The sequence below is a fragment of the Lampetra planeri genome, chromosome 47 (assembly GCF_965212315.1).
Source record: "Lampetra planeri chromosome 47, kcLamPlan1.2.h2, whole genome shotgun sequence".
Lineage (NCBI taxonomy): Eukaryota > Metazoa > Chordata > Hyperoartia > Petromyzontiformes > Petromyzontidae > Lampetra > Lampetra planeri.
Genome location: NC_136153.1, coordinates 2177734 through 2248057, shown reverse-complemented (window position 1 = coordinate 2248057; position 70324 = coordinate 2177734). Strand labels below are relative to the sequence as shown.

Below are 70324 nucleotides of genomic sequence, written 5' to 3'. Positions count from 1 at the left end.
TTAAACGCCTTGTCGGGGGCAAAATTTTTCTCTACCCTTGAGCTCTCATCGGGTTTTTGGCAACTTCCCCTCGATGATGCGTCGAAGCTGAAAACGGCGTTTAGCACGCCGCAAGGCTTGTTTGAATTTAACCGCCTTCCCATGGGCTTGAATGCCGCGCCTGCGACGTTCCAGTGCTTGATGGAGTTGGTACTGGCAGGACTACAGTGGGAGACGTGCCTCATATATTTGGACGACATTATTGTTTTCAGTCGCACCTTCGAAGAACACCTTCAACGGCTGGAGGCTGTTTTTCAAAGAATGCGGTCTGCCGATCTCAAATTTAAACCAAAAAAGTGTAATTTGTTGCAGCGTTGCGTCCGTTACCTTGGGTACATTGTCAGCTCTAGCGGTGTCTCCACTGACCCTCACAAGACTTCATGTGTCCGTGAGTGGCCGACGCCCACTTCTGTAGGGGACGTGCGACGGTTCATAGGCTTTGCATCCTATTATCGCCGGTTCGTTAAGAATTTCGCAACGTTGGCAAAGCCTCTGCATGTCCTGACGGGAAAGAATCATAGATTCAAATGGGGTCCGGAGGAGGAACTAGCTTTCCAATCTCTCCGAGATCGATTGGCCACCGCGCCGACACTCGATTACCCGGATTTTTCGCAACCGTTCATCCTGGACACGGATGCTAGCGACACCGACATCGGTGCTATTTTGTCTCAACGGAAGGACGGTGTTGAACGAGTTGTGGCGTATGGCAGCAGGGTTTTGTTTCCCACCGAAACTCGCTATTGTGTCACTCGTCGGGAGTTACTGGCGATCGTCCATTTTGTTCGCCAGTACCGGCCGTACCTGTATGGTAGTAAATTCCTCATGCGCACTGACCATGCGGCCATGCAATACTCATTGAAATTGGAACAGCCGTCTGGACAATTGGCTGGATGGTTGGAATTGATGCAGGAAATTTCTTTTGACATAACATACCGTAAGTGTACCCGCCATGGCAATGCAAATGCTCTCTCCAGATTGCCCCTGAACCCCCCTTGTGCCTGTTTGACGGGTACACATTGCTGCGCAGCGCTACCCCCCCCCCCCCCCCCGCCCTGTCCTGTTATGGGCACGGTGCCGAAAGATGACGGGCGGCGTACGCCTGTTGGGGCTGATAGCACGCTGCACTTGCCGCACTCGGTGTGGCTGCATGAGAAAACGACTGATGCCTCGTTGGCTCCACTGCGAAATCAGGTCAAAAGGCCGGGATCTCACTTGTTGGGCGGGAAATCGCAGCTATTTACCGACCGGGAAGGGTTGCTCATGTGCACAGACAGCTTGTCGGACCGTTCACGCCTTCTTGTGCCAACATCCCTTCGTCATGATCTTATTCGCGCGCTGCACGCCGACAAGTTGATGCAACTCGGCGTACAGAAGACCTTGCTCACAATGCAGCGGGATTTTTTTTGGCCAGGTATGACGGCGGATATCATCAGGACTATCCGGGCATGCCAGGATTGTGCGAAGCGGAAACCGCCACGTCAAAATTACGTTCTGCCCTTGAAATCGATAGAGGTATCTCGTATTAATGAGCTGGTTGCTCTAGATATCCTCGGTCCGTTTCCCCCATTGGCTATGGGTAATAAGTACCTCTTGGTCGGGGTGGAATATTTTTCTCGTTGGCCTATGGCCTGGCCCGTACCCGACCAATCGGCTTCGTCCATCACCAATGCTTTCTTGAATCGATACGTGATGGACAAGGGGGCTCCGGAGAAGTTACTTACGGATCAAGGACGTAACTTCTCTAAATTACTCCGGGATGTATGTGCTGCTTTGGGTATGAAGAAAATCCGCACTTCCCCTTACCACTCACAGATGGATGGAATGGTGGAACGATTTAACCGTACCCTTTCGGCCATGCTTTGTCACACGGTGAGTGAAAAGCATACCGACTGAGACTTGCACATGCCTAGCGTTTTATCTGCTTACCGCATGGTCCCGCACGCGTCCACGGGGTATTTGCCATTTTTTCTCATGTATGGGCGGGAGAACGCACCTCCGATTGATGTGCAACTGGGTATGGCCATGAAGGAATCCTCCCCTTCCTTGCCTGAACATGTCCGTGATTCGCTTTGGCGTGTTACGGAGGCGCGAGAAACCGCCAGGCGTGCAACAGCCCGGACACAGGCCCGGAACGAGAGATACGCGCCTCGGTCGCGATGTGACATGCCTTGGGCGGTGGGCGACGAGGCGTGGCTCCATTGCCCTCAGGTGCCTGTGGGTACATCCCCTAAACTGCACAGGCCTTGTCAAGGGCCCGTTAAACTAATAGAAATCCGCAATCCCCTAAGTGTTCGCATCCAGTATGGGCTGCGTCGTTGGTATGTGCACTCGTCGTGGTTGAAACCTTATTTCGAACCACGCACTGGCCTTTCATCCCCACTTGCTGACCTACCGGGGTCTGATGTATCTGACGTGCCACTTGCCTCGCCGATTGAGCCCCAGCGGGGACTTGTTTGCCTTGAAGGACGTCGGGTCCCCTGATGAGCAGCCTCCTACAGGACCCGTTCCATCCACGGAGGACACTGTGCCTGCTCCTTCTCCGCTGCCCCCTCCTGCTGAGCAGTCGGCGGGACGACCACGCTCCATGGGAGAAGGGGGACCGGCGTCGCGCACGCGTCCGAAGTCACTCCCATTTCGTTAGCGTCATTTTGCGCCCGTTATCCTCTCTGTTATGCCGTGCTTTGATTGGCGCCCTAAGGTTGCGTTCTTCATCTTACATTGCACATTGTTCCGTGCCCTAATGTTTTTACCTTCGACCGCGCGTTATTCAACGCCCTAACAACCTTACTTCGTTGCGCGTCATTGGCACCCTAAATGTTTAGTTGGAGGGTTTGATGCATCGCCCTTCTGTCAGCTGAGACGGCTGACTTTTTACACCAGGGGGGGGGGGGGGGGTGATGTAATGTGAGGTGTACACCTGGATGATAATGATAGGCTCTGCCGGCCTCAGCCCGCAACCAATGGGGATTCGAGCCAAGGGCGTGGCCCTGGAGCCAGACAGTATCTTCGGGAAAGTTCGTTCCAGGGGTGTGGCTGAGGATTGGCTGCGTGGTATCACGTGGGCCAGGGATTAAAAGGGGCGGAGAAAGACAGCACGTGGTCAGTGTGCGGAGGAACGAAGGGGGAAGCCACGCTGGTGCCGTGGTCCGGAGCCAGCCACGTGGCGGGCCACGGCAGTCTCTCTCTCTCTCACGCTGTCAGCCAGCAGCGTGAAGGAGCAAGGGAACCGAGTGAACGAATGTGGTGGAAAGCTGTGAACGAAACCGAATAAAGAACTTTCAAGTCACGTCGTCGTCTGAACGGGGTTTATTACACAACCACTGACCCATTCACTCATCATACACTATTTCACTCATCATACACTCACTCATCATACATTGACTCACTCATCATACGCTGACTCAATCACACATCATACACTCACTCACACAACCACTGACCCATTCACTCATCATACACTAATTCACTCATCATACACTCACTCATCATACACTGACTCACTCATCATACGCTGACTCACTCACACATCATACACTCACTCACACTACCACTGACTCACTCACACATCATACACTCACTCACACAACCACCAACCCATTCACTCATCATACACAAATTGACTCATCATACGCTGACTCACTCATCATACGCTGACTCACTCATCATACGCTGACTCACACAACCACTGACTCACTCACACATTATACACTGGGAGTGTCATGCTGCCAGCTATGGTTGCAAGTTTGGACGTATGTGTTATGTATATCATTTATTGTTAAACTAGGTTGTTCGGGGGCGCCTATGGCACCTATGGCGCCCCCGAACAACCATAGCGTGCGGCGGCCCCCAACAGACTGGTCAAGTAAATCCTTAGGATTGTGCGGTGGGCCTTCATCCAGCAGTGGATTTAAGCACAAAATAAAGTCCAGTACTAATGTAATGGACAGAGCACGGCTGTCCCTCAGGCCAGCAGTGGAGAGAGTGCGTCTGGCTCCCTCACGGCAGCAGTGGAGATAGCACGGCTCTCCCTCATGGCAACAGTGGAAAAAGCACGGCTCTCCCTCAGGGCATGTCTGGCTCCCTCACGTCAGCAGTGGAGACAACGCGGCTCTCCCTCGAGCCAGCAGTGGAGAGCACGGGGGTCCCTCAGGGCAACAGTGGATGGAGCACGGCTCTGCCTCACTGTCACTCACCCGTCTCCCTCAGGGCAGCAGCGGACCGAGCACGGCTCTGCCTCAGGGCAGCAGTGGAGAGAGCACGTCTGGCTCCCTCACGGCATCAGTGGAGATAGTGCGACTCTCCCTCAGGACAGCAGTGGACAGAGCACGGCTCTCCCTCAGGGCAGCAGTGGACAGATCACGGCTTTTCCTCAGGGCAGGGGAGGGCGGGAGGTTTGAGACTGAGTACAGTGCCGGTACGACGAGTAATGGTGGTGTATCAGGCTGGGAGTAAGAAACTGGAAATATGGATATGGCTGTACAATTATAAGGCACGCTAAGGTTTGACTTGGTTGATGACATCCTTCCAATGATTGCTTCACAAGATCCATAAAGAAGGTACCCCACTATGGCACATCGTGTCAACTCACCTACCTACAAGCTAGCCCATTTTCTATCTGATACTCTGCTTCCCTTCACTGGCAAGAACCACTCAGAAGTACTTAACTCAACTTACTTGGTCTCTCTAGTCAAGGACATTGTACTGTCTCCTGATAATGTCCTCGTCAACTTTGATGTGGTCTCTCTGTTCACCAAGGTTCCAGTGCCTGACACCATAATAATTGAAGACTTAGTCCAACATGGACTGAACCCGGATGTCCCTGCGCTGGTTAAGCACTGCCTCACCAACACGTACTTCACCTGGAATGGTACCTTCTACAAACAAAATGAGGGTACCCCAATGGGTTCGCCCTTGTCACCAGTGATAGCCAATGTTTTCATGGAGAAATTTGAAACAGACGCCATCCATACATCCACCCTACGTCCTTCCCTGTGGAAGAGATATGTAGAAGACACTTTCGTCATTTGGCCACATGGCCTCCCAGCATTGAACCAATTTCTAGACCACATCAATTCCATACACCGATCCATCAAATTCAGCATGGAAGTGGAGAAGGATGGCAAGCTACCATTCTTGGATGTTCTGTTTGAGAGGAGGCCCAATGGCTCTTTGGGACATTCTGTTTACAGGAAGGCCACCCACACAGATTCCTACCTGAAGCCTGATTCCCACCACCATCCGGCACAAAAGAATTCCCTCATCAAAACACTATACCATAGGGCCCACTGCATCTCTGACCAACACCACCTGGCCAGTGAATAAAAACATGTACATCGGGCCCTCAATATGAACGGTAACTCGGACCGTGCTATCCGCCAAGCTGTTGCTCCTACCGGGGAGAAACAACGCCTTGAGACTCTGATCAAAATCATTACGTTGCCATACATAGCAGGCGTTACCAAAAATATTTCCAAAATTCTAATCAAACACAAGATCCAGGTCCGATTCAGTACAGTACACAAAATCCCTGATCTGATCCCATCCGTAAAGGATGTCATTCCTGACTTACAGTACTCTGGTGTCTACAAACTGAGTTGCACCTGTGGTGATTGCTATATCGGGGAAACGAAACGACATATTTCTGATCGCATTCGTGAGCACAAGTCAGATTTAAAACACGGTAGGACGAATTCTTCTTCCGTAGCAGATCAGTGTTTCAACACAGCGGGTTCTCATGATATTGTGTTCTCCAATACCAAAGTACTCTGCAAGCCATCTGGATACCACCAAAGATTTGTCCATGAAGTCATCCAGATATACAAACATAGACACAACTTAAACCGAGAGGATGGTTTTAAATTAAGTAATCATTGGAAGGATGTCATCAACCAAGTCAAACCTTAGCTGCCTTATAATTTTACAGCCATATCCATATTTCCAGTTTCTTACTCCCAGCCTGATACACCACCATTAATCGTCGTACCGGCACTGTACTCCGTCTCAAACCTCCCCCTCCCCTGGCATCACAAAAAGAAAAAAGATGGTTATCTATCGGCTTAACTCATGCTAATCCCCTGCCCAACCGCCTGCGACGCCACACGGCCTGCCGCATGCTCCCCCCTCCCCGGACCCCTTGACTCCTCCCCCCCTAACACCCCTCTGAAGAGCGCTCTTCATACGCTACAGTAATTTTGCTGGAGCGGTCATACCTGATGACGGATGCTTGTGTTGCTTCCGAAACGTCGTGATTAAATTTAGTTTTTTCATTTATTTTATATATTTTTTACCTACGTAACTTTACCGAAAAAACCAAAGAGTATGAATCCTTGCAGTCACGAAAACTTCAAATCTAGAATTATATTTTAATTGTTAAATGAGAATCACAGGTCCGATTATTACTGTTGTTACATTGTTTTTATAGCTTTATTTTGGTGATTTAGAACACATATGGGTAATATATCTGATGGTTGTTATTGTTTGACTTGCATCACACTGGGATTTGAGCACACAGCGTTGTAATACGTTTTATTGTAAGATTTGCTGGTTTATTCAGGATGTTTCTGTTGCGCGACGTCACTTCAAGATGATTCTAAAGTAATCTACAACTTTCGATTCCTTTGCGCGATTTAAAGAATCGATTCTTGGCACGTTTGGGTTTAATTTTAAATGAGTTTAATTTTCATTTGTATGTTATGTTTTTAGGTTTTCAGAAGTTTTAAAATCTATTTTTGCCCCGGGCAACGCTGGGTATTTCCCGCTAGTAGCAGTATATATCGACTCTATATCACAAAGTACTCACCTGACAGAGAGGCTTAGTCCCATGCAGAGCCCCCGGCCTCGCCTAGATTGCTCAGCTGTGCGAGGCTGGCAGCTGGGCCGCTACCCCCTCCACCCCCGCGCTACAAAAATCCTGTATTAGCGCTATAATTTTAGTATCTACCGACCCTATAATAGTAAGTGCATACATTGGGGTGGGGGGGAGAGAAGAGGACATGACACTTTGATTAATTTACCTCAGCATTGCGTGTATTTTTTGCATTTTGAACGCGAAGGAGAAATCCCCCCACCCTCCACCGATGACGCGCGTGCGTTGCCAGAAGCAACCCCCTGCAGCTTGGGCGGCAAAATAAATAAATAAAGAGAAATCTCACAAAAACGCGATTTTAACCACTTTAAAGTTTAGGGACGGGAAAACGGAATAGCCCATTTTCACCGCGGAGCTCGGGGCGTGCCGCCCAGAAAATGTTTTCGTCGTCAACCCCACCGTCCGAGAGCCAAATCCCTACAAGACGCGATGTAGAAGCAGATTGAGCTCCTCCTCTTCGGAACCAACGGCTTCTGTGGTGACGGTGGACCACTGAGTTTACGTCACGTCCTACGTCATTGCGTGACATAATAGAGTCGCCACGGGTCACGTGGGAGGCGCGCGTCTGTCACATCACCACGAGCAGCCTGGCCGGGATATGCAGGGCTGGTGGTCTCTAAACACGAACGTGTTCGTCAATCTCTCGGCGGACTTAAATGGAAAATACATACAAATATAAGAGGCGAATTTATCTTGCAGTAGGCCCTCATTTGATGAGTTATTTCTTATTTGTGTGGCATCACCAGGTAATATGTAGCGATATTTCTGGTGAACTCAGCCTTAAATGGGCGCTTAGTGCGGTGTCTAAACATCGCCATTGGGGAGGCAAAGGCGATAATATAATAGGGGTTTCCCCCTTTTTTCTGGCAACAAAACTGAAGCCTTTTTACAAGGATTCATGTCTGCATTAACCACAATACTTGCAGTCAAAATGCAAACAAAAATCATACTATGAACAGGACCCTGCGGGGTGGGCTGGTAGGAATAATACTAATACCGGTACAGGGATATCGACCGCACACACACGCGCACACACGCACACACACACACACATACGCGCACACACGCACATACACGCACACACGCACACCCACCGCACGCACACACACATGCACGCACGCACACGCACACACACACGTAATGAAGTTGTGTTGCTACGCTTCCAGTTCGCCGTGAATAACGATCCGAAGCCCAATAGCGCCCATTCATCACGCCGCTCGAGTGGGCCGGACACGCACACACGCACGCACACACACACGCACACAGTCACACATATACACACACGCACGCACACACGCACACACAGACACGCACACACACGCGCATACACACACACACACACGCAAACACACACGCACACACACACACACGCGCATACGCACACACGCACACACACACACATACACACACGCACGCACACACACGCACGCGCACACACACGCACGCGCACACACACGCACGCACCTCTCACCTGCAAGGCAGCGGTCGCCGCTTCTCCTCCCACATCTCTCGTCGCGGCAGCTGTAGCGATGGTGCAAGTTTGTTTTTATCATCAATTCCTCCTCCACCCCTCCCCGCCACTGTTCACCCACCAGAATAAATGAGTTCGCCCATAGTCAGTCGATCAATAATAGGTGGATTATTACATCGCAGCAGGATAAGGGCGTGGGGGGGGGCGACGGCGTGGGGTTGGCGTTCATCCAGCAGTGGATTTATCACGGCTGCGACCCCGCGTCACCGCGATCCTCGTGTCCTCCCCTAGGTCGACTCAGCCTAAAATGGCACACCGGGATTGGTGGCACAGACGTCTTGGCACACTCACGAAGCCTTCTGCACTAGGCCTCGCGAAGCCTTCTCTGCAGTAGGCCTCGCGATGCCTTCTCTGCAGTAGGCCTCGCGAAGCCTGCGGCACTAGGCTTCGCGAAGCCTGCTGCACTAGGCCTCGCGAAGCCTTCTCTGCAGTAGACCTAGCGAAGCCTTCTGCACTAGGTCTCGCGAAGCCTTCTCTCCAGTAGGCCTCGCGAAGCCTTCCCTGCAGTAGGCCTCGCGAAGCCTTCTCTGCAGTAGGCCTCGCGATGTCTTTTCTGCAGTAGGCCTCGCAAAGCCTGCCGCACTAGGCCTCGCGAAGCCTGCCGCACTAGGCCTCGCGAAGCCTGCCGCACTAGGCCTCGCGAAGCCTGCTGCACTAGGCCTCGCGAAGCCTTCTCTGCAGTAGACCTAGCGAAGTCTTCTGCACTAGGCCTCGCGAAGCCTTCTCTGCAGTAGGCCTCGCGAAGCCTTCCCTGCAGTAGGCCTCGCGAAGCCTTCTCTGCAGTAGGCCTCGCGATGCCTTTTCCGCAGTAGGCCTCGCAAAGCCTGCCGCACTAGGCCTCGCGAAGCCTGCCGCACTAGGCCTCGCGCCGTGCTTTTCGTGCACAAATAAGGCGATTAAATGTATCTCGTCTCTGTGTTAATAAATGTATCTTGTCTTTGTGTTAAAAAACGTGCTGCGTTTCAGTGAATAAATTTTTTAAAAAAACGTGCTGCGTTTCAGTAAAGTAAATTTGAAGCGAAGTTTAAAGTTTCGCCGTGAGGCGCCGGAAGCGACGGCCATCTTGTTTAGTTGACAGATCGCAGGGGGAGCGGGCAGCCATCTTGTCGGACAGGGTCATGCCAAGTGTTTGCAGTAGGGGGCGATGTTGATACACGGACGGACGGACGGACGGACGGACACATTAATCTATTGGTGGTCTGATCCACTTCGTTCCTACCAGTATAATATATGCATTGTCCTTGAAACTGATTGGTCCACACCAGGGACGGCTTTCTTTTGAGCCTGGACCCAATTGGTGCTCGAACAGAGGACACCAAAAGGCGTACAGCTCATAGACAATGCACTATCAAAGTAATGAGGGCTCGGGGCAAGAATCTACATCATTAGACCTCCTTTGCCAGTACCAAAATATAATAATAGGGGTTTTCCCCTTTTTTCTGGCAGCAAAACTGAAACCTTTTTACATTAACCACAATACTTGCAGTCAAAATGCTAAACAAAAATCATACTATGATAATATCTGCATTGTCCTTGAAACTGATTGGTCCACACCAGGGACGGCTTTCTTTTGAGTCTCGACCCAATTGGTGCTCGACCAGAGGACGCCAAAAGGCGTACAGGTCAAATACAATGCACTATCAAAGGAATTATCTGAACCGATCTTGGGCCTCTTCAAGGTCAACTCAGCCTCAACTGAGTACCTGGTGTGGTAAGCATCGCGACTGCGGAGACAAAGGTGGATCGGCGTGGTGCTGGCCACCCAACACCCCCTTGTGGACACTTACGGCCTTAGTAGGTGCTCGCTACGAATAGATGATGCCTTACCATCAGCCTCACAAACACAAAGCACCTGCCTGGGTATTTTATTTCATAAAATGCTCCATACCTGGGTAGTGCGATTATGACTAGCTCCTGTATTGGGAGCCCATGTCTCAATCCGAATCACTCGAGCGGCAGTATCTTTTCATTATCTGCGTAACGCTGTGTGGAAGCATACTGGTCTATCACTTCAAAGCTCTGGGTTTTCTCCACCACAGTTATGTCGTCACTACTCTATGCTTGCGAAATGTGGAGCCCTCGAATGGATCATCTGTGCCGGTTTAAAACATTCATGCTAGTCTGCCTACAATCTATTCTAGGTTTAACCAGACGATTGTGTGAGCTCACAGATCCTTCAAAGATCTGGATGCATTCCCATCATCAGTGAGCCCCTTTGTCAAGTGAGGGCTGAGTTGTCTGGGTCATATATCCTGCATGCACATCTACCGCATGCCTAATCAGCTTCTGTTTGACTAGTTGGGTCTCAACAGGTGTGGCACAGGCTCGAAAAGAGATGGACTGATGTGGCACAAAACCATTTGGAACTGATTGGACTTGTTGATGACTTGTGCCAGCAATGTCAAGATCGGCCCCTGCGGCGGAGGTTTTGATAGAAAGTCGAATAACTTTTTATAAGATCCCTAATCTCAAGATCTGACCAAAAGTCACCCTGGCACACACATGTCATACTTTACAGATTTCAAATCTTTATTCACCAGATTACTATTAAGCATGCATCGATTTCCAAATGCTTTAGACATATTACGGGTTTTTGTGGCAAATAGTGTCACTTCGTGTGAATCAATTTTTTAAAAGAAAGTTAAAATTTCATGAGAGCAGCCTTCAGTCTTTCACATTATGAAGGATTATTGCCATTTTCCACCCCAACTAGTAAACCATCTTACCCAATCAAATATGCAATTATTTTTGGAATACCACAAAAACACTGTTAAAATGTTCATTTTTGTATATATATATCCATGACGTATTTTCTTCATAACATTTTCCCATAGTTTTTTTACGCACACTATGATAACGGTTTTCATATCAGGCCATTTACACAGAGGTGTCTCAGGCAACTTTACATGTAACAAGCGAATTGCATCACAAACTTTTTTTTCAGCCTCCTTGTGCAAAACCAGTATTGTTTTTATGGAGTTATTAAACTAAAACTCACAAACTCATGGGCTGTGTTGACCAGGGAAGGTGAAGGTAAATCACCGACAACCTTGCCACGGACACACTCTTAGACAACCTCAATGAAGGACAATCTCCCTGTGGAACGCATCATCTCGTCTGGATGCGCCGATCATTGCAATGGTCCCCTAGAAGATATATAGATCGCCTCTGAGTACCCCTACTGCTCAACAGCCATTACAATTAATTTACAAGAGACGCGAGTTGATGGCACAGGTCAAAATATAACAAATAAATGCATCGTACATAGTTTAGACAGCACTTAATTTTGCTGTCACGTATAATCAGGTTGGGCCAAATAGTTTAGACAGTCCATGAATTGTCCATTGTGTCAATGTTGAAAGAATTAAGCAACATTGAAAAATAGAAAGTTTTTTATTCATCTCCTGCCAATGCCAACAATCACCTTTCCACCTTAGTCAAGTGGTTTTCACATCATATGCATTTTTTTCTCTGCCAGGCTCCATTACAGGTGTTGCAAAACCAAAATACCATGTTAAAACTATCAGAGTTGTCTGATGTGACCCAAAACCTTTGTTCATCTATTGACTTGCAAACCTTGTTACATTCTGGTGCAGTTAAAATACAGTATTCAGCGATATAAATGAACATTTTAACAACAATTTACAATGAGTATTTTTTTACATATTGATTGCTTGCATTAATTATTTTGATTTACAGTTCCCATCATTAATATCCATGATCTATAGTATTGTCGGTGCAGGACGGTATAAGAGACTACTGCATGTTCTGGTGAATCCAGTCCAAGAATTTGGTGACCCTGCTGTAAACACCTGGCTGGTAAGCCCGTGCACAGCCATAGCCCCAGCTGGTGATTCCAGAGAGGTACCAGCGGCCGTTTGAGTCCTGGCAAACCAAGGGACCCCCAGAGTCTCCCTGCAACAGACACACACACACAACACCAATGTTAGAAGTTGACTGACAAACAAGGAGGCTTAATGGAGCGATGATTACAGTGATCCAGTATAAGCAATGGCATGTCATGATACCAAAGAGGGGATGTCAAAAGGCCCGATAATTAGGTTTAAATGTTTAGTGCAAAGAGCAGTACAGCTGAGGAGATCTTGAAATGTTCAATGGGACTGGGATCCTGAATGAGGACATTGTTGTTGAAGCTCCAGTTGATGTTGGTCCACCCACACTCCTTCCAGTAAATTGGCACCAAAATGTGTATGTGAATTGACTGGAGAAGTTTGCTTTCCAAGTTCCCCTGGTGGAACATAATTGGGCCCATAGTCGTCATGTGCTCCAGATGGTTTTTAGGCAATAGAGTTGCGTCTTGTTGGTTGTTATCGCAGCTCACCTGGCAGGTGTCCACCCCTCCTTCGAGGTACCCTGCACACAGCATCCTGTTGGTGATTAGAGATGGGCTGTAGGCTTGCGGCCCTGGAGTGATGCATGTCTTGAAGATCTCTACTGAAGCCTCCTGAAGCCGGTCGGGTGTGTAGCCTGTTAAGTACAAGAAATCGTGTTGGAAACCGTGTACCCTTTCTGCTTGTTAAAGTACTATATTTCATCAAGACTTAGACCGTGGTACATTTAAATGATAACAACATAGCACCTGTATATCAGCTTAATGCCTATTTCAGATATTCCTCGAGCACCAGAGAGCTCTGCTACCCTACTGCCATCATTCCAATGGATTTTTACAAAAAACTAGTTTCCTAACAAAGATTTGGGCCTCCATTAAATCAAATGAATTATTCAGTAGAAGAGATGTGTATATTATATTTGTTTTTCATTATACAAACATTCCCCCAAAATAAAATAATGTTCAACTATCGATTATGTTGAACTTGTGCCGTCGGAAAATAACATTGCACCGATTCATAAATTAATATCACGATACATGCCTTGAATCGTGGTCATAACAATGGATTTTTTTAAAATAGTTGTATCTGCTGTACATTAGAAGTGCTACATTGAACACAACGTAAACAACTCAAGGGTTGTAATCCTGAGTTTAAACAGAAGGGCACTGCTTTCTATGAGAAGATCGATTTTATTAGAATATGAATCGGGTAGTGTGGAGGCTCAAAACATGACAATACTGTGGTTTCTTTGTTCTTACACCATAGACACTGAGATATGGATACTAAATAATCTCTCAAACTATGCTCTATTTCGTGGTCAAAAAATCTTCTGAAACCACGTGTTTTCCCAGGTTTGGAATATTTCACCTATGGACTTACCACCTTCAAAAAGGGTTCCCCAACCAGAAATGAAGCATGATTTCCCTGGGTAGGGAAACTTCTGAAAGCGAGGTGGGAGGCAAACTGGTTGTATGTAATCGGTGAAGGAAACACGTTCTGACAGCTCCATGAGAGCAATGTCATAGTCATGGCTGCTTCCGTTGTAGCGTTCGTGGATGAAGATTCTGTTGACGCTTCTGGCCACGACAGTTGAAGCGCTGAGATCGTTCTGAGAGTGCAGGCCCAGGTATACCGTCCAGGTGTTTGGGTTGTTACTAGGGGGGTAAATACACAGACACCACAGTCAGCATCAAATACCACAGGGCATTATAGATTTTTTTTTCCAAGGTAAGCCTCATTAAGTCTCAGGACTTTTTCAGGAGGGTCCTGCCAAGTTGTTTCGGTAAGGGTGATGACTGCTGCTTTGGATAATCTCAACTGAGTAATTGGTGTGGGTCAGTTTTACAAGTAAGCAAATTTGGACTGCGGCGCCGGCACGCATCACGATTGCAAGTGCACTACGAAAAATCAACCTGAATGTGAAAAAAATCTGAGATGCTTAATGCCTCTTCCACTTATATTCATGCCTCTTTCTGCAATAAAGTTATACAAAAATATCTTCTAATGGTGTTGTGATTCATTGTGCGATTGGGAGGAGCGGTGGTTCATTGGTTAGCACACTGCACTTATGAACCTGTTGACCCACGTTTTAATTCCCCAAGTTTGATTCCGAATCACAGATAACGTTATTCGTGACCAGTGTGGTGAGGTATGGTCGAACAATACCCCAAGACCAACACGGCATGTGAAGGCCTTCATCCCAAAAGCGATCTGACAAAGGGCTGCAAGTTGTGATTATCAAACTTTTCTGCTGTGTGTGTAGCATTTAACACAATGCATCCTTTTAAAGTATAACAAATAAAAATAGGTTTTAACTTTTCTGGCAATAAAACAGGTGTTAAGATGTTTAAAGACCTTTAACAAGGAATCAAGTTTGTATTAATCACACGTACTTGTGGTGTACATGCAAACATACTTGCTCTGATAATAATATATGCATTGTCTTTGAAATCGATTGGCCTACACCAAAGACAGCCTTCCTTAGGGCCTAGCCTTACCAATGTCAGACCAGAGAACATCAAAAGGCGAACAGCACCAGGACAATGCACATATCAGACCATTTATAGCTCGGAGTAAAGTGTTAACAAGACATGTGAAGCAACATCAACGCTCACCTATTGAAGCAATGAGCAGCACTCACAACCCAGCGGTCATTGAGGAGGGAGCCCCCACAGGTTAGTCTGTTGAAGTTGTGCAGGCTCGCTTGCCAGGGCCATTCTCCGAGCCTTGCTTCGTAGCCTCCCACGATCCGGTTGTTCACTCTGCGTTCTGCTACAGGGATCCAGCCACATTCTGAAAAACAACAAAACACAATTACTATTACAATACAGGTTTTTTTGGGTTAGATCGCGTAAATATACGTGTCGTTAAACCCGACACAGCCAACTAGTAAAGGTTGTCAGGTAAACAGAACATGCCAATTCGTCACTAGCTCAGCACACCGGTGTGTTGGAGAGCCAAGCCACAACATTTACAATCTGAGTACAATTTTTTCCCAGTAATTACAACTAGCTTCATTAGACAGCAGCCAGATTTGAGGATAAGTCCACCTGTTTCGTTCCTTATATAGAGGTGTAGATGTGATGACAACACTTGTGCGTTCTACTTGTCCAAGGTGGGGGGGGGGGGGGATTAATGAATCAACGTACATTATGCGTGCGCATTATGCGAGCCCATTGATCTTGTACTTCCTGTCCATTGCTTGTACCAGAGACAGCCTTCTTTAGGGTCTCGTCTCACCAGTGTCAGACCAGAGAATGTCATCATCATTGTTTGTCATCTTCATAGATTCATCTATCATTTTAATATTTATCAACCATGGTTTATTCATTGCTAGATGAAGATGTCTCTAATGCACAACGATTTTGCTTACAGTTTTACACTAGGCACTATATTTTGCAAAACAATAGTAGATCATGAAATGACATTTCGAACTTACAATTACTGTCGTAAATTTATAATGTACCCATTTTTGTATTACTCACGGAATTTCTACAAGAAGCGAATGAACCAAAGGATGGTCAGTATATACTGTAAACCGATAAATTAAGCATTAATCAATACCTCTGCTGGCTGGTAGTGGGTCAACTTTGTAGAACTCCAAACTGAAGCCATATTCTGAAACAGGAAATGAGAAAACATTTCACGTGAATATTGCGTACAATACAAAACGTAACACAGCTATAACTGAGTCCGATGTCTTAGAAAGAAGCAACAATATCGCATACAGTGCAAAAACCTAAAACAGTTATAACCGAGATGAACACGTAGGCTTTCGCGACCAATATCATCCATAAGAGCTTTTTTGGGTTAGATCGTGTAAATATATTAAAATATATAAATGTGTCGTTAAAACCTGCCACCACCCGACACAGCCAACTAGTAAGGGTTGTCACGTAAACAGAACATGCCAATTCGTCAATAGTACAGCACACTGGTATGTTGGAGAGCCAAGCCACAACATTTATAATCTGAGTACGACGTTTCGCCAGTAATTACAACTAGCTTCATCAGGCGACAGACATATTTGTGGAGAAATCCACCTGTTTCGTTTCTTATATAGAGGCATGGATGTGGTGACCATACTTCTGCGCTCTTGAGCAAAGTGGGGGGGGGGGGAGATTAATGAGTCAACGTACATTATGCATGTGCATTATGCCATTATGCGAGCACTTTAATCTTGTCCTTCCTGTTCATTGTGTGTATTCAAATAGCTGTACCAACGATAATCCCTATTGAAGTATGGTGCCCTTCATAGCAACAATATCGCGTACAGGATAATAAGACACCGTCAGGGTAAAATATTGCAACAAAAAAGAGAGGGGGAAATGGAAAAAAAAGAGGTAAAATGAGCCACACCGCTATGGCAGTGACAATAATCTTGGGGCACTCCACCATGACAATTGAAACATTGAGGGGTGTGAATGGGTGGTGCAACACAGTTAATGGGCTGGCCACATGTGGTGGTGTATATATATCATGGTGGTGTATATATATCATCTCTCCCACAACGTATGGGTGGTGACACCGCATCACAATGGATGGGAGGCAGCTGACAGTGCAAAATGAGATCAGGCAGTTTAGGGTTAGGATAAGCTCGTGTGAGAAGAAGTTCAAACACATTTTAATGGGAATACAATTTTATTTTCCATTTCATAAAGGTAATACCCAAGAATTATTGCTCCAGTATGGGTCAAAAGAGATGGTCTGGAGTCTGTGTTTGCCCTCTAAACAAAGTGAGCATCTGCCATCAACACGCTGCAAACGTTCCTGCAAACTCTCCTTAGACCCGGCGCCTCCCATCAGCATCGGCCGGCTGTGAAACATTTTCAGAATGCGTACCTACGCACGTACACACACGCGTACAAAACAAGGATACCTTGCATGAAGTTGTCCGAGACTTGAAACATGAGCGTCACGTTGTTGGAGAGGGAGCGCACGCCCGGCGGCAGAGATTGGCCGCAGAATCTGCCCAGTGAATGTCCCCGCTGCTGGGCACCGCCGTCGTACACGGTCAGGGAGCTGTTGCCACACAGCTCGCTCCCCGGTAGCCTTTTTTGGGGTGAGAGGTAAGAGACAAACCGTGTAAACAGCGGTTTGTTTTGGTCAGGAACGGTTAATAATAAATAAATGAAATGGCGAGTGCCGTAACTTTGGGCCTGTAGAAAAGTTAAGACGTAACGTGGAAGTGCTCCCCATCCGTATGTGTGGGGAACGGTAGTGTAACGGGTTAGCGTGCTGAACCGGTCCTGGGCCTCCCATAGGTTGACTCAGCCTTAAATTAGTACCTCGTGTGATTTGTAAGCATCGCCACTGGGGAGACAAAGGCGGCCGGGTGTGGGGTTGGCCACCCACCCCCTCGTGTGCTGTGCTGGCCTTCATAGGTGATCGCTAACAGCACTTGCCCCGACAGTCTGTTAAGGCTATATGGGGGGATGTTTGTAATTTGTCTTTGGGGTGATTTCGAGGGGTGGGTGTAAAGTGACGTGGTAGTTCCTTGCTCTAACGAGCGGTGGGAGGGCAATGTTCAACGCTGTGGGTGGAATTTAGGCCGTGGTTGAAATTCACTTTTGTCTACTGCGAGCGCCTATCTATGGCAAACAATGTAAATTATGATCGAACGTGAACATAATTTTGACGGTGGTTGTGATGGAAAATTATGACATAATAATAACAATAATGCAAATTAATTGGATTATGATGATAAATAGGTAATGATGATGATTAAAGGGTGCTTATGCTGCATATGATGATGATAATGATGACCATATTGCTGTTCCTAATGCTAATTTCGGTTCCGCTGCTGATGAAGACGATGAGGAAGATGAAGAAATGCAGAACGGGAAGTGTTCCTGAGAAAGCCACACTTACTTCTAGGACTCGTTTTGAAGCTTGTTTCACATGCGGGAAGAAACTATTTAAAAAAAATATTTTTTGTTTTGCCACATAAGGCCCACTGAGCTCTGCAGCTCTTTTTCAGAAGCAACTTGGCCACAAATGATAGCCCAATGAAGTGGCTTATGTGGAAATTTATAGTAGCCAAATCATCTTAAACGCATGTTTCTCAATGTGCAGGGAAAAACTGGGGGATATGGAGAAAAATCCACGCGACCACAGGGAGAACGTGCAAACTCCAAATATACAGCAGGCATCAGGGTTGAGATCGAACCCATGTGCTTATGTATACCAGGTGAGGTAGTTCACATTTCGCCACTGTGGCACTCCAGTACCAACAGGCAACACTTTGAACTAATTACACTCAAATGTCCACGCAGATTCAAGAACCCATTTCTATACCGTCTTCTCCTGGCAGTCTTAGCACACTCACCTGTGCTGTCGCCAGGAATCATAAATACATCGCAGGGTTTAGAGTGTGATGCACAAAGCACTGTGCCATCACTCCCCACATTAAACTAAACTATTTTTTATTTGACCAAGTAAGGCCCATTGAGCTATATCGTTATTTTTCAGAAACGCCCTGGCCAAACATGAAAGCTCAAAGAAGTGGCTTATCATGGGGACATTTATAGCAGCCAAATACTGTGGCGTCACGGTGGCGAGATGTTAACTTCCTTGAACTCACTCGCCTGGTATTCATGGAAGTCGTGGGTTCAATCCCAACCCTCACACCTATATATTTCGAGTTTGCATGTTCTCGCCGTGGTCGTGTGGATTTTTTTCCGGGTGCTCCAGTTTTTCCCTCCACATTTTAGAATCAACGTGTTCAGAGTATTTGGCTGCTCTCAATTTCCAATTGATAAGCCACTTCGTTGAGTTATAATTTGAGGCCCAGTCGCTTCTGAAAAATAGCTATACAGCTCCGTGGGTGTTAACACCACGGAGCTCGATTGGTGTGTCCACCGAGGGAACGAGCGTGCTGCTGATAACGCACGCACCTCCATTCTGCTTCAAACTCCCCTGGATGTTAATGGAATGCACAGTGTTTTTTGCTGTTGTTCGTAGGATAGGGCTTGACCCAGTCTGAATGGTGGGAATCGAGCCAAAATAAAACTGTCAGGGTGAATCGGGCAGAATAAATGTTGTGCAACTTGTAGAGTTTCACAATTTGTCGAACGTGTGGTATGTAACTCTACAGGAATCAGGCATTTAAAAATAAATATTATTAATGTAAATATATCAGTGTAAAATTGTGTGTTACTCACTTGAAGTAGTTAAATTGCAGCTTGACAAAATAGCCATTAGGAACTGTAATGTCCACAGTGCAGAGCATATTTGTTGCGTAGCCCAGGTCATAAAAGCTGTTTATTCTGCCAGAGTCGCCTTGCAAACTCAATGAACACCGATCAATGCCTGTCAAAAGGATTACAGTTCATAGAGATGACATTGAGACATCAGTCATTGAATGCAGACATCGATCTACAATACATATTTGTTAAATGCTCAGTATATACTGAATTTGACTGCCTATATAACGTACGGTATGATGTATGGTACGCACATGAATACAGTAGATATTTTCTTTATATTATTTCCCCCCTGATATCCTCATTGTGCGATTAGCGTTGCCTTATGGAGATGAATCCATTTTAAAGTCTTCAATATTCAATAGCAGTCTGCAGAAGCAGCTGTCAGAGAACTACGTTTGCGACACACATCAATTTTCAAATTTCGAAACTAGAGGGTGAAGCATTTCCCTACCTGCCCAAATAATACAAAATTATCAAAGCCAAACCGGAGTGCAACGTAAAATTGAATGTGATGGCTTTGGTGTTTGATCATCGGCGACTGGGCTGAGACCACCAACTCACTACACCTGGGAACCCGGCTGCATCATGGCCGGCTGCCTGGATTCCCACTGAGGATCTCATTAGTGTCAGCTCAGGGCTCTGTCTTCTGAGCCATGTGGTGTCCACTTTTCATAACCAGGCGTTTATTTTTTTTTATATACCCGGGCGGTACACAATGGCAGTTATTTTACCAAGTAAATTTTTTTTGCGATATGCATTCATAATGATTCTACGGTCTGTTCTAGAATGCTATAGTAGTTGCGTACCAAAGAAAACGTGGGTAGCATCTAGACTCATCCAGCAGCATCCCACCTTGTGTGATGCTACGCCAATTCCTACTCACGCGACGTAGTTCTGTTCACTCAATCACGTTATATCCAATTTGCGTTATGAAAACACGCGGCGTTATAAGAGAACTGACTACTGTACATCTCTCCCATCTCTTTCATAGCGCCCTTCTGAATAGATGTTAATTATTTCTGTTACACGTCTTCTAAAACGTATATATATTCTCTCATCTTACTCCACCTGTCTTATTTCATATTGATCGGGAGCTGTCACTCAAGGTGCTTAAAATAGTAAAAAGAAAACAGTGACAAAATAGAATAATTCAGATTGCAGGGGCGTGCAAGGGTTGAGTATTGAGTGAGCATTATAGAGGGTGCTTCAGGATCACGAAAGGGTAGTAGGTATGACATTTCTCTCTCTTATCTAACTATTTTGCTAATCTTAATACTTTGCTCAAGCTGGTCTCTCTTCTATCATCTTAAATATCGAAGAAAATATGTATTTAATTTCACTACATCTCATTATTTTGTTGACTTCTACTCCTTTATCTCTACTGGCTATCTGTCTTCACTTATCTCACTGCATTTCTCGCACTATTCTCCCAATTCCCAAAACGTATCGATTCACTTACACGTCTCAAATCAATGTCCTCGGTGAACAGTTGTGTAGGTGTAAAAATGTTAAACAGGTAAACAACACGAGGACGTACGGCCACTGAAACGCTGAAGTTGCACTTACTCTCATAATCTGCACTGAACCCTGTTAATACGACGATGCCGTCAGACGTGAATGTGACATACAAGTTGCTTCCAGATGAAATCAGGGCTTGGGGCATAGTGAAGCCAGTAAATCTACCCAATTGGGGGTAATCTCTTGAAGGTCCATCGTACACCGTCACATAGTCATAATTTTGTTCAATTCTGGGAAAGAAACAGGTGAAGTTAACATTCGTGTTATTACTAACAATTATGCTGTATACTGTTTAAAATGTAGGCTTTCGCGACCAATATTATCCATAATAGGTATTTCGGTTAGATCGCGTAAATATAAATGTGTCATTAATATGTGTCGCAAATCTGGCTGTCACTTGATGATGCTAGTTGTAATTACTGGAGAAACGTCGTACTCGAATTATGCCGTACTAGTAAGAAACTGGCATGTTTCGTTTACGTGACAAACCTTAATAATTGACTGTGTCGGGCGGTGCCAGGTTTAACGACGCCATTATATTTACGCGATCTAACCCAAAAAAACCTCTTATGGATGCTGCCTACAGGAGCCAATTATTAAGGTTTGCTCATATACACTGCTTTTAAAGTGTTAACAGCAGTGGTGGCCAATTTGTGGATCGCTATTCATGGGTGGATCGAAGGACAAAGAACAAATATTAACTTAAGCAGATATAGTGGCATGTAATGTATGTGTATTGAACTGATTTTGCACCGTACGTAGCCAACCAGGCTAATCAGAGTTTGCAATTAGCGTAAAAGATCAAAACAGCTGAAGAGACCGAAAACAAAAAGCTAATATGCAGCCCAGAGTAAGCTCTCTGGCTCTAATTTTCTTTTAGATTTTTTTTATATTCTGGCTTTTTCATTATATTTTCCCTTTACATAGTGTTCTTATTGTCATACGAATGTTTTAGCATTTTCCTCTCTCAATCCAACGCATCAAAAATTATATTTCCGGCCTCTCGCACTTCTCCTCACATCCCAACCATCTCCTTCCCTCCTCTCACTCACACTCCTGCTTCCTCTGCCCTCCACCGAAGTGTCACCTTTGACTCCTTTCTCACTTTCTCTACCCACATCTCCGCTACTATTTAGCAATCTACCGCTTTCTTCTGTTCAACAACAGGACAATCGGTCCTCTCAACCTGCCGCCAAACTCCTGGTTCCTCCTCTGATCTTCAACCATCGGGACTCCTGCAGTTCTCTGCTTCTTGGTCTCCCTGCCTCTGCCCTCACTCCACTCCAACAAATTTAAAATGATTCTGCATGAAGTTATTTTCACTGCCCTTTAATTTTCAGCACTTGGCCTCTCCTACTCCAACTCCACTGGCTTCACGTCCATTCCCTCTCTCTCTCTCTTTTCAAATAACTCACACTAAGTCATTACATGTCTCCATTGCCTTGCTCAACCTCATCTCGCCTTTCTCATCTCCTTCTGCGTCCCCTCTCATCCTCTTCATTCCAAATCTGCTCTCCGTCTCTCTGTTCCTTCTTCTCCCTGTGCCCAATTCCCATCTTCGGTCCTTCTAACCTCCTTGCACCCCTCCACTGGAATAAACTACCCCTGTACATTGAGCAGTACTGACCATAGACTCAACACTGCACCAAAAACTCAGCACGCCCATAGATTCGACACTGCTCGTAGACTTGACACTACCATAGACTCGACACTGCGCCATAGACTCGACACTGCACCAAAGATTCGACACTGCACCAAAGATTCGATACTGCCCGTAGGCTCGACACTGCCCATGAACTCGACACTGCCCATGGACTCGACACTGCCCATGGACTCCACACTGCCTTTGTACATTAAGGAGTCCCCCTCCGTAACATCCTTCCATTCCTCTCTTAAAGCCTCACCTCTTCTGTTGTCCATTCCCTTCCCTCGCCCCTCCGCTCCTTCCCGTCCCTTCCATGCCCTTCCGTGAACCCTAAGTACCCCTCTTTCGCTGTCACTCATTCCTCAATCCTTGAAGCACGCGCCTGTCAACTAGAGGGACTCCTCTACTTACAAAAGAGTTAGGTTCCTGAGGTCTGTTCTTAAGTCTATTTGTTCGTAAGTCCAACTTTACTTCTGTCGATTCAAAATATGTTGTATGGCATGTACACTAAACACAGGGAATGGCCTTAAAAGTTGCATATTCTCCTGTAGATGTAGACGACACTGGTTTTCATGTTCTGCAAATGTAGATGACAACACAGATATCTATTGCGCAGTGGTTGAACTTATGACTATCGGTCCAATTAAGTAACTGGACATACAGACAGGTTTGTGAGTATCTCTGTAAGTTCCTGAGTCGAATGTTTGTAAATAGAGGAGTCCCTGTACTTCATCTATTTCTGTCATCGTTTTGTAAGCTATGTCAAGCGCATTGAGTGAAAGCGCTCTATAAATATACATTAGATTAGAATGTGTCATGTGCCTTGAAGCTTGCAGCATGAAAGCCACTATAAATAATAATTGTTATTATTTTCTACAAATTATATTCCAGTTATAGAATCAGTGTCGTATCATCAAGCGAACACACATTGCTGTTGGACATCTCACAGTGAGCATAACACGACTCTTGCGTCAAAGAACGGCCCCGGAAGATATCATCACAGAACTACTTCTGCAGTTACTGAAATATGCCTCTTCAGCCACAATAAGGTCACATCTCAAACATGGTTGGAATTAGCGCTGGATTATGACGACACATAACATACAGGGGTTGTGTTTAAATGTAAGTTAATGACCCATGTTAAATAAATGACAAACGTCGTGTGCCAACAACACCTTACCTGAAGTCTGTAAACGAGAGCCTGATTTGTTTGTTTGCTGGAGAGTGGATCAGCCAAGCACAGTCTTCATAGTTGTCATAGACACTTGGGTAGTTCGGTGATGAAATGACTCCACTGGTCTCATTTAACTGTTTTCTACAAACAGATGCTGAAAAAAACGAAAACCTTTAACGGCAAGCCTAATAGAGCACATTCAGTTGTCTAACCATACAATACATATGAGTGTGTAGAGTATAAATATACCATAAGCAGGCAGTATTTATATACAAATGAGATATTTTCTAGATAAAATAATAAAAACCCTTCTTTTTGTAAAATACTTGAGTGCGATAGTCAAGTATATCGTCACAGATAAGTGAAGATGTATTGTATTATAGTTCTCCTGTCTATATTTGTTTAAGAAAAATCGAGTGACAGGAACTATATTTGTGATCCCTCTGTGAAGTGTTTTGCTCTGTTTGAGACCACCAAACCCCACCTATATAAAATACAAAACATTACACATTTAAATATATAAATTGCAATACAAATTTGAATGTATGCCTTGTCCAAGAACGTCAGGACAGGTGCAGAACAATGAGATTTTTTTACGGAGAGGCAGTCGGTCATGGACAAAGGAAAAATGAAAGTCTTGAGCCTGGACTTGAACGGCGGGCAGCGAATCGACGACAGAGGAGGACATTCTCGTCAATGAGGGCAGTGGAGAGGAATGAGCCCACCTCCTTATCATCACGTGAACATTTATAGCGGTAGCCAAAGACTCTAAATGCATGTTTCTAAATGTGGAGGAGGAAAAAACAAACCGGAGGACCTGGAAAAAAAACTGGAGAACCCGGAAAAAAATCTACGCCACCACGGAGGGAGAGAGACATGCAAACTCCAAATATACAGCAGGCGACATGGTCGGAATCGAACCCACGACCACCTGTATATCAGGCGAGGTAGTTAACATCTCGCAGCTGCAACTGGAGGCTTAAAAGCAGGACACCTTGGTTGCTGTAGCAGACAGCGCATAGAGGGGAGCAAAGCGAGATGAGGTAGGAGAGAGTCTGTTGAGGATTTTGAAGACGGTGAGTGCAATCTTGACGTTTGAGTAATACCTTCAAACCTTCCACTAAATGTTGCATTTTTTCGCTGAAGCCCTGGAAGGTAAATGGCAACGACAGGACTGCCTTGCAGGGTCATGTTTATAGACCCGATGCGGCAGAAAGAGTTCTGTATATTCAACTGGGTGCCGTATGTATTTGACATTACAGCACCCACCAAATTGCTCGAGGAGCAACCCTCCGTGCCGTTCTGCTCTGATGGGCTGTAAAAGATGCAACGCAACAGCGGCATTAGCGACAGAAACAGGGTGAGACCTCAACTTAAAGCACTTCACATGGATGTGTTCCTCATATCTGCATCCATAATAGTGGTTCCAGTGTGAGTCGAATAAAACTAACCCGCTTAATTCCAGGAAAATGCTGAATCTCTCGTTGTAGCTGCCATTGATAGCCCACAGGCAGAAGTCGTTGTCACTTTGTGAAACGTGGGGGATCTCCAGGCGTCCTTCGGAGGCACTGATGAATTCGTAGCACGGACGGGGAGCTAAAAAACACAAGAGGCTGGCATCATGCGCTCCGATTTTATCACAGAAATTAGACAATATTTATAAAAGGAATTAACATTCATGGCATGCATTACATACACAGTGTAAAACTGATAGTATCTGCAGCTACATTATCCATCCGTATTGGTATCTGCAGGCTCCAAAGTATTGATCGCTTCTGCATTGGCAGTGGTGCACAAGCACAAATTACAAAACATAAATCACATTCGTCAATAACACTATGTCCTTAAAAGTAAAATATATAATAGGTGACGTTTTTATGGAAATGGCCTTTCTTCAAAGCACACAAATAGAGAGGCAGAGAGATGGAATGGATATAAGTTGGAGACTGCACTCTGAACCATTTTAGCATCAAAGGGGCTTGCAAATCAGAATCTTTACTTAGACTGGAGGAGGAATCCGATGAGCTATGAAGCTCTTTTTCACAGATGTCCAGTCTAGGCACAGGGTTAGCAAATGATCAGAGGGACGTTTGAAAGTCTTTTTGATCCGAACATTTCTTGACAGCCTCTCTAATTATATTTAAATGACAATCGGGCCCCTGAAATGCATCGCGGAATGGATTACGCGGACAGTGGTACGTTTAACCTCATTGCAAAAATCGGTACCCATCATGGAATGTACCATCAACATTTTATATATTTTTCCCTTTTAATGCAAATGAGTAGCCGTGCTGCTTGGAGTAAGGCCACAGCACCAGAGCGGCGGAAGATGGTAGTGCAGGAAGTACGCCCTCAGGAGGAGGCTGCAAGGTGGGCCAAGGCAGTCTCTCTTGCCAAACAGGGACAGTGGACTCGATGGGACAGTGTGGAGAAGAGGAAGATCAGCTGGAAGGATCTGTGGGCCATGGAAGCGAGGCGGTTGAGCTTTTCCATCAGAGCAACATATGACGTCCTTCCAACACCAGTTAATCTTCACCAATGGTATGGTGAAGATCCGGACTGTGCCCTCTTTTCCATGCCAGCCAATCTCAGGCACATTCTCACAGGGTGTAAAACAAGCCTCACCCAAGGACGCTACACTTGGCGTCACAACCAAGTCCTTAAAAACCTTGCGTCCGCCCTGGAGGACAAGCGAGCTGCCACCAACTCCCTACCACCCCCAGCAGCATCACACCCCTTACGGACGACCTTTGTCCGCGAAGGGTCTAAACCACCGAAGAGCGGCTCTATACCAATAGAGCGAGACCAGCTGCGCTTGGCCCGCGACTGGAAAATGCTAGCTGACATTGGCTGGCAACTTGTGTTTCCTCCGGAGATCGCAACCACCACCCTAAGACCTGACATGGTGCTCTGGTCCCGTTCGCTCAAGAAGGTCTTCATCATTGAGCTCACAGTACCCTGGGAGGACTCAGTAGATGAGGCTTATGAGCGAAAACATCTGCGCTATACCGATCTAGCTGCCGAAGCACGGCTTAATGGCTGGAACACAGAAGTCCGACCAGTGGAGGTGGGCTGCAGAGGTTTTGTGGCAACATCTACAACCAGACTGCTTAGAGAACTGGGAATTAAGGGCCAGAGCCAGCGTTCGGCAATCAGAGCTGTATCGGAGGCGGCAGAAGGCAGCAGTCAGTGGCTCTGGATGAAGAGGAAAGACCCCAGCTGGGCCCCAAAGTGAGAGGGCCAGGAGGTATGCAGTCAACAATGCTTGACTCAGGGAGGAGGACGCCCCTGCCATGCATAGTCCCATGGGATGTTGGCTATCAACAACAAGGCAACTCCTATGACTAATTGAGAATGGGACGCAAGCGTAGGATTGATCACCCTGTCGCTGGCCGCCTTTGGGGAGGGTGTATAGTATGAAAGGCCGAAACACCCTAGGAACCAAAGGTTCACTACTGACGATGCGCTCCCCAAATTTCACCAGGCTCACTGTTCATGAACTCTTGGAAGTGCTTGCACAAAGGATAGTAACATCTCATCCTGTGTTCTTTGGAATCTTGTAATACTTTTCTTTTTATTGAAGGATTTGTTAATAAATAGGTACTAATAGGTAAGTATTTAAATGCGATTTAAAAAACATTCAATACACATACATGTTATTCTTATCAGACCTCATGGTGTAAAGGGAATTCTCCAAACCATATCCACTCACTCTGGCCTCACTATTTATGTGCTCTGAAGGCCAATTTCCTGAAACATCATCAAGTACATTTCCTTTTAAGACCGTGATATCGATGAATGTGATAAGAGGGTTTTCCCCTTTTTTATGGAAACAAAACAAGTGTTAAAATGTTAAAACACCAAACTGAAAACTTTTACAAGGAATCATGTCTGCATTAACCACAATGCGTGTGGTCAGAATACAAACAAAAACATACTCTGAATATATATGCATTGTCCTTGAAACTGATTAGTCCGTAATAGAGTGGGCCCATTTGAAGGCTGCCATCTTCAACTTGGTTAAACACTAAGACTGCCAATTTAGTTTTATTGATTACCACAATCATGTTGATGTATTTGCTATCCTTTCTGTATGTCTCGCAGCCCCAAAAAGGGCATCTCGCATCTCCAGGGGTTGCGTGCATCCCATGTTAAGAACGACTGATGCATGCATCTGAGCGTGTACAGTACATCTGAATGAGCACGTTGTGTTCAAATAAATTATGGAGGTGTGTGTATGGATGGCTGTCTGTGTCAGCGTGTCTGCGGGGATCGTACGTTGGATGGATAATTGGTAAACCGGCAATTATTTTCAGAATCGTTTACCGGTTTCGGCAAGTTAGCCAATATGAATACAAAGAAAGATGCAAGAAAATGTGACAATCCCGTATTGAGCTGAATGCAAATTGTTGAACAAACCTTGAGGGCATTCTCCATCAGACAGGGTTACATTGTCTATGCCTACGAGGGAGATTGCTTGCATGTGTGTGTCGGCCACGAACTCAAGCTGCAATGAGAATGCACAAACACACGTTGCCGTGAGTGTACACAGCAAACCCTCTCTATTCGCGAGGGTTACCTCCTCGAACGCATTTGCGAATACGGAATTCACGAACGCAGAAAGCTAGTTCCAGTGGGAAAAATTGGGTTATGTTCCTGTTACGAGTGAAGATATGGGGGGGGGGGGGAGGGGAATGATAAATGTTTAATAACGACTGCAACAAACAATATATTATTAAGAACGTGTTTTTAAAAATAAACTTTGATGATGATGACTATGAAGGTGGTGGTGGTGATGGTGAGAAATTCAGGAGGATGACCTATCGGAGATGCAGGTGTTTGATAACAATGCCGCACAGCTGTTATAATTTTAGCACTCTGGGGAACGCGAGCCGCAACACTTTCCCCGATTGCATTCGCGTTATTTTTAATGGACCTCATTGTCGACTCGTTTATACCAAAATGTATGAACGAGTCGGCTGTCAGTACATGTAAAGTAAAAATGCACAATAGCGAGTTCAGAGCGGGATTACTGCGAGAGACTGAGGACTAAGCGGGGAGCCGAGGTGGCATGCCTAATCATCGCGGGCAGTTTCAAATGTAAAATTCTGCGTGCACCTCCATGGTTTCATTCACTCGTGGACACTGGAGTCCGGCGGGTTTCGCGAGTAGGGAATTAGTACGCATTTAGTCACTCGGAGAAATGTGCAAAACTCTTTAATTCCAGAAGTCGCGCATACAGGGGAGGGTTTGCTGCGTTCTTAGTAATGGAAGCGCGCCCCCTCGTAGCCTCAGACTCGCGCGGCTCTCTAACTCTCACCTGGTAGTTGGTGTAGTTGATGTTGACAAGTGCCCTGCCCCAGCGTGCATTCATGCCCCAGAGGGGGGAGGCCTCCCACAGGAGAGAGCGCTGCGCGGAGTCTGTGTCCGTCGCGTACAAGGCAAGCGAGGAGTTGCTATTTGCAACAACGCTGAACCAGAAGCTCAGGCACCTGGGGCCGTTCTGATGTGTCACGAGAGGGCCCAGCAGAGTAGACATGGAGTTGTACATATATTGGTTGATGCCCAGGAAAGCACGACCTGGAAAAAGAGTGCAATTTTTTATATTTTTTTTACATTGTATAATACAGCACAATAGGCATGGTTTGAAATATCCACAATTATATATATATATACACACAGAGATATACCTTGATAACAGGGATTAGATTTGAAAACTACTATGAGCGTACTTTTTGAACAGGTTATCTAACATCACAGAGGGCAGGTTTATGCACGGTTCTAGTGGTGACACTGTGGGAAGCGAGACGGACAGAGGCTGTTTGCAGAATTTGTCGCCAGCCAGCAGGGCCTCACCCGCCGCTCTTTGTGAGAGTGAGTCGGGCCTCCGCCACTTTACGAAAACGATCGTTGCCCGGATGACAACAAAAAAAGACTCGGAAGCGAAGTGAGAAATCTCAACACATTCCACTATAATACCGTGGCCTCGTTGGAGAAATGCGTACATAACAGGCAACGTTTTGGGCAATGCCAGGAATTGTTTCCCACGTGCTTCTTAAAAGCCACTTAAAGTATCATGTGCCTTGAAGAAGGGCCATTGCCCTCGTAAAATATGATTTTTCCAGCATCTACAGAAAACTGTTGTATAACAACGATTTGACCTCCCTGCTGCCTATGGCATGGTTTGGCGCCATTGCCTGCTGCGGGAGTTGGTCAAAATCATCAGATGCTCAGCAACAGTCCTCTCAAGAGTATACACCTCGCTGGTAAACACAGCCGCAAGAGAATGATCAACAATGGCCTCCCTCGAGCCTTGGCATTAGTATAGTCATTTAACACAAGTGATCTGCCATGTATGTCATCTAACAAGTTAATATATGATGACATCACCCTTGCTGGCCCAGGGCACGAACCTCAAGACATTGCCACTACTCTTTAACAGCTGATCTAATAGTTATTGGAGTCATGGTTCCATCGCTGGAGAGACACTCCAACCAAATCCTTCCAAAACCACCACAGGTGCGTTCCACCTGAACAATCTTGCAGATACCACCATCGTTGTTTCCTTCTCTGTGGCAGCCCAGTGCCATACACAAGAGTAGAATAGTAATGTGCAGGAGTTATAGTATGTATTACCGTGCAAAAGCTTGAGTTGTATCAAGTGTACAGATTTAAAAATATATTTTTTTTCGTTTCACGTTGCATGCATTTTGTCTGTAAATATTGTAGATTACAGTATTATACGTACTTTAGCATTATAAATATGAATGTTGGGATGTGTTCTGGTCAACCAGTGTTTGAAGGAGGATAATAATGGTCAAGTGATACACACTTAAGTACTCTCACACAGAATAGGATTTACAGCAATTACATTGAAGCATTCCTACAGCGTTATAGCATGTTGTATATGAACCGTGTGTGGTGTACATTCATTGAGATACCCACTGTGTGGAATTAGACTCAGTATTGGCAATACGTTGACATTGTTGTATTGAATTGTCGTCCACTGAACGGCATTTTCGTATTTGTTTTGCCATCCACAGAATCCTTGCTCAAAGTCACAGCCGAGTGATGTTGACGGTTCTAAGAAGAAGAAGATAAATATTGTATTAAGACGGTGGGCTAGGTACGGCGCAAAAGAATGTCAACATACATACAACAGGAACATTCGTATCATTTGGTCAGTGTTGCGCAAAATGTAGTTCTTTAATTGTAAATTCAGACCATCTTCGTTTTCATTGTTGGCATTTCTGGTACCTGTACGAACAATTCACCATGAGGCCACACTGACAGTGCTAATTAGACCAGGCGCTGTGCCATTTAACAAAGCGGCTGATCCCGCACTATCAACAACAACGTACGACTCCTTTAGCCATGGCGTCATGTGAGCTGGAGGGAACATGCTGAACTCCTCCCCCCCTTCTATTACTATTTTCAATTTACCAGGTAAGGCCCACTGAGCTAGATAGCTCTTTTTCAAAAGCAACCTGACCACAAATGATAGCTCAACCAAGTGGCTCACTTCATCGAAATGTTTCGCAGCCAAATACTGTTAACGCATGATGTCGATTCTAATTGAGGGAAAACCGAAGGACACGAAGGAAATCTACTCGAACATGGGGAGAGAGACATGCAAATTCCAAAAAAACAGCAGGCATCAGAGTCGGGATTGAACCTACGACCTCCTGCATACCAGGCGCGGGAGATAACATCTCACCACCACGGGGCCCCAAATTCTAAATTCTTAGTAAAATATTTTTTTACAACAATATTAAAAACCGAGTAGCGTTTTTTTTAAGTTCACCAGTTTGGAAAACACCCATTAATATAAGAAAATAAAGGGGGCTGGACAAGTTAAACAAATTAGTTGAATTAAGCATTGTGCATCACACAAATATGTATGAAATTAATGTGTAGCCATTCGTCATCCAGTGATGCCTGCTCAGGGCTCTCACCCTGAGCCACCCCACCACCTCTCATAGGTTTTGTTTTTTGCTCCGGCATCAGTGTTTATTTGCCATTGCACTACTCATATAGTTCGCGACGCAAATCAATCAGTACATGAACAAAACAACAAAAAGCAAACCTGAAGCCTTGTAAGTCACGTTAAATGGTCCATATGTGATTAATACGACTTTATTTCCAGAGGAGAGGACATTTATGTTTTGACAGTCATAATTATTGACAATGGCCAAAGTCGGCCCTTTGATGGACTGGCCTTCATGGATTTCAGCATTCCTGAAATGCAAAATGAAGATTAGTTTGTTCGCATTACCATACTTTTTATATACGGTATAACTTTATAAAGCCTTACTCGAGTAAGTCAGAATTCGGGGTAAGACGAAATGCTTCCTGACCTGAACACTGTCTGTGCATTAATTAGGCTGCATTTTGTAGATGATATACTTAGATGCACTAGAAATTAAAGTGATGCACATACAATAATTATGGATTGTATGGAATTCAGTTAAGTTATTCCTTTGGTGCTTTGTCTGTGCTCTCTATTGTATTTCTCTTGTATCTCATTGCACAAAATAAATGCCTTCAATCACTTCATGAGGACGTCGATGTTATTCATCTTCAAAATGTTTGCAAGATACTCGCACTTTACCCAGCAAAGTCCCTCTGCGTTGAGTTAGAGCAGTGGTTCTTAACCTTTAATGCAGCCTTGCACCCCCCTTTGGGTTTCCATCATAATTTTTTTTATGTTAATAAATACATAGGGTTTGATGAACCAAAGTAGTTGTACTTACATGCCTGTGCTTAATTTGTATTTAGATGATTTACCTTCTAAAAAAATCTGCCCCAGAAAGAGCATCTCGCACCCCCAGGGGGTGCATGCACCCCAGGTTCAGAACCACTGAGTTAGAGGATCTATCTGGCGTGTTGCTTGGCCTTGGAGGGGACCGTTGTGGTGGCTCAAGTTGATGTTCTGGAGACTGGGAAATCATTGATACCAATCGCCAGGTTGATGCAATTAGTCGTGATCGCTCATGTAATAGAGTGAGCCCCTGTAAAGGCTGCCATCTTCCACGTGGTTCAACATTAAGACTTTGTTTTATTGATAACGACAATCAAAATGTTGATGAATTTGCTATCCTTGCTGTATGTTGCTATCTTGATGCACTCACCAGTGGTACTGGTTACTGTCTACGAGTATATTAACAAATCAGCTACTGAAGTGCATTTACCCGCAGAAGGTTCCATTCAAGAGCACAGCTTTGTCCGGACTTGTTTCAATAAGCCAGTAGCAATTGTAGCTACTGAAGGAATCATTCCCAGAAATGAAACCTTCAGTTCCATTAAATACACCTCCACAAGTCCCTAGAGAAAACAAAAACAAAGTGGTAAACCTTACCAATTATACAATTATTGGAACTTATAAAACCGTTATTTTAAAAGTGCAGTTTAAATTCACAACACAGTACTTTGATAACCACGTTCATAAAGTATTTTAAAATCTTGATGATACTATATTTTCATTTTTCTAATTTTACCAGGCAAGGCCCACTGAGCGATCCAGCTCTTTTTCAGAAGCGACCTAGCCACAATAACTCAACGAAGTGGGCTTAGCATCACGTGGACATTTATAGCAGGCAAACACTGCTAAATGTATGTTTATAAATGTGGAGGGAAAAACCAGAGAACCCGGAGAAAAATCCATACGACCACAGGGAGGGAGACCTGTACACTCCAAATATACAGGGTTCGGGGTCAAGATCGAACCCATGAACTCCTGCATACCAGGCGAGGCAGATAACATCTCGCCACCGCGGTGACCTTCGTGCTAGCTCATGCTACCTCATCCTATTAAAACGTGAGAATCAATTGTAATCGATCCAAATCCACCCAAGCAGAGGGCTGGTTTATGTTAGGGGCTGATCCGTGCCACTGGCAGACCCGGATTAACAAAAGCAGGTGGTGTGGGGTAGCTAGCTGGCGATTAGAGGGGCAGTTCCAATGGAGGGGATAGGCAGGGAGAAAGTATTGGGTGCCATTCCTGCAGTGCATCGGAGTGCGGCACTGCAGGTCAAATATTTAGACCGGGCAGAATATATTATTGTCACGTGACAAACCACACTTGTCTGCAGTAAGGAGGTGTTCCCATCTGGTGTTGGACAAGCGAGGGATAGTCGGTTGAGTTTGGCCCCTGTTGAGATTGCCACCTTATGATTGTCGAGCCAAAAAATGCTCTGCCCACAGTGCCACCTCGCCATATTCCTGACTTTGAATAATGTTGCCTCAATATCACCGACGATAACCGACTGCAAAGGAACGTGAATTACCTTGGAACCAGTTTTGTGAAACAATGAAAGCAAAAGCTCCAGAAGAATTCCTTTCACCGGATCTCAACACCACCATCATGCTGCCATGGGACTGCGGGCTCTGGCTGGGAGGGCGGTTGCTGCACAGTGAGTCCAGGATCACGGAGTGCACATTTTCTCCATTGTACATGGTCAAGGAATCTCCCACGCATCTGCTGTGACTCTGCCCTTGTGATGAATTGTCAGCATCCATCCTGCACAAAAAGACAAATACAAAGACCCCCCGTGTAGCCTTAACAGACTGTTGGGGCAAGTTCTGTTAGCGAGTAGGGCCTATGAAGGTTCGCACGGCACACGAGGGGGTGGGTGGCCAGCACCATTAAGTCAAGGTATAGCCCAGATAATCTCCCTTTTTGGGTTGATAATTACAAGTACAACTTTTTGAGCAGTCAACAGCATGAGTGGTATGGAGAGACTGACATTAGTAACAGGTATGTTGAATATTATTTTCTGAATTGTGTATCGTGTAATATACCTTTAACTGGAAGATGTACAAGCTGCATTTTCAACAAGTGGTCCTCAGCTGAGACTGGCTCATAGTTGAGTTTGAACACTGCAATGACTTGGACATCCTTCTATAGACCACCTCGATGTATTTGTAAAGTTCTTCATGCAGTCACACACTTGACTTGAAGGCAATACGTTAATTACACAGTCCAAACGGCTTAACTACACAACGTACACACGTTAACTAGACCCCAACAGGCTCACTACATAACCGGGTCAGTCAGCAACGTCCTGACTGACCCATGATGCAGAGCGAAGACCGAAGACCAGAGAGAAGTAGCGCCGAGGGTTGATTCCAGAGAACAGCCAAGAACGCTCTCGGGACTGCCCCTTTATGCTCCTGAGCATGGCCTCGCTCCGCCCTCGGCCACGCACCCTTCGGGATCTTTCCCGAAGGATCCCGACCGAGCATCACGTGTCCCTCAAGCCCCCTTCGCTACCCTGTCCGGGTCACGTGCCCTCTCGGGTTCACCCAGACTACCCCATTCTCACTTGCCCTCTCTCAGGTCGTCACCACGACTATGCCCCCTAGGGCCTCCTCGCATGCTGTACTCACTCTGGCCCCCGAGAGAGGTCCCAGACGCACAGTAGCACTCTTGTGACAGTGGCTGGCGCTAACACCATAGTGACACCATTAACGTCACTACATATGTAAGTTGAACTTCTATTGCACCGTATGTATGACACACGGTCTCATCGGCATTACCCACCTGAAATCCATGAATGACAGTGAGATGCCACGGCTTGGTGCCTTGAAGATCCAGACGCACTCCAGGTTGCTGGGGTAGTTGTTGGGGAAGTTTGGAGACAAAATTAACAGGTTGCTGTCTATATCCAAAACGCCTCCACAGTGGCTTTCAGCTGAAACACAACACAAGCATTGCATGTGATTAAATTAAGGTTTAAGGTTCCTTTAATCGTTGGGTGTGATGGCATAAGTCATTTCCATTTCTTCAAATGCCATTGCAGAACATATGCTTCTTTGGAAACCAACGTATTCGTTTTTTACACACACACACTTGAAGTCTACCCTGCTCATCATATTCAGTCTGCTGCAGTTTGAAAGACTCCTGATTTGGAGTGTGTTAGCCAAATAGATGAGGTGAAGAAGAAAGCCAACGTAGGACCACCAGGACAGACAGCTACATTTGCTCATGCGCATGTTGTTTCCCTACCACTGTAATTATACACCCAATGTGACAGTGGCATAGGTACCTGGTGTAGCATAGAAATATCCATGTAGGTACAGCCAACCATTGTTTGTCTTTGTGACGACAACCCGCACCGATTCAGTGGAGGACACGTAGTTGTAAAAATACACATTTCCTGGTAGGTCTGTGACATGATTCAGTGGGCCGTCATAAATCCGAATGCTGTTGTTGTCGTTGTTAAACCTGCAACACAACAAAAATTAGTTTCACTACATTGTTACTATGTGATAGAGGTTTCGCCAGCAGTCCCCGACTTACGAACACCCGCACTTACGAACGAGATTCCTTAAGATATAAATTTTGTTATAACCATCCAACGTGCAGACGCGAGCTCCTACTTGCGAACCGAACCGCGGAACTATTTTGTTCAGCGGAGCGATCCTTCACGAGATGTAATGAGTCCCAGCATCCTGCTGGAAGACAGCATTGATGCGTGTCTGTGCGTGAGTGTGAAAGTGTGTGCGGGGGAGCGGTAGTGTAGCGGTTAGCGCGCGCTGCGCTATGAACCTGGCAACCCGGGTTCGATTTCCGCTCACGGCCAACACCGGTGACGATTATCTGAACCGGTCCTGGGCCTCCCCTAGGTCGACTCAGCCTCATTTGAGTACCTGGTGCGTTGTGTAAACAACGCCACTGGGGAGACAAAAGGCGGTCGGGCATGGTGCTGGTCACCCCCCCCCCCCCTCGTGTGCCGTACCGGCCTTCATAGGTGCTACTTGCCAGCAGAGCTTGCCCCAAACGTCCATTAAGGCTATACGGGGGATCTTTGTCTTTTGTGAGTGTGTGTGGAGTGATCGTGCAATGGTTATCGTGTTGCGCTACGAACCCGGTGACACAAGTTCGACTCCTGCTTATGATCAACTGTGTCTGGTGTATCTCGTGAGGTGTTTAAACATCACCACTGTGGAGACAAAGGCGGCCGGGCGTGGTATTGGCCACCCACCCCCTCGTGTGCCATGCCGGCCTTCATCGGATGACACGCAAATTGGTGAAGCGTTCATCGGCGCTGCTCGCTAACAACTTGCCCCAAGTCTATTAGGGCTACACAAGGGATCTGCGTGTCTGCGCACGCGTGTGCATTTGTGGTGACTCATTGCACTCTTTCCGACAAGCATCAAGACTCAAGGTAATTTTTTTTTAAATTATATTTTCATGTTACTTTATATTATGTTTTATTTTCTATACAGTAGATATCACAATATTACATGCACAATGCTTTTCTTTTTTTACCGTAACACCGACCGTATGGGGCATTTCAATCTAGGACATTGTCTTCCGAGTTACGAACCTTTTGACTTACCAACGGGTCTCAGGAACGGCACTCGTTCTTGGGTCGGGGCCTGCCCATACTCCTTAACGCAACTTAATGCTGTGGCAAATGTATGTTTTATATTTCTACATAACGAACCCTCAGCCAAATCCACCATCTTGACTTTCCTGGCTAATTCCCCAGCATTGTTCCTTCGATGCAGGTCAGCTAAGTGAGGTGTAAACCGTGGGTTCTGTCTTTTTCTCGACGTTTTTGGAAGGGTGAATGAGCATTATTGGAATTTAGAAATAAGCTATTTAAAGATGATCTGAAAGATTCCATATCCTCAGCCTCTTAAGACATTTCCCAAATTATATTTTCATCATCTGCAATACATTTAAGCAGAATTTACCTTGTTACAAAAATTGTATGGGGCAAGTGCAGAAATGCAGTCCATCGAATACACGCCACCAAACAATTATCAATGATGTTATTACCGAAGATACACACAAACCATAATTCTTTGGAGAAGTTGTAAGTATTATATCTAGCAGCGAGGGCTTTTTCTAGAATTTGTATTTCACTGGGACAAGAAGGTTATGTTCTCAGGTTAATGGCAGAGGTTAAAAGATTTAAGGTACATGGTAATGGATTTTGGATCCAGTTCAATTTCTAATATCAAATTTTGTAGCTTCAAACCTATTAGACTTCTTACATTTAAGTGTGTACATACGTATGGTGTTAGTAAAGTAGGAGGAAAAGTAAACGGTTAAATGGCAGAAATGTATATTGGACTTGCTTCTATTCCACTCATAGGACAGAAATCATTTTCTGCCTATTACAATTATCTTAAATCTCTGCCACAAACCTAAAGTGATCTAAAGTACTTACGTGGCCTATATTGAAGTTTAAATGTATGCAAAACAACTCATCAGTGAAAACTTTATTGTGCGTAACCTCCTAAACAAACAAGAAAAATTAAGGACTCAGCGGATCAAAACTGTGAACAACCCAGGAGCAAACAAACATTCAGTTTCCATTTCATTTATTAGGTATAACCCTGTGAGCCATGCGGCTCTTGACTCGGTTGCAACCGCAAGAAAACAAAAACATGAACATCACCAGAAATGGAATGAATGTGAACAATGGCGACTTATGTGACCAGGCAGATGGCAGAACTGTGCAATCTCTCCGTCTGCGCCACACTGCTCCTATTCGTTACTTGTCGAGTCTAATTCCTAATTCGGTACCTTATAAATGTGTGTGGTGTGTGTGATGATCCCACCCAGGATGGTCCGGTAACAAATGCTTTAATAACAATGAAAAACGCGAACAACAGTAGCGCACGGCTCACTCCCAACTCACACCATAGTTCTGCCTTCACTGACTAAAGAAATGCTGGTAAGAAAACGCCTGCACCTACTTTAGCACGTTGGTAATTGTAAGTTGTCTTACACTTGCGACCAGTATTTGCCCGAACTGTCTACCCATACTAATGAGGAGATATTTACGATGGATGTGTGGAATGCGTGTTATCAACCACAACAACAAAAATACTTACATTTGGAAGTTGATGGTCACCACCATTCCTTGCGGCACCGAGATTTCCCAGTTGCACGTTTCCCCCATGTAGTAGGAGTACATGAACTGGCCGAGCGACGCGTTCAGGGCTTGGCCGCAGCTGCTCGGAGACTCCGTAATGTCGAACCAAGGCTCCGTCGTGTTGAACGGAGGCCACATGCCGCTCGTGGTGTAATTCAATCCGGGGTAGGTCGTGGTGGCGAACGTCAGGTTGTGGCCAGGCATACCTGATTAAGACGGCGGTGGGGCAAAGGGGTTTGTGGAGAGTTAACTCGCCCGGAGGTTATGCAATTTAACGCTCGCGTTGTGCATTGTGAGACAATGTACATTCGTGCGTCATGTTAGACAGCACCGTCGAGGTGCGGCCTTCTGGAAGACTTTGTCACTTGTGGTTAGGCCTCGGCAATGCAAGGTAAAAGGTAAAAACAACGAGCCTACCTTTACCCTACCTTCTACCTTACCACAATACAATCACTCTATCCTACCTTTTACCCTTTAGCAGGTAAGGTCAAATGTAAAAGGTAAAAAGCAACGAGCCTACCTTTACCCTTACCCCATACAAATTACCTGATTACAGGGTAATTACTGGGGTACTACACATTAAAAAGTTTTATAACGGTAAATGCGAGGTAGAGCACTTTATACATATAGAATATTCTCGATTCCAATTTTATACGCTTTCTTTGAACTCACTCTGTCGTTGTCGTTGTTGTCGTATCCTCAAATCTTGTAACTCATTTTAACCCACTTCCCAAATGTGGTATCGACTGCAAACTTGGTATACTTACGTCATACTGATGACAACACTATATTCCAGAGGTGGGACAAAGTCATTGTTATGCAAGTCCAAGTCGAGTCGCAAGTCATCAAATTCATGACTCGAGTCTGACTCGAGTCCAAGTCACATGACTCGAGTCCACATCTCATAGGTGGGACAAAGTCATTGTTATGCAAGTCCAAGTCGAGTCGCAAGTCATAAAATTCATGACTCGAGTCTGACTCGAGTCCAAGTCACATGACTCGAGTCCACACCTCTGCTATATTCTATCAAAAAAAAAAGTTTTTAAACATTATTTTTATATGTTATGTTTCGGCTTGGGTCTAATTGTCCACGGTCAACTGACGTTGGCTGTAATTGGCCACGGTCCCTTACGCTATGGCAAGCTTCGGGGCCACTTCCTGGAGTCGTGGAGTTCTGCCATTACTCGTACATTTCATAAAAGCGTGTTTTTTTTATATTACTTATTAAATGGAGGGCACGGACTGTGCCACGGAGCTTTTAGCGGTAAACAAGGTACCGTATTTACCGGGTAAAACTTTGCGCTACCTTTACCCTACCAGGTAATTCTTCCGAGCTACCTTTATCCTAACCTTTACCTTACCCTTTGGCATGTCGACACCCGGTAAAAAGGGTAAATTACCTTACCTTGCCGAGGCCTACTTGTGGTTGCACTTGCTGTTCATTAATACAGACTTAATTGTTGCTAACGGACTAACCTCACCGATACATTCCGTGATTGCAAGGTTGGTAAAGTAACCAGAAAGAAAATAAATGGTATTGCCAAACTTTAAGCCAGATAGAGGCATGTGTCCCCTATGTGAAGCCTTGTGATGCTGATGCAAGTGTATTCTAGATGACCTAGGTATCCATCGATTTACGAACGTTCGCTTTAAAAAATTTCGCTTTCAGGCGATTTAAATATTATGGACGCTTTTCGATTAACGAAATCGAATTTTCCACGTTGTTACGAAATTTCACTCGGGCCAAGGGCGCCGTAAGATTATCTAACAAGAAGCCACCCTGGAGACTGCGGCATCATCCACCCGTGACAGAGTCACGGGGTCCACATCGCAGCACGAGTTTTTGGTGAGTTCCCTCAAAAGGTTAATATTTTTTTCAAATGAATTATTATTCAATCGTTTTCGTATTTATGTTCTTTATTTTTAAAAATCTTTGCATTGCGAATTGATGTATTTGTAGGTTAGGAGTAGAGTTAAATTGACTGTCCAAAACACGTCCCCTAATGTTTAGAATTAAATTAGAGGGACTCCTCTACTTACGAACATTCGACTGAGGAACTTTCAGAGATACAAACAAACCTGTTCAGACCGAGTCGTAAGTTCAACCGCTGTGCAATAGATGGCGGTGGTGGCATCTATTACAATTTTTTTTTAGTGTCTAAAGTGATATAGGTGTATCTTTTGACATGCGTAAGAAACACATCTATTTTTTTATTAATGGGAAAAACATTTCAATTTACATTTATTTTTACGTGTGTTTTCTGAAAAACATCCTTTCATAAATCGAGGGATACCTGTACTGACGTTTTCGCTTCATTGCTACTAAACAAAACTATTTAAAACGTTGTATTTGGCGAGGTAAGGCCCACTGAGCTGTATAGCTCTTTTTCAGAAGCGAACTGGCCATCACAAATGATATAGGCCAACCAAGTGGCTTATCACGTGCACATATATAGCAGCCAAATACTCTAAATGCATGTCTCTAAATGTGGAGGGAAAACCCGGAGGACCCGGAGAAAAATCCACACGACCACGGCGAGAGAGACAAGCAAACTCCAAATATACAGCAGGCGTCAGGGTCGGGATCGAACCCACGACCTCCTGGATACCAGGTGAGGTAGCTAACATTTCCCCACTGCGCCGCCCAGCGGCGAGGTCACAAGTTGAGGTGCGCCCTCTCGTACCGTGTTGTGACATCTGGGTGGAGAGGTAATGCAGTCGTAAGCGAACTGCGCCATTGTCTCAGCTACTCGCACGATGGCGGCTTCGTGTCGCAAACGAGGAACATCTAGCTATTGCAACTCATCAAGCTCACGGCAAAAAATTGTCCCCTAACGTGAATCTTGCCGCTGTGGAATTTAGTTTTAGCAGATCGTGGGGGGCACCTCGAATGTTTATCAGTCGGGGTTTAGAAGACGTGGATCAGACGAGTTTCACTGTGCTGTGTAAGAAATGTATCCATAATTGAGGTCCTTTTGGGATAGATCACGTATATATAAATGTGTCGTTAAACTCGCCACCACCCGACACAGCCAATTAGTAAGATGTGTTACGTAAACAAAACATGCCAATTAGTTACTAGTTTAGTACTCCGGTGTGTTGGAGAGTAAACCCACAACATTCATAATTCGAGTAATTACAGCAACCCGCCTCATCAGGTGATAGCCAGAATTGTGGACAAATCATCCTCCTGTTTCGGTCTTAAATAGAGGGGTGAATGTGATGTCATAATTACAATGGATATCTTTATTCTTGGTTGGGTTATTCGAATTTAATAAACATACATAATTTATGTACATTGTTAATTTGTAGTGACATAGAATCGGTCACTTAGCAGCATAGCGCTTGTTGCTGGCAGGGAAGGGATCTGCAGTTATAGCAGCCCTGACTGACAGCAAGTCACGTGATAGACCAGAGAGAGGCATGTAGGGGAAACGTTACAGAAGGGGCACGTGGGGGAAGCCTGGGAACCTGCTGGTAGGTTCTAGAAAGGGGGCGTGGCTGGGGCGAAGCGAGGCCGTGCTGGGAGGATAAAAGAAGGGGGGGGGCGAGCGGGAGCTCGGGGCTGTCGTTTGGAGTGGGATCCCGTCGTGCGGCTGGAGTCTTCGTCGCCATCTACGTCTTCACCATCTCGTCGTCGTCAGTCAGGCAGTCTGCCAGCTCTCCTGACGGGGAGCTGTAGTTACCAAGTGTGAACTGTTAAGGCTGTTAATAAACAGAGCGCCTCTGAGTCAGTCACTACACATGCAGCATTACACATGTACAGTCTGCCGTTTTGAAATGTAATTCACATTGTTAATCTTGCTTCAGTTTACCAGATGATCCAGGTCGTGATGGTGGTGTTATGGTTGTGCTGATTGTAGCTGATGTCTTGTATACTAGGGAAAACAAATCGAACAATGAACACAAAATGCACATCACTGCCGCGCGTACAAATACTAACCACAATTATCAATTTATTTTCAGTAGTTTACAATAAAGATGACGAATTAATTAATTGATTATATGCACCCGCGATTAAGAATGTGAGGGAAAAAGCGAACCCCCGCCCCCCACCAGATATAGAAGTCAAACTCCGCCTGACAATAATAATTGTATTATTATTACACTTGTTTACCCTATTTCAGGTGGTTCCTACCAAGTTTTTTCACAAGGGGGGAGCGATGTTTGTGATAATTTTTTCCCATGCACCGTTTTAAGTTACATTTATTCATTATTTATCCACGTTCATATTAATGCTTTTGATTTTCATTTCACGTTTATTTATTACAATTGTTTGTTTAAATATTCTAAACGGTGTTTTTAGGGTATAAAAGGACAACTTCAGATTGTCTTGGAACAAATTAAGCACCTTTAACATGCATTTCTTCGATTCGATTAAATGATAATTTCAGTTTTCGTGGAACCAATTAATATCGTTAACCGAGGGAACCCCAGGTATTCCGTTGTAAGAGTTGGGGTGGTTGCCATCCATGGTGGAGTTATAATCTGTTAGCTTACCTTGACATAGAAGAGCCACCACGAGGAGGCTTCCAAGGAACCCCATATCTTGATCGGTGTCTGAAATTGATTCCTTTTATACTCTGTGTTTTACTGAAAAAGATGAGCACGTGTTAATAAATTAGGATACGTTTTAATAATAATAAAAAAAAATACTTACAACTTATTTTCTTTTTGAAAATCCAGTCTGTAGGTCGTGATCCTTCTCTGAATTTGTTAACAAATGAAATAAAATGCGATTGCAAACAGTGGGAGGATATGTTTTATTTGTCACAACGTTAGAGCTAAACAACAATGGTTTTCATGGAAAATAAATCACACGAAATTCGAGTGTCTCCCTGATAATGTAAGCAATGAGGTGCTCAGACCTGTTGGGCAGTCCACAGTGTCTGTAATTCTACAATACCATGACAGGGATAGCAGAAATAACATTTTCATGCATATCGGTACAATTGTACAACTTTGCATTTTTTGTAGGAGGGACAACTGTTTCTTTTGTAATATTCCCCCATTGTTATTCCGATAGTATTACCGTCGGCGTCACGTCATGACGTGAAGAACCCATCAGTCCTCTGGCAGAGCAGCGCGACCCCTTGCATCGGAGAATAGCCCACAGAAGCAGATAATATAGCACTACCTCTTAGATCCCTCTAAGTGACCTCAGGTGAAAATTTTATCAGGTTGCGGTTTCCCACCCGCGTCTGCAATTTCAAAACTGACAGTGATGCTTTCATTCTCAGAGCTCTGGAATTTATGCAGATTACACGCAGAGCCAATCCCATGTAAGAAAGGGTCTTCTTTATCGGGGAGGCAAGGATATGTTTCACTGCATTCGACACGATTTGTACCATTGTGCTGAGTCCAGCGATGCACATGTAACATTTCTACCTTCAGTACACGTAGAATGGATTGAGAGCAAAACCTACAACACATACAAGTACAATCAAACTCCCTATACCACGATGGTGTGGAAGATGCACGTCGCATAATCTATTATCGGTGATGTTATCCGCAAATGTATTCCACTTATCCGCAAAAAGAGATTGAGGATAGTCATACATAGTGGGAAGAATTTGCCACGTGCCTCCACTCATCTGCGAAAAATAGTCTATTTAGATAGAGTAATAAACCCCGGTATATGCCAGGGGGATGCGCTCCAGAAAGGCGCGACGACGAATATCGAAACGACGTAAAATGTAAGGGATTTACGAAGTAGTCGTGGGTGGTGGAGGTTCAAGCCTGGGAGGCGACGGATAACGAGAAAGGAAGGACGGTGCCGTCAGCGACGTTAGTGTGTGGGTTGAGGCGACGCTAATCGGGTGGCGGTGTTAATCATAAAGTGACGATGTATTTTCGAACCGACGTTAAAAGTGGGGAGAGACGTAAATTGGGGTATTACTGTAAGAGGAAGCCATTCCACAATGCAGAATGGGAAAAAAACTGGACATTCCTGGATAATGGTAATAAGGGGTTTGGTGTAATCGGAGTTTACATAGACACTCCAGCTCCCTTGGAGATAACAAGAGTCTTTGGCATGTGCAGAGTTTGCAGGCGGGGCACGGGGTAACGCCCCTCCAAGACTGGACACCTTTATTAATGTATTTTCACGAGCTTACGATTAAGATAAAAAAATTAAATCAATTATATGCACCCGCGATTCCTAATGTGAGAGACAAAGCGAACCCTTGCCCCCCCCCCACAAAATGTATCAAACTACGCCGAAGGTCTTTGGTCATCGTGGAGAGGTTTTCAAGGTGGGAAACCATATTTGGGGTTTATCAACGTAGAATCGCAGATGTGCTGGCTCAGTAACCGGATCCTGGTGGGGGGGAGGTCCATGTGGAGGACGTAACCTGTTCATGATTATTAATGAGGGGGGCTGGTCGATGTGGAGTGACGTCACGCGCGGGACACAGACATCATAGTAGTAAATTCTCATGTATGACAATACAGCACAGGAATCCTTGGATTTGCGAGCGTTCGGTTTCCAAAATTTTGTGTGAACGCAACTGACACATTTTTCGATGAACGACATCGAATTTTCCGCATTGTCACGAAATTTCACTCCAGCCACGCCCGCCGCGAGATCGTCGAACGAGCAGCCACGCGGGAGACTGCGGAATTATCCACCCGCTCAAGAGTCGCCGTGTGTCCCTGCAGTGCAGCAGAAGTGACGACTCCAAGTCGCTTTTCCACGCATTCCAACATTTCAAATCTATTGGTGAATTCCCTGAAAAGATTAATTCAATTTTTAATAAATTAATGTTTTTGTTGAATTTTTGGCTTTGCGAAGTGATAGTGGTGTATAATTGTAGGTTATGAGTAGATTTAAAATGACTGTCCAAAACTCGTCCGTAATTTTTATAATTTAATTACAGGGACTCCTCTATTTACAAACATTCGGCTTAGGGACTTCCAGAGATACTAACAAACCTGTCCGTATGTCTAGTTGCCTGTTCGGACCGAGAATCGTAAGTTCAACCGCCACGCAATATATGGTGGTGGTGTTATCTACATCTGCAGAACGTGAAGAACCAGTGGCATCTACATCTACACGAGATATTCAACTTTTAAAGCCATTCGCCGTGTTTAGTGTACATGTCGTACAGCATGTTTGGAATCGACAGGAGTAAAGTTAAACTTAAGAACAAATCGACTTACGAACAGACCTTTGGAACCCAACTCGTTCGTAAGTGGAGGAATCCCTGTTCAGGAAAAATCTATTCGGATTCAGGAAATGTAGTTTCACGCGTGTTTTTCTTTTTTAAAGAACGCATCCCTTTTCGTAAATCGAGGGATACCTTTTATGTCCAGGAGGTAAATGCCAATGTCGAGGTCTGCTCGCCAAAACAGTGCATCAGCATAGAGAGACCCTGATGGTGGAGTGGATGGAAAATATCTGGAGCTGATAAGAATGATGAGCAGTGGTATTAGCAATGGGGAGGTCTTTGTCTGTAAAGAGACAGCAGCTGCTTCTGATGTGCAAGTCAGGCAGTTGATGATGGATCTCTTGAGCACGTGTAAGCATGCTAATACTATTAGTTTCACACTTTATGCCTTCAGAAACAAATATCTCCTTTTACTAACCAATGCACGAGTTTCAATGTACTATACCTGTATTCCATTTAATTTAATCAGAACCCATCTGTTATTCATAGTTTATTGTTCTTTCAAGTAAGTATAGCTGGTGGGACATTTATTAATTGACATTATTATCACCGACTCTTATATCTCAAGAGAAAGAGCGTACAGGATTATTCGTTTGTGGCATAACACTTACACTCACGACATCAGTGCTTCGCAATCCGGTACTGTCGTTTCAAAATCATGTACGGTGGACATTTCCCTGTGATGCGTCCCTTTCCTTGGCTACGTATGTCTGTTGAACTTCTTTCGGACCGTACGTAGCCAACCATGCTCATCGGAGGTGCGAAGAGAGTTTTAGACCATACCTCCCCACCCTCTCAACTCCCTCGGTCGTAAATGCAGTTGGGCAAATAGACACGGAGACACGTTCAGAGTCACACACAGAGACATGCCACGGACCCCCCCACCCCCCAGAGCCTCACCAGACGTTTTGGGCACATGCTGTTAGCGAGCACCTATTAATAGTATTTGGCTGCTTTCACATTTCCACGCGATAAGCCACTTCTTTGAGCTATAATTTGCGGCCAGTCGCTTCTGAAAAAAGAGCTGCATAGCTCATTGGGCTTTACCTGGTAAAATAACAAAACGTTTGGTTTAAACTAAGGCCGACACGGTATACAAGTGGGTGGCCAGCACCACGCCCAGCCGCCTTCATCTCCCCAGTAGCGATGTTTACACACCGCAACATTTATTCATTTGAGGCTGAGTCGATCTAGGGTAAAGCCCAGGACCGGTTCAGGTAATCGTCACTGATGGTGGCCGTGACTGGGAATTGAACTGGGGTTGCCTGCTTCGGAGCGCAGCACGCTAACCACTGTGCCACCACTCCCCATGGAGACGCATACATAACCATGGAGACATACAAATACACTCACGCAGTTGGGCAAAGTCTTGTCATGGACTTGTGCTCCGCTTGGGTTTTTTTTATTTTCGATGAGATCAGTGCGAGCATGGGTTTTGGAATTCTCCTCTCCCAGGTACAGCACATTGCTACCCACCCACCCCAGTATCACAGTGAGTTGTCGGTTCAGTGTGCCGAGTTGATCGATTAAGCAAGAAAATTAGGGCCATGAAATGAAAAGGTTGGAAAAGAACTCCACAACGTAACTTATAAGGGCCGTGATTTTTTTAAAGGTGTATTTAATTCTCCTGCACTCCTGTAATGTGTCAATATTGACACTTTTGAAAAACTGCTGGGAGTTTTCGGCCGAGTTTTATCATCGTCTGATGCGTATGTGGTGTTTTTTTCGCACAAACCGTGCTAAAAACTCAAAACTTACACCAATTAAGGAATTTTGAGATTAAACAATACACCTTAAGATGTGCTTTAAAAACACGTATGAGGTTTTATCTCTGTTAAGCTTCAGGGTAAACTTAGTTTGACTCGTTTGTATGTTGAACTTCTTTCGCACCGTACGTAGCCAACCGTGCTGTATGTACGTGGATGTATGTTGAACGTCTTTTGCACCGCGATAATCGGAGGTGCGGGGGAAGGACAACAAACTATGGGTCCATACTCTTGGGTTCTTTCGGTAAAGTGACGTAGGTAGAAAAAATAATAGATCAAGACGTTTCGAGTATGGATTCCTGCAGTCACGAAAGCTTCAAATCAAGATTAAACTATGGGTCTCTGTGTGAATCTCTGCGTCTCTGTGTGTGAATAGGGCACGCGGGAAGCAACTGTGTTGAAAGACAAGAAGTGCAAAGCTATTTTAGGGTTTTAAAATTAAGGAGACCTATGTTATTCCACATCACCTCGGCTGCCAGTGAACGTGTTTCAGATGAATGTTGTATGCAAATAAGTGACATGACAGTATTAACATAGAACGTTATTTTTAATTCCGACAAGGTGGCATTCTGACCACAAGTATTGTGGTGAATGCAAACATGATTCCTTGTAAAAGGTTTCAGTTTGGTGTTTTAACATCTTAACACCTGTTTTGTTGCCAGAAAAAGGGGAAAACCTATTCTCAAGGTGGACACAGATATATGCATCCTTTGAAAAAACGCACAGCCTACTCGCGAACAGGATATTTATACACCCTCTGTACCGCATCTTTGTCTGAACACATTCACTTGGGATGTGGTGAATTGGTTTTACGTCAAAAATGAGCTGCACGTGAGATGGATCACCGTCCAGTTACGCTCAGAGTTGAGGTTTGAGAGTCAACTGTAAAAACAGCACCATTACTCACAGCTCATGGTGCCAGTCCGTGACCTTCAAATGCAAACAATTCAATTTTGGAAAATGTTAAATTATATGACCTACTTCTTAAGGGGAGAACCAGCGAGGGTAGTTAAATTGTAACTTGCGATCTAAATGCCCAGTTTGGTATTATTAGTTCCATGGGCAGCAGCATTTTGCGCATACAAGAAGTTATCATGAATGACCAGCAAAGCCATGTGCTGCAGAAGGCAATGCTGAATTTAACAACAGTATGGATTATATCATGAAAAAAGGCAGCGCTCTGCATCAGAACAGGTAGGACGATACTGGCATTGTTCCACAGACGAATAAAATAAAACATTGCCGCTATCGCTGACTAAGCTTTCGTGGATAGGTATGAGTAAAAACTTAACGAAAAATGTGTCACTTTGGAACATGAGTGTATCACATGTCCCCGTCAATATATGGTCCATGAATGTGAAACTAGAAAATATTTTTTTGAAACAAGCACGTAGTTTAAATAGTAACACTTTCACATTTATAAGTTATCTTGTCTGAAACAAGAAGTTTACAGAAATACTTTAAAAATAAACGTCTGGATGTGAATGATGCTTGCATGAGTGAGAGTTTGCTAAATATAAAACAGTGCGACATTCAACAGCAGTGGGTTTATGTCATGATATTATGATGTTCATATAATGATATGATGTGAATACGATGTTATGATGTTGATACGATGTTATGCAGAGATAACAGATAAAGGGAAATGCAATACCAAGGATAGTTGGGGTATTGCACGGAAATTATTTCTGACCTCAATTTTCTATAACGTTTGAGGTGTTGCAGAGTAGATTTCATATATTTTTTATTCAGGTTAAATGGTTCACAGAGCATGTTCTGAACGGTTTTTTGTTTGTTGGGAAAAGGTTAACAGTAAGCATTGTATGTATTTACAAAATCAATTTTAGACAGAAAGTTTAAGAATTATTGAAAGGTGCTTGCTCCAGTATTTGGTCTCTAAACAACGTCAGCGTTTGCATCGACACACAATACATGTTCCCACAAACTCTCACACCAGCACCTCCGATAAGCATGGTTGGCTACGTACGGGGAGATGAAAATTCAAAATGCAAACATACATACAAACATACACTCGGTGTATCCGCAACCAATAGTCCAGTCATCTCTTACAGGCATATCGCTTTAAGTTGTGTCGCATAAACACGCCCAAAAGTGTGAAGTTAGCAAGAAGCTTAAAACACGCTCAGGGCAGCTCTCATCGGCCTGAGTCAACATGGTTGATCGATCCCAGAGGGACGATGAGCCGAGTTGACTTCTCAACTGGGGTATGAACGAATGAACTTTAACTTTGTGAGTCAAGTAGAGCAGCGACCGACACCACGACATTTAAAGTGACCTTAATCAGTATCCCCCCTGTTAGGGCAGTGAAATTCAAACATTCAAAATAGCATGCCATCGTCAGATGTGACATACCTGTCAACCCCGTTTCAGTGCCTACCTTATTACATTATTGGTCACCCTGTGCCCTTATAAATCTCAACGTTCATCCTACAAAGTCCCATCACAAGGGAGAAACACAAACAGAAATATTTTTGCTCATATTGAAACTGCTAAATGCCGTATGGACATGAAAACGCAATTGCCCTGTACACGAATAGGGGGTAAACCGTATGGGTTGACAGCTATGGGGTGAATTTTTCAGATTCGACGGCAAAGCTTCGTAATTTCATGTTTCTTTTAACACTGAGAGTGACCAATAATGGTTCACGAAGCCGAGTCTATATTTTTTTGCGTGAATTAAAACAATGCCATATACCTAAGGCAAAAAGAGACGTCGCATGTATATGGAATAGATTTACAACACAACTTACCAGGCCAGTTGGATGTCAGTCAGACCCGTCACCCTGGAGCTGCTGCTGCTGCCTTAATATACAAGCGAGCCTACCCTTTACGCAAATTCGATGTTGCAGGTTACCAAACACGTATTTCTTGTTTCTCTTGGGGGCCGTCCATAAATGACGTCACGCCATTTTGGACGATTTTTGACCCCCCCTCCCTTCGTCACACGGCGTCACAAAAGTCAGACCCCCCCCTCAAATATAACGTCACAATGCTCTGCCCCCCCCCCCAAAAAAACATTTTTCAAATCACTTTAAACTATTCTCATTGTAGTGCGTATTTAATGTGGCGCTGCACTCTGATGTTGTAGGAGAAAACATTTATTAAAAAGTCTATTTATTTAAGTAGAACGTGTTGTTTATATTTATTTAAAGTTGCGCATTTTTATGTGACGTCACATTTCTCACCCCCCCCTCCCTCGTCACACATTGTCACAAATGTTTGACCCCCCCGCAGGTGCGTGACGTCATTTATGGACGGCCCCATAACAGCAGCGGCCTGTAACCTTTAACCCGTTCTTGTTACCACAGCGTACGAAATACTGTGCAACTTTATATACTGTGCTTGCCTAGGAATACAACTGAGAAAGACCTCTTTAAGAAGTTATTAATAATTACAGAATTTTTATTATTATTAACTCAAACAAGTTTTGAATAAGAACAAAAAACTTTCAACATGAATTCTTAAAATGTTATCCTCTTAAAGAAAACACACGCATGGCTCAAATGTTGAAGGCAATGTGTTGTATTGTTGATATGCGTTCGCAAAAAAGACACTCCACAATTCAAAGATTTTACTCGTACACACACACACTGGTTTTTGTCAATGTAGGTTCATAGTCAAGATCGCATACCTGTCGACCCACACGGTTTACCGCGTATTTTGTAAAGGGAAATTGAGTTTTCAGGTCCATACGGCGTACAGCCGTTTCAATACGGGCATATTATGTTTGTTTGTTTCTTGTTTGTAATGGGACTCTGTAGGATGAACGTTGAGATTTAAAGGACATGGGGTGACCAATAAGGCCTGAATTGGTATGTAATAAGGTAGGCACTGATAAGGGGTTGATAGGTATGCGATCGGCCTCTATGGAGGAGGCTCGTGAAGGACGCTGTTACTGGGCAGTTGGAGGCAGTCGTCCTCCAGCAACAACGGAGGGGCAGAGGAGCGACGCTCACAGTAGGGGGTACAGCTGGTACATCTACCGGTCATCTCAGTCAGCCAACCCATGGCACCTGAGTCTGTCCCGAGACCTGTCAGCGAGCCTGCGACCACTTCATGTGGCCTCAAAGTGCACCTAGCCTGGCACAGGCGCCGTGGTGACGTCACCTTGCATGGTTAATCATTAACGGCGCACATGTTTTTATTTCTAAGTACTATACATTAATCATTAAACGTGGCAAAGATTGTTTATTACAGCAGCTAAATTGTATCCTTATTGCCTTTTCCTGTTTATCAGATACGTTAAGATTAATGTCATTAGCATTGTAAAGTGTTTTCGACTGCCTACTGGAAGATGCACAGTCTGTACATTAAAATTAACGTGTTGCCAATCCGCGTATTTATCGGTCTCCTCACGTTGTAATTCCAATAAAAGTGGGCTCAAACAGGACCCATCGCAAAGAGAGATAACGACAGATGTCCAACAATAATGATGCTACAGTAGCACCTCCGATTAGCACGGTTGGCTACGTACGGTGCGAAAGAAGTTCAACACACAGTGTACATAACATACTCATCCCAGGGAAAATGCCCACCGAGGAGATGGAGCGAATGAATCTGCTCGCGTGAAGGTGCTACCACAGTACTCGGGATCATTGACTACTTTGGGACTGCATAACCGTCAACCCCTTTTCAGTGCCTACCTTTTTACAGACGAATTCAGACCTTATTGGTCACCCGTACCCATATAAATCTCAACGTTCATCCTACAAAGTCCCATCACAAGGGAGAAACACAAACACATAGACATTGTTTTTTGTTGTTGCCCATACTGAAACGGCTGTACGCCGTATGGACCTGAAAACTCTATTTCCCTGTACAAGAATACGGGTTGAAAAGTATGGGACTGTTGGCTGCAGTGCCATGAGGGACACGACACGTGTTGGATCATTAATTATATCGCAGGAATTGAGAGACGGTGGTGGATTGAGGAATGTCCTTCATTCAGAGCGGATGGGACCATAACTGCCGATGATGCATTTGACATGTTATTAAATATATATTTTAATCGTATTATTTGAAAAAAAAAACGTTTATTTTGCATGATTACCCGTCGGAATGCTGTATGTACACACACATTCACACCCGTGAACTGGACCTGAGGCTCTACCCCCGTGTACCCTTAACAGACGTTTTGCATCATGTGCTATGTAGGCCGGCACGGCCAGCACCACGCCCAACCGCCTTTGCATCTCCAGGGCCGATATTTACACACCGCACCAGGTACTCATTTTGCAGCTGAGTCGACCTAGGGGAGACCTAGGACCGATTCAGATAATCGTCACCGGTTCTGGCCGTGAGCGGGAATTGGGTCGCCGAGTCTGTGGTGCAGCGCGCTAACCACTACATTACTGCTCCCACCAGCAACAACAACAATCACCATTCGCCACTAAGTGGCGGTGATGTCACGACAGCGCTTGTGCCAGGCGATGTGCACGTTGAGGCCACGTGAAGTGTCGAATGCCCGCTGGCAGGAGGTCACGGGGCAGACCCAGGTGCCACAGGTCGACTGACTGAAATGAGTGGCCGATGCGCCACCTGTGCCCCCTACTGTGCCAACTTGCTGTGCTTTAGCCACCCGGCACTCCGTTCGTTGTTGTGAGCGTCACTCCTCCGCCCTCTGTTGTTGTTGGAGGGCGACTGCCTCCAAATTCCCAGGAGCATCCTTCACGAGCCTCCTCTACAGAGGCCGATCTTGGCACCGCTGGTATCAGTCATCGGCAAGTTCACTCGGCTCCACATCCGCCTGTACTACATCACTCCATCTCCTTTCCATCCCATGTCGCGCCCGTTTAGCCCGCTCTATCCAGCCGAACAACAGCTGTTTAGGCATGCGGTGGCTGGGCATGTGGGCTACATGACCCAGCCAACGCAGCCTTGCCTGCCGGAGGAGCTCACCGATGAGACTTTGTCCAGATCTTTCAAGGATTTGTGAGCTCCTCACACAATCCAGCCTGGTTAAACCCAGGATGGATCGTAGGCAGGCCAGCCTAAATGTTTCTAACCTGCGAATATGTTCCATTAGGGGAGTCCACGTTTTGCAAGCGTAGAGGAGGGAGGGCATGACTGTGGTTGAGAAGACCTGAAGCTTCGTGTGGAGCAACAGACCAGGTAGCTTCCACACAGCGTTGCGCAACTGATGAAAAGATAATTCCACTCGACTGATTCGGAGTGAGACCTCTGCTGTCAATCCGGAGCCAATCATGAGCACACTGCCCAGGTATGGGAGACTCTCCACTCTCTACACAACTGTCCCATCACCAATTGGGAGTAGTGGCAGATGCATAGTTTTGGTAGGGCTGATGGTAAGGCCCCACCTCTTAGTGGCACGCTCCAGGTCCAGCAGCAGCGCCTCCAACTACTCATCTGAGTGAGCAGAAATTACCAGATCATCAGTATACATACCATGGTTGAGCAATAGGGAGCCATCCCTTGACCGCACCCTGGCATCGATCAGCCTCCCATTGTATCTGTACCGGATAGAAATTCCTCCGGTATAGCTATTGAAGGCTTCACGAACTACGTGGTCGAAATAGATGTTAAATAATGTGGGCGTCAGAGGACATCCCTGTCTCACCCCAAGGTGAACAGGGAATGGCTCCGACTCCTAGCCACGTAGTTTTACCTGGGCCCGCTCACCATCATGAAGGTCCTTAATGATCATGAGCATAGAGTCAGGGACTCCGAAAGCATGAAGAACAACCCAGAGCCCAGGCATACTGATGGTATCATATAGGTCTTGTTGGAATTCCCTACACCTCTGCTGTAGCAGACGGACAGAAAATATGGCATATATGCAGGACTGCCCTTTCCTGAAACCACATTGGGGCTACTCTGAAACCACATTGGGGCAACTAAGATCACATTGGGGCTCCGCAAGACTCTCCTCAGCGTGCCTGGCAAGGCGATGTTGAATAATCCTTGCCAGGACCTTTCCCGGCACACTGAGGGGTGAGATGCCCCTGTAGTTGTTACAGTCTGTGCGGTCCCCCTTTTTAAATAGGGCCCACACCAGGGCCTTCTTTTAATCCTGCGGAACCCATCCAGTGGTCCAGACTGTTGTTATGATGTCATGTAGGGCAGTCTGTGTACAAACGCCACCCTCCCTCAGCATTTTGCTTGGGAGATCATCTCTGCCCGGTGCCTTTCCTGGTCTCAGACTCTGGATCGCCTTCAGTACTACCTCAACAGATGGCACCTCAGCCAGCCACTCACAAGGGGTGACTTCTTCCTCCAATATTTGAGGCACCGCAGCCTCAGCAGGGTCATCCCCACTTCTCCCCTTGATGTTTTCCAGGCTGAGGGATTTCCGTTCCCCCAGGACCTCACAGAAATGTTCAGCAAATCTGCAAACCTGTTCCTGGGAGTCGGAGATTGCTTCACCGTTTTTTCCCCTGATGATGGTAGTAGGTGTGGCAATGCAAGTTACTTTTTTGATGGAATTAAATAGCGACTTGTGATCGCGAGCCACTGAGGCAGATTCCATCTCCTCAGCAACCCGCGACCACCACCCATCCTTGCAGTGCCTCACGGCTCTCTGAACCTCTGAGCGAAGGCTGCGGTAAGCCTCCTCATTCTCTGACGTGGGATGCTGTAGACGATGAGAGTGGGCCTGTTGCTTTTTCTCAGCCAGCCTGAACACCTCCTCTGTCAGCCAGGGTTTCTGGGGAGGTCTGTACCGTGTACCCACTGCAGCCATTGCAGCTGCATGAGTCACAGTCCTAAGCCTCGCCCATTTCCCCTCGACATCAGGAGGAGTGGGGGACGATGCCAGCCCCAGCTGCAAGCAATGATTAAATTCTCGCTTGCAACTTTCATCAGCTAGCTGAGACCAGGCCACTATGGGTTTGAATGGGATCCTGGGTGTACACCTGTAAAGGTGTAATTGGGCGAAGACGCGCATTCCCATGCAGTTAGCCAGTAGTAACGGCCACATGCCAACAGGGGGCAGAAGAGGGGCTGAGCCCCAGTGCTAAGAGACTAAGGCCCATGAGGGCCCAACGGTTACCCTATGGAACGGTATGTTTAAAGGGATATATCCCAGGCCCCAGTAGGGGGGCTGGGAGATGACATCACTCCCAAATCCTTCTGGAAGTTTCGGGAAGGAAGGTGTGGCCGTGGTGGGGCGAGCCACGGCCCTGCATAAAAGCCGGACCCCTGAACGGTCCCATGAGTCGTCGTTCACCCGACGATTTTAAGAGCCTCCAGAAGAGAAGAACCCAACGGGCAGAGCCGTACCCCTGGTGAGGGTCGGCTCGAGCTAACCAGTGAAGATAGAAGAGAACAGCCCAAGGGCAGAGTCATACCCCTGGCTAGGGTCGGCTCTAGCTATACCAGTGAAGACCAAGCATCACCCAAGACAGAGTTAGGTTAGCCAGTGAGAGGCGTATTAGTCTGGAAAGGCAACCTCCATAGTGTATTGGGTGTGAGGGGCCGTTACACACGTCTCTATTTAGCTTCACTGTTAACAGCTTTTCGCGAACAATACTGCATCTGTTTGTGTATGGGGTGGGACGGGTAAATAAGGCTTTGTGTCGTGTATTGTTAACGCTCGGTGAGTTGTGTACTTTTGCCATGTATCACGGACTGCCATAGGCTGTGGGTGGCTATGGTTGTCTTCTCCCCCTGAAACCCTGATTCCCAGCTTGCATTCAAGTACAGCCGACACTGGAACATTTGCCTAAGGCACACTCGGCGAAAGCGTGCGAAGGGATGGTTTTAAGTACGTAGTTTTTTTCAAAAGTTTTCAACAGGCAAGCCCCCCATTTTCACATTATCCGTAAAATGTTTTTGTTGACATGAATTACATCCAAAAATTAGAGATTGCCAGGTCAAGACTCCATAACAAAGGTTTTTTCACGTAAATGTGTCGTTAAACCCGCCACCACCCGACACAACCAATTAGTAAGGTTTGTCACGTCAACAAAACATGCCATTGCATTACTAGTACAACACAAAAGTGTGTTGGAGAGTAAACCCACAACATTTAAAATTCGAGTACGATGTTGCGCCAGTAATTACAACCAACCTTACAATTCAAATCTTACGAATTAGCTGTGTCGGGTTGGTGGCGGGTTTAACGACACATTTATATTTTAAGCGACCTAACCCAAAAAAACCCTCTTATGGATAATATTGTTCGCGAAAGCCTACTACTTCGCGTTAAACTTAAGTGCCTACACGATAACCCTGAACCATACAATGGTGAAACATACCAAATTTACTACATTATTGATTATAATAAACACAATTATTAAACGATATCAGTGTTTTCAAGTAGTATTTTACTTCAACAAGGCAGTTCAATAAAACAAAAAACTGCCCATATTTTGCTGAGAGTAACACCGTTGTTTGTAGATGCATATCCAGGTAGTAAGTTCTAGGCCGTCTTATATAATTTTGGAAATGTATTTGTGGAAAACCCCCCCCATAAAAAAACCCCAGATATGTTACGTTTAGCTGAACTGCCACAGTGGTAACACACCCCTGTGGCGTCACTGCAACATGACTTGGCAGGGCTTGTGACACCGCTCTCTGTGTCACACCACTCGTGATAGGAGCCGTCTGTACCGAGCCAACAGAGGTCGGCGCACACCGAGAGAAACTCACAATCGTGGCATTTGGTCAAACAGCATGCCGCGGTGGCGAGATTGTATCTACCTCGCCTGGTACACAGGAGGTTGTGGGTTCGATCCCAACCATGACGCCTGTATATTTGTAGTTTACATGTTTCTCTACCCGTGATCGTGTGGATTTTTCTTCGGGCCCTCCGGTTTTTTCCTCCACATTTACCTGGTAAAATAATAATAGTAGTTTCGTTCATAGATTTGACAGTATTTTTCATATTTGTAGGAGGAGATAGATACTGCTGCATTGCCATGGCTTGAAATTATGTTGGTGACCACCCAAGCACGCATTTATGATTTTGGTTGCATCTTTCCTCTGAGGGAGATCAATTTCCTTGCTTTATTTGCATCGAGGTGATTATTGAAATTCCCCAAAATACCTGGAGCCCTGGACGAGCTACATTCATAATTTCTGACTCACACATTCTTGGTAACCTGAGCGAACTTCTCTGCCACCTGGCCAACTTATACAGAGCACTTAAAACAATGCTGCATGAAATCTCAATTTTGCTCTGATTAAATTGCATGTCCTCTCATCACCTCTCTTCTCACTCCTATTCCCTTTTTACATGCTATCTGCTCCAGGATTTAAGGAGTCGGCCTCCTCTGAATGGGCAGGGTTACTACTTCTCTGCTGCTCCTGCAACCATGGTATTGAAATCCCTCTCCCACCCATTTGCACAGCCGACATCCTGCCCCTGTTCAAGTCCACGTTTGAGACCCACTGTGGGAATATAGAAATTGACTTCGCACAAACTGGCTCGGTGGTGAGCTCTTCAATAACCTTGCTCGATTCCTTTAAATATGAATCTCAACGAGCTGTACACTAGATTGAAAACTAATTACTCGAAATTAAAACTCATTCATTTGAAACTGCTTTTTGTGCTTAGTTGTCCTTCCCCCGTACCTCCGATGAGAACGTTTGGCTACGTACGGTGCGAAAGAAGTTCAACATACATACAAAACACGGTGCAGAATAAAACTTCAATCTCGATTAAAACATCAATGGGCAAGCTATTGTTTTACCATTTATGTGCGTTGGTGCAAAATATTTTTAGTTTTGTCTAACGAAGTATGTTATCAATTGGTTTGATTTTCAAACGTTTTACTTTTTCCCTCGGAGATACTATCTCGATGGTCCATCACATGGCTAAATAAAGATGCAGTCATTACGGCAACTCGGTGTAGGGAATTCCGCTGTAATATAACGTATACATTAGGGAACAAATTCAATGCAGGCTACTTAAATTTGCATGCGTTAAATTTTAAATCTCTAATTGCGGAAACAAAATTGGGGAAAAAAAGCAACTATGCATGGTCTGTCGTTTGTCCAGCGTGCATTATCATTCTGCTCCTGGTGGTTGGTACGGCGCGCTTTTAAAATAAACACTTTTTTTTATCCGACCCGGTCTTTCTGTCTTTGTGTATGGATGATGTAGATGCAAAGCATTCAGGTGGCGTGGCCTGTGTTGTTGGTGGCATGGCTCATGTCTTTGTTGTTGCTCTGGAGATCGACGACGATCGATGTTGGGTCGCCGCATTGGTCGTGATTTTTCACTCGCCAGAAGTGGGCCACGTGAAGGCTGCCACCTTCCACTCCATTTTTGTTACCATGTTAGGCCCTCTGAGCTATATAGCTATTTTTAGAACACGACCTGGCCACGATTGAATGAAGTGGCTTATCACGTGGAAATGTATCGCAACCAAATACTCTAAACGCCTGTTGATTCTTAATGTGGAGGGTAAAACCGGAGGAGCTGAGGAAAATGTAACGCAACCACGGGGAGAACATACAAACTTCAAATATACAGCAGGTGTCAGGTTCAGGATCGAACCCACAAACTCCTGTATACCAGGCGAGGTAGTTAACATCTCGCCACCATGGCGTATTTTATACTGTGCTGGTTTCCACCGCATTTTGGCACTCCACCACCTCACGCGGTGATCTCCACAGCGTCTGGTAAGTACCGTATGTATTTTTTTTATTTAGTGACTGATTCTTCAGTGTATTAATATTTTATCAGAATATTATGGTTTTTACATTAATATGTGCTTGAAAAAGGTTTTGCTGCATTATTAAGTTAGATTTTATTATGTCTTGGGGCTGAAAAATCTTCCGTAGGAATGCATCTCTGATAATATAATGGAAGCAAATGGAAAAAAACGGTTCGATATACAGAATTTAACTTCCTGGATATTTTTTCAGGAACATATCTGTTGCGCATATTCAGGGATGCTTGTTCCCACGTGTAGAGAATATTGATGAAGTGATCCCATGGAGAAACATAACTTCTTCAGTGTGGAAGTTACACTGAATTCAGATCGGCAGGGATAAGCACCTCAAAATTCTTACATGAGCATGGGAATCCTTGTCTATTATTGTTTATAAACCACCCCTTGTCTGTCGGTTGCATTTACGGTGGCTTTTAGGAAGGGAGTAAGTGCCTCCAAATGGGGAAACCCCCAGAATGCAGACAGTCAATCTAAAACAACACCAACGAACCTCTAATTGTAGGGTGACTCCCAAACGTGTTTTATGTCTGCAGGTCGGTAATGGCGAAATATTATTGCCCTCCCTCGCCTGGTTAAGCATGCAGGAGGTCGTGGGTTCGAGCCTGACTCTGACGGTGCCTGTACCTTTGGAGTTCGCGTGTTCTCCTCCCGTGGTTATCCACGTGGATTTTTCTTCAGGATCCTCTGGTTTTGGCCCCCTCTCCACATTTAGAAAGTTTTTTTTTATATGATTTGACAGCTACTATACATTCTAACATTTTATTTTTAAAAAAACACTTTCTATGAGCTCTCTCATATGTGGCCAGGGTCACATCTGGAAAAGAGCTACATAGCTCAGATGAACAATCGTTTTTTCTGAGTTTACTAATGTCATGGCCACACCTGGGAGATGACCCAAAGATTGTTTTGTCACTGCTAATTCCCCTGGCTTAGCTGCGTATTCTGTTTCATCCCCAGCTAACATCAGTGAGTGACAGTCCTTTGCAGCAGCAGCAGCCCAGTAAATGGGCACTGCGGATAAGGGCAAAACCATCCACGGACAAAGCCCAGTAAAACCGAGGACGAAGAGAGCAGTGCAAGGTATTACTCGGGATCTGTCACACGTTCAATTAGCACGGTTGGCCACATACGGTGCGAAGAAAGAAGTTCAACACACATACATCTGTCCGTGTATTACTGGGGAGAGACCAATGACAAGTCTTTTTAGCAGTAACCTGGGGAAACAGCAAGATAGTTTTACGGTGTATGGATTGAGGCTACAAATGCCATAAAAGATGCCAAAGCGTCTGACTGCTCAAACGAGTATTGGGTGGTGCCCTTTGCTATTGCTGGCCTGATCCAGTTGTAGAAATTCCACATTCCTACGTTGTGGCCCAAGGGTGAAACTAAGAATGACACGCAAGTTTGGAAAATGAAAATACACACAAATAAAGGGAGCCAAGCTTGTGTGCGACCATACTCGAACATTAACGAACATTTATAGATGCTTGTAATGTTAGAATAACTAAAGTAGCAATTTTGAGATTTTAATTATACAAGTATTTTTTGGAAAATCTGGCCAGAATTTCCAATAATTGGATGGAGTCGTTAAGTTCTCGTCTTATTCCAAGTCAACTTAGTCTCACCATCATCATCGCCATCCCGTCATCTCTGCAGGCATCCTTAAATTGAGTACCTTTCAATGAGGCTGCGCCACTTGGAAGGAAGTTAACGACTGATGGTGTGTGTTAAGTTGTACGTCTGCTCTCACCATAGAAATGTGGATTTTCCACCACTGGCTCAAGCCGAACAATAGAGATTGTGTCAACCAAACCTCAATTGCCAGTGGGCGCACTGTTGTTTGTATTGCATTGGAACACTATTTTAATGCATGTGAAAGCAAATCTAGTAATTATTTTGGCAGATATTCAAAATGAAATAATAAATACCGTTCACATATTAAATACTACTGGGTGCAGAAGATTAAGTTGTCATTGAAAGAATCTGTACATTTATTAATCCAGATTACACTTGTAGTTTCGAATAGTTTATGATCCTGACAACATCTTCATTATCTCACGATTGTATACATAGATATTATTACAGAACAGCAAAACCTCTGTTATCGGCACTATTAACCGGTATCAATCATAGATAGCAATACGTATATTCTTTCATGTATCTGGCAAAAATGCGACAGCTATCTGGCGTCTTGCCGCGCGCTTCTCATAGATCCGTCGTTGTTTATGGGAGCTTCGGGACACTGCTGAGTAGTGGTGCTAGCGGCAGTCTGTACTGTACATGCTGTACTATGCTACTGTATATTGGACTCTAAATGGCACCCAATAATACCAGTAAACCCATAGGGTTACCCTGTATTCTTGTACAGGGAAATTGAGTTTAAAGGGTTCATACGGCGTACAGCCGTTTCAGTACGGGCAACAAAAAAACAATGTCTATTTGTTTGTGTTTCTCCCTTGTGATGGGACTTTATAGGATGAATGTTGAGGTTTATAAGGGCACGGGGTGACCAATAAGGTCTGAGTTGGTCTGTAATAAGGTAGAGGGCACTGATAACGGAGTGACAGGTATGTCCACTGCTTGTCTGCAATTAACTTGTAATGCTCTACAACTGAATGGTGAGTAGCCTCTGTAAAAGAGTTTCATATTTCATATTTCTCAAATCATCGTTAAAACGTTGGCATAGGTTCTTTCTTGAAAATGTTAACGTACTGTCCTTGGAAAATTCGTTGAACCGTAAGTTTAACTCTCAGATAACGGGCATAGTTGACTAACCGGCCCCCTCGATTCCCCACGAATCTAACAGAGCTTTCGCTGTCGCGGTGTTGTCGTCATTGCTTAAGCCATGAATGGGGCCCTTTTCTAATGGCTAGGCAGGGCCCCGCACCATCACCATCGTGTGCAATGATCAGTGAGGAGCGCCAGGTCGGGCGTGGGTGTCCCCTCAGGCAAAGAGACGCACGCACAGTCGCTCGCTCGCTCGCTCAGGTTTTTTTGCTCCGGATCTGATTTTGACACTCAGCCGCAGGGAAAGGCGAAGGCGTCCGGACGTCTGGTTTTAAGGATGAACTACGTGACCTGAATGATGGGCCCAAATGCCAGGGTCGTATGAAGTAATCTGTGCTAGGGAAACCAGTGCGGGATGCCACGTTGACGTTTGTGAAGTCAGAACTATATTACTCCTATATATTCTATATACCACGTATATATATAATGTAAATTCCACCACATTTAGGTACGTTTTTGGTCTGATTTGTCATGAATTATTTCCTCACGCTGGTAAAAAAGAAAATATTGCTATATTCTTTGGTTCTTTCGGTAAAGTCACTTAGGTATAGAATAAAATAAATTAAATAACGACGTTTCGGGCACAACACAAGCGTCCGTCATCAGGTGGGACAACCACAGCAAGAAAAACAATTGCTGAAGTGACCAATTTTTTTTTCTTATCTTTAATTAAATCGTAAGTATTTTTTTTTAACATAGGTAAAATCCCTCTTATCCGTCTTGATGTGGTGGACCAACATTGCGGATCCTATCATCCGTGGGTTTATCCGCAAATTTACTTAACGTTTCCATGGCAAAAATATTGAATAATTTGTGGATTATTGGAATATTTAGTCACGTCACTCCATTTATCCACAAAAATGCAAATATTTGGAGCTATAATGCAGTGGTTAGGGCTGGCCCATGCCCACAGACAACCCACGGGTAAATGTAAGCACAGTAGACTCTCGATTATCCACGTGAATGGTGGGGAAGCACGGCTGTGGATAATTCAAAACCGCCGATAATCCAAAAAATAAAACAATTTTCCGTGGATCTCTACTTTCCTGCTCCCATGCAGAAGAGTCCGAGAGTCCACCCACTAAAGTGGATAGCAGACACGCCAATCAAAATCAGACTCCACCCACTGTTGTAAAGATATGCAACTACTGTACTGTAGAGGCGATCACATTGATTTCGGATGAACCAGAGCAGCATATTTGTTCGGTTTAAGCATATGACTTGTAATAAACATTTCCAATAATAACAATGTATAATTGTTTTTAGATTATTCATTTGGGCTTAAGGGAAAATCTATGAGTTATTAATTTATGTAAAAACCTCAGGTGCGCGGTTCATCCGAAAATCTTATTAACCGCACAACGGATAATCTAGAGTTTACTGTAGTTTACTGGGGGGGGGACTTCACATATTCGCAGAAAAAATGTGCAGATGTGGAAGTCCTGAGAGTGCAGCTGAGGACTGTGGATCACAGCATTGTGTTTAAAATGCGTGTGTAAATTGTGCGTCTCTGTCCCTCTCTGTCTCTTCCTTCCGCCTATGTGAGAAAGACAAGGAGAGACAGAGACACGTGGAGAAACGTGGACACAGAGTTGCACAGACAAAGGTGAGACAGAATCAGAGTAATTTTTATTGGCTGGAGGAGGAATCCGGTGAGCAATAAAGCTATTTTTCACAGATGTCCAGTATTGGCGGGTCAGCGAGTTACAACAGCAAATACAAAAAAAAATCTGGGAGTGCAAAGTAGAAAAATGGTAAGAAAGTCACTGAATATAAATAAATATTAAATGATGTCTGATTTATCAAGATTGGTCAAAGCTGCAAAAACAGCAAGCAGTACCAGACCACACCATAATAACAACACACAGTAGTAGTCCTCAATAAAATGGCACATTAACATTGCACTATTGATACTACACGTGTAATAATCGAAGTAAAAAATCGCATTGACAAATGTGACTGCTGTATCCAGCACCGATCTTCTGCTTCTGAGATAAAGAGAAACAGAGACGTGGAGACACACAGAGACAGAAACATAGCGACTGGAATGTATTGGCCAACGGTGTTGAATGATGCAATAAAAACAATAAACAAGATATTGGCGTCACAGGAATGCTGGCTGTGGTGTAATTTATTTCACAACGTATTGAAATGCCTGCAGTGCAAACATAGTTTGTTGTTTTAGTGTTTTATTCTCATTTAGATTATTGGTCCTTTGGGACAAGAGCCAACACATTGTTTTGTACTTACACGCGATTATGTATTTGCAAGTGCGAAATGTCAGGTGAAAATTGTATGGTTCTACATCCAAAATGAAAATACAAATTAAATACGTATTTTCTGTGCACAAATCGCAGAAGGTAAATACTACAAAGCGCACTACCGTTGGGAGTAACACATACACACTTTTCACAGAAAGGTCAGCAATCATCTTGGGAGACTAAATCAGGTTACCTACTCAATGAGCCATGCAGTAAGACTAAACTTTTTTAGATTTTATTTTACCAGGTAAGGCCCACCAAGCTATGTAGCTCTTTTCAGAAGCGACTTTGCAATCATAATTGATAACTCAACGAAGTGGTGGCTTATCATGTGGTCCTCCGGAGTTTCCCTCCACATTCAGAATCAACACGTGCTTACAGTATTTGGCTGCTAGAAATGTCTACGTGATGATAAGCCACTTCGTTGAACTGTCAAGTGGCCAGGTCGCTTTTTTAAAACGATCTATATTGCTCAGTGGGTCTTACCTGGTAAAATAAGAATTGTTTATTTTTTTGGTTGTTATGCAAATGTAGTAGTATTTTTCCACTATCGCGTCTGTCACTCGTCCCTCGATCACCGCCTGTTCACGAGGACTCGTCGAAACTCAATTCGAACCGCAAACACGTGAGGTTCGAGTTTTAGTTACTCACCCGGGACGTCCGGGTGAGCCAGTGTGCGTGTGTTTCTCTGTGTGTTTTATTTGGCAACTGTGAGGATGGCCATCTATTCACTCATGTCATGGCTTCATTTGGATTTCTGTCTGCTGCGTTCATTTCAATGCATATCTGTTCATTTGTTTTATTGATGTCTGTGTGTCTATGTTGGTTAATTTTTTGGGGAGTGGTAGTTTAGCAGTTAGCACGCTGCGCTACAAACCCAGTTACCCGAGTTTGATTCCCGCTCACGGCCAACACCAGTGACGACTATCTGAACTGGTCATTCACCTTCCCTAGGTCGACTCAGCCTCAAATTAGTTCCTGGTGCGATGTGTAAACATTGTCACTCAGGAGACAAGGTGGCCGGGCGTGGTGCCATGCCGGCCTGCATATGTGCTCGCTAACAGCAATTGCCCCAACAGTCTGTTTAGGCTAAACGGGGGATATTTGTCTTTGTGTATTTGTTATTTCAGTCGTCAGGCGCCTCGTCTGTTGAACTTCTTGCCCCAGTCTGTTAGGGACGCTCCATCAGTCGAGGTTTTTAAGGCTCGTCTGAAAACCCATTTATTTTCTCTTGCATATCCGTCTCCATTTTAATGTTAAGGGCTTTTTTACTGGGATTGTATTGTAAAGCGCTGTCAATGCCTTGTGTGAATGGCGCAATGTAAAATTGACCTACTCTCAACCGTGTGTTGTGTGTGTGCCTCATCGATTTGAAAATTTCCGCGGCGCGCCTGGGACTTTGCCGCGACGCACCGGTGTGTGACGGCCACGCACTGGGATCGACCCGCCTCGTCTCCCCAAACCGAGTTCAACCGCCAACCAACTCTCGTGGGCGGCTTCGTACACTGCGAAAGAAGTTCAACGTACGGACGTACCACAGTCACAGCTCATGGCACTGCCCCCTGCTTCGTCCCTTCCACGGCACTACTATGGAATTGCCTCCCATTGTCTCTTCCCACAACCTCCAATAATAATGATGACCTGGCTCAATTAAAGAAGCGTGTTACACTCGTACCTATTACAACTTTGACAGTGCTGTTTGTTGCTAGCCGCTTGGTGTTTTAAGGAATTTGGGCCTGTACTCAGCAACTGCGTTAAAACAAATAAAATATTTAAAAATATTTTATAAAAAAACACGCTTTAATTTAAATGTTCTGTCCGAGCTGCCCCTCCCCCTGCCCCCTTCCTCCATCGCCCCTCCCCTCCTTCCACATCCCCCGCCCCTGGGCGTGGCTCCCCGAGGCTTTCCGTGACGTCAGGGACCACGCGGTGATTTACAGCCAACGTCAGTTAAGCGTGGACAATTAGAGCAGTACAAAATATCCTTTAAAATATATATTTTGAAATTTCAATTATAGAATATAGTATTGTCATCAGTATGACATACCTATACCAAGTTTGCAGTCGATACGACATTGGGAATACGGTTGAAATTGAGTTACAAGATTTTAGGATACGACAACACACAGAGTAAGTTAAATACAAGCGTGTAACATGTTAAAAAGTATATGTTTTGGATTTTTTATGATAGAATATGGTATTGTCATCAGTATGACAAGGACATTTATCTATTTAGATGTATGTCATCGAACTTTTTCAGAAGCGACCTGGCTTTCACAAATGATAGCTCAAGGAAGTGGCTCATCATCACGTGGACCTTTGTAGCAGCCAAATACTCTTAAACGCATGTTTCTAAATGTGGGGGGGGGGGGGGGAATCGGAGGACCCGGAGAAAAAATCCACACGACCACGGGAAGAACATGCAAACTCCAAATAAACACGCGTCAGGATCGCTTGTATGCAAATTATAGGCCGTGAGTATTTGTAAAATTTGTAAACTGGCAATTGTCAAGTTATGTATTGGCCGTGGGGCATGGGAGGGACCGTGGGGTGTAATGGTATGTAGCTCTGTCGTGCACAGCTAATCCAACGCGATTACTGAGTAATCCAACGCGATTACTGAGTGAACCACATTCCTATGCTCTTGATACATTTTTTTTACTCGCTTCCAACCGTGCTAATGACGCGGACGAGCCGGAACAAAATGAGGTGAAAACGCCGAGACGTAAAATGCGAATCATTTGCGGGAAGCACACACGCAAATATTGTTCAATACTCTCGAGTGCACAGACACGTTCACCACATGCTTGGTTTGTTAGGATTTTGGTGTGTATAACACGCTGCTTGTTTAAATAAAGCCCTTGTGACAGTGTACTCGCCACCGGCCTCTCCGTGGGTCACTACGTAACGGGACAGGCACAATTCACCAACTTTTTTTTTTAATGTTCACGATCTAGTCATGGTTTAGATTAATCGATTCTCTTGAATCTATAGTGGCAAGAATATATACTGTAGTGGTCTAAAACTATGAGCATTTAAGCTGTACGTATGGAAATTAATTATTAGTTCGCGCGTGGTTCGATTCCATGTACCGTGAGAGTAAGAATCATCTTAAAATTGCAGAATCGATTAATCGTCCCTCAGCTCCGTATTATTACTGTGTAACAATATTTTTTTGTTCCTGGGTAGTAAGTGTTATTTCCTAATTGCTTATGCCTCAAAAGTACAGAAAATAGCTATTATTCCCCACAAACTTTGCTTTTGTGACCAGGACAGTGATATTTTGAAATGCATCTATTTTCCAGAACATTCCAGATAGATCCAGTGCTCAGTAAACATGGATAAACTTTAGAACATTCTAGAACTTTCCAGTAATATAAATAGTAGTAAAATATAGGGGCCTTCAGCCCACCAGTTCAGTTTAGTTCCAGCTGCCTAAGTGGATACATATCTGCATTTTTCTGACATGGCATCAAGAGGCTGCAAGCATCCGGCAGACGCATTTTGCTATGTCTGCGGCCAATTTATCAAGACAAGAGCGAAAAAGTACTCTGTGGAAGCATCTGCTCAAATGTGTGAGGCCTACAAGGCTTATTTCGGCATGCCTGTCGGGGATCAAGGCAAACCCTGGGCACCTCATTTCATGTGCGAACAATGCAAAAAAACTCTGGAAGGTAAGATGGACAATTGTTGCTCGGAATTTTATGTTATAAAATTTGTAAAAAAAAAATGTATTTGTTAAAGACTTTAATTTCTAAATGTTTAACAATTTTCAATGTATATCATATGTGAAAAAATGTTGCGAGAATCTCTTACATATTAGTCATGGGTGAAATAAATGTATTTTTGTGGGATGGTACAGATGGGAAAAGAGCCATGAAGTTCGCTTAGCCAAGAATTTGGTGGGAACCCACTGACCACTCAAGCAACTGCTACTTCTGCATGGTGGACCCTTCCTAACGTCGAGCTGGCAAGAATACACCTGCTATCATGTATCCGGACCTTCCTTCATCCATTGCCCCGGTGCCACAGTGCCATGAGCTCCCCGTACCCACTCCTCTGGTGAGAGAGGAGCCGTCTTTAGAAGAGAGCAGCAAGTCAGAGAGCGAGGAAGATGTTGTAGATCCAGATGACAATTTCAGAGGTGGAGCTGAAGAGAGAAACCCATACTACCCCAACCAAAAAGACCTCAACGACTTGATCAGAGATCTTGGTCTCACCAAGTCCAATGCCGAGCTTTTGACATCTAGGCTTCAGCAGTGGAACTTGTTGGATGAAAGTGTGCAAGTCGCAGATCAGAGGAAGCGTCACCAACCTTTTTGCAGCTTCTTCACCCGTCAACATGGGCTCTGCTTCTGCCACATTGTGACCAGTTTGTTCGAGGCAATCCGAATCTCCTGTAACCAGAATGAGTGGTGCCTCTTCACTGACAGCTCATCCAGGAGACTCAAAGCCGTGCTGCTCCATAATGGTAACAAGTACCCATCTCTTCCCCTGGCTCACTCAGTCAACCTCAAAGAGGATTACAACAGCCTCAAGACCTTTCTGGACGCCTTGAAGTATGATGAGTATGGCTGGGAGCTCACTAGTAAGGAGAAAACGGCTTGGAACAGCTTTGTCGCAGTGGTTCGTGGCTTCCTGGGCAATCACAAGGTTGAAAACTATGTGGAGCTGGTTGAGACTCTGGTGAAGAACTACGGCACAATTGGCTGTCAGATGTCTATCAAAGTCCATATGCTTGATGCTCATCTTAATAAAATTCAAGGAGAACATGGGAGCGTACTCGGAGGAGCAAGGTGAGCGCTTCCACCAGGATATACTGGACTGTGAACGCTACCAAGGACAATATAACAAGAACATGATGGGAGACTACATTTGGGGGCTGATTTGCGAAAGTGATTTACAGTATAATTGTCAATCTCGAAAAACTATAGTCATGTTTGCATTACTTTAGTATACATACATGTTATTTTTGATTCATATGTTTTTTTTCTGACTTCATGTCAACGAAAAGACACAAATTCGCCCTTTTTCTCATTGAAAATAGGTACATTTCAAAATATCACTGTCCTGGTCACAAAAGCAAAGTTTGTAGGGAATAATAGTCATTTCTATACTTTTTAGGCAAAATCAATTATGAAATAACACTTACTACCCAGGAACAAAAATTTTCATACATAGTGTTATTATTGAGTCTGTTTGCGAATATTCCATACCTATCAACCCATACAGTTGTAATAAAGGACTCTGCAGGCGATGTAGGTCTCCATATTCTCAGGTTTTTTCGGTAAAGTCACGTAGGTAAAAACATTAAAATTAATGAAAGTAAAATAAAACAAAACAAAATAAAATTCACGACGTTTCGGAGGCAACACAAGTCTCCGTCATCAGGTGGGACCGTCACAGCCGAATTAGCTGCATCAAGTGAAGCAATGATTCAAGATGTAATCCCTTATAAGCAAGTTGAAGGGAGGTGGAGAGGGGGGGAGCTTATCAGGCTGTGGTAGCCAATGAATGGAAACGTATCGGGAGGAGGAGCGGTGATCAAAGACTGCACGCAGTGCTCAACACAATGAATGGAGACGTGTCGGGACGGAGGGCGAGCGGCGATCAAAGACTGCACGCAGTGCTCAACACAATGAATGGAGACGCGCCGGGACGGAGGGCGAGCGGTGATCAAAGACATCACGTAGTGCTCAACACAATGAATGGAAACGTGGCGAGCGGTGATCAAAGAACAATGAAGAGATTACTGTTAAACACTGTGGATGTTAACACTCGGTGAAGTAAATTAAAATAGTGCCTGTCAGATAAGATGGTCCAAAAAGTGTAATTAAGTCTTTTTTGCGTGGTTAATAACATCTTTCCAGTGATTACTGAGTTTGTACCCATCATCACGGTTGAAATTATGTCTGTGTTTGTATATTTGTATGGCTTCGTGTACAAACCTTTGATG

The 70324-nt window shown here is 44.8% G+C and overlaps 1 protein-coding gene across 1 annotated transcript; it reads right to left on the bottom strand.

The window, feature by feature from the left end:
- Positions 1 to 10943: 10943 nt before the first annotated feature.
- Positions 10944 to 50563, bottom strand: LOC144733493 (enteropeptidase-like). Its single transcript, XM_078615420.1, has 23 exons — positions 50432 to 50563; positions 43226 to 43318; positions 42541 to 42603; positions 38685 to 38931; positions 35879 to 36057; positions 35374 to 35524; positions 34118 to 34350; positions 33023 to 33155; positions 31918 to 32069; positions 30777 to 30914; positions 29152 to 29411; positions 28251 to 28338; positions 25283 to 25427; positions 24938 to 25146; positions 23838 to 23985; positions 21061 to 21242; positions 19450 to 19597; positions 17166 to 17338; positions 15851 to 15904; positions 14902 to 15079; positions 13667 to 13941; positions 12778 to 12923; positions 10944 to 12350 (listed from the first exon to the last, which is right to left on the bottom strand). Exons 2-23 carry the CDS (start codon positions 43269 to 43271, stop codon positions 12192 to 12194), a joined length of 3507 nt encoding a protein of 1168 aa, XP_078471546.1. The 5' UTR covers positions 43272 to 43318; positions 50432 to 50563; the 3' UTR covers positions 10944 to 12191.
- Between the last annotated feature and the right edge of the window lie 19761 nt (positions 50564 to 70324).

Coding starts and splice junctions, on each gene's coding strand:
- LOC144733493 (XM_078615420.1), bottom strand. CDS start 43,271: ATGGGGTTCCTTGGAAGCCTCCTCGTGGTGGCTCTTCTATGTCAAG. Junction 33,156..34,117: donor TTCACAAAACTGGTTCCAAG/GTAATTCACGTT, acceptor TGTTTTCTCTAG/GGACTTGTGGAGGTGTATTT. Junction 29,412..30,776: donor ACTGAGTCTAATTCCACACA/GTGGGTATCTCA, acceptor CTCTTTTTCCAG/GTCGTGCTTTCCTGGGCATC.